This window comes from Acomys russatus, chromosome 19, assembly GCF_903995435.1.
Source record: "Acomys russatus chromosome 19, mAcoRus1.1, whole genome shotgun sequence".
NCBI lineage: Eukaryota > Metazoa > Chordata > Mammalia > Rodentia > Muridae > Acomys > Acomys russatus.
Genome location: NC_067155.1, coordinates 38,377,018 through 38,449,106, shown reverse-complemented (window position 1 = coordinate 38,449,106; position 72,089 = coordinate 38,377,018). Strand labels below are relative to the sequence as shown.

At 42.7% G+C, this 72,089-nt stretch overlaps 2 protein-coding genes, 1 long non-coding RNA gene and 2 pseudogenes across 3 annotated transcripts in view; 4 read left to right on the top strand and 1 right to left on the bottom strand.

Annotated features, from left to right (window-relative positions):
• Positions 1-1,617, top strand: part of Anhx (anomalous homeobox) — a 6,601-nt gene extending 4,984 nt beyond the window's left edge. Inside the window, exons 5-6 of the mRNA XM_051162119.1 lie at positions 1,215-1,405; positions 1,541-1,617. Of these exons, the coding sequence (XP_051018076.1) occupies positions 1,215-1,405; positions 1,541-1,617 (268 nt within the window). The remainder of the gene's footprint in view (positions 1-1,214; positions 1,406-1,540) is intronic.
• Positions 1,618-2,954: 1,337 nt separating this feature from the next.
• Positions 2,955-4,722, top strand: LOC127202555 (uncharacterized). The gene is made up of 3 exons (XR_007832342.1): positions 2,955-3,032; positions 4,322-4,406; positions 4,647-4,722. It is a non-coding gene; the product is annotated as an uncharacterized LOC127202555 (long non-coding RNA).
• Positions 4,723-18,624: 13,902 nt separating this feature from the next.
• Positions 18,625-19,569, bottom strand: LOC127203343 (olfactory receptor 7A17-like; annotated as a pseudogene).
• Positions 19,570-26,490: 6,921 nt separating this feature from the next.
• Positions 26,491-27,022, top strand: LOC127203342 (olfactory receptor 7A17-like; annotated as a pseudogene).
• Positions 27,023-35,209: 8,187 nt separating this feature from the next.
• Positions 35,210-53,283, top strand: LOC127203341 (zinc finger protein 25-like). Its single transcript, XM_051162118.1, has 5 exons — positions 35,210-35,555; positions 37,540-37,725; positions 41,893-42,069; positions 51,065-51,174; positions 51,883-53,283. The coding sequence occupies exons 1-5, from the start codon at positions 35,210-35,212 to the stop codon at positions 53,281-53,283; spliced, it is 2,220 nt and encodes a 739-aa protein (XP_051018075.1).
• The last annotated feature ends 18,806 nt before the right edge of the window (positions 53,284-72,089 follow it).

Genomic DNA, 72,089 nt, shown 5'->3' with positions numbered 1-72,089 from the left:
AGGCTTGACACTGCCAGAAGTGGGGGGTGTGGGGAGGGACAGGGAGTTGATTTGGGAAGTGAGCCATCTCAAGGTTCAGAGCTGTTGGTTTGCACTGAGGTCAGAGCAAGGGACAAGGATCTTTGACACTGATCTAATCTGGAGCTGCTTTCAGCTGGGCAGCAGGCTAGGACCTAATGCCCTCCTCTCTCTCTCTCTCTCTCTCTCTCTCTCTCTCTCTCTCTCTCTCTCTCTCTCTCTCTCTCTCTGCCTGCTGTCAGCTGGCAGTGGGACTCCACAGTGTCCAGAGACCAGCCAAGGATCCCAGGAGCCGCAGTCCCTGGCTGGGAGCTTTTCTGGAGACAGCACAACCTCACTGTCGCTGGCTTTCAGGTAGTGTCATTTCACGTCATGGAACATGTTTCCTCTTTGGTCCCCTCCTTCTTTGAGTGGAGAGCAGAGTGTGATTTCATCTTAACTCTAGCCTTGCCTGTGCTGGGCACTGACATTGTACATTGTTTTTGTTTTCCTTTTTCGTTTCTTTGGTCAAGTGTTTTATTCCATGGATTGAGCTGCAGCTGGTATGTAGCATATTGCCTGAGCCTCTCCATGAACTCTGCTCCCCTGTGGCAAGGCACAGGCTTTCTGTATGCATCCCAGTTTTGGTCAGTGATAGGGGCTAGGCACCACCGAGGTGTGTGACCTCAGGCATGGTTCATGTGACCCCTCTCTTACATAATGAGGGATGTGATAGGGCCTACCGTACAAGCTGCGGCAGAGCCTGAAGGGGGTGTCTTTAAAAAGCTTTGATCATATCTGAGGCACATTAGCCCTGATGTAATCTTCATTAAACTAGTGTCAACTTCTGACTAATGTTCCTTTAATATTCACCACCAGGTAGTCACTTAATAGTAAGGACTTGTGAATCATTTTCTGTTTTCGGTCCTGTGAAGTATACTTTATTAAAGGTCTGTGATGCTGAGCACATCAGAGGCCAGCCCTTGGCAGACTCGAGGAAAGACGGGCAGCTTCATTGGCTTTAGCCCATACTTCCAATATTAGATGGAGTCCCCTCCCAAGCACCACTGCCTGGCCTCTGCCCACCAAGGCGTATTGTTTGCTTCTGTTCCCAGGTCACTACATGGATGGGCTAGATACCAGGAGGGGCTAGGTTACCATCCTGTCAGCCTCACCTCCATATGCCCCACCCCTGGCCTCCACTCTCTGGATGTTAGCAGCAATACGTCTGTTTCTTCTGTGGCTACCCCTGAATCATGGAGGATGCCCCATGCGCTGTCATCCTCCAAGGAAGTTTTCCTCCACACGGGGCAACCAAACCATAGAAACCAGCTGAACTCTGGGATGGATCGTGATGATGCCACCATGCCAGTGGCCATTGCTGCCGTCCGTGATCCCAGCCATGCAGGTGGGTCCCCCCATTGCATACACTGTGATGTTCTTGTCCAGTTCCCATGACCACTCAAGTCCTCAAGTCCTCGGGTCCTGCGTTGGGGTGGAAGTGTGAATGTGGACACCGTCTGCTTGAGCCTGTAATATTCAGTGAAACCCAGAGTGGCTGGAATCCGGATAGACGCCTGCCACAAATTTCCCAGATTATTCCTCACTTATGTCTACTAGAAAAAAAAATGAATGGGAAACAGGGCATTTAGGAAAGAGTTCAAATGAGATTGTCACCAGAAACTCTACTACCTTACATGTGCACTCCTGCCTCTTCTTGTACGCCACTCCAGGGTAGATATGTCACGAGTTTGTTTTCTCCATTTTCTCTGTCGTTCTGGGGACATTTAAATTGCATTTTTGCATGTATAACACAGCAGAGATCTGCAACTTTCCCATTTTTACAAGGCCCTGGTGATTTGCCTGTGTTTCCTAGCATTCTTGGAGCATAATGCCTCTTTTTTTTCCCCCTTGCAGCTTCTAATTGTCTCTTTTGGAAAAAAAAAAAAAAGAAGAAGAAGAAGAAAAAAGAAAGATAAATATATGTTTTTTTTTTAATGCAATTACTCCAGCAAGCCTTTGTCACCTAAAGCTTCCATAGCCCCCTTCCCCACAGAGTGCCCCCAGAGGGTGACTAAGGTTTCAAATACCTGCACTATGGAAGATGTTTCCGACTCAATGAATCACAAGCTCCACATTTTAAACACATCTCTCTCTCTCTCTCTCTCTTTCTCTCTCTCTCTCTGTCTGTCTCTCTCTGTCTCTCTGTCGCCACTGACACTGCACACACCAGGATTGCTAGCCTGTGACCCTTCGGATCTTCTCTTGTCTTTACCTCCCATCTGGTGGTCAGGCAGGAGGCTAGAGCAAGCCTTGCCCCAGGTCCCTGGTTCTGGTCTGAAACCAAGCTCTGTTAGTGCCTGCTGTACTACCTCCTGGACTCAGGGCAGAGTGGAGCCTGTCGCTCTTACCTGTGTGCCCACCCAGAAATGACCAAGGCCACCAGCGTGTCTTAATTTTAAGAGTGAAAGGTATTTTGATAGGTCACTGTCTGGCACAGCTGGAGAGAAAGCCAATGGGCAGGGTGAGGTAGCCACAGCTTCCTCCTTAAGGAATTATCAGTGAAACATAAGAGGTTTAAAAAGGATGGAAACAGTGAGCCAGACATGTGGCAGAATCCTGAAGTGCGGGAACATGTGTGGTGCAGACTGAGACTCTGGCATTGGACTGCGTAAAGCCCCCTAGTGGAGAAGCGCGGTGTAGAGTTAAGAGAAATGGACTTTCACTTTGTCTCTGGAGGTCTGATAAGTCACAGAGGTGGAAGATCTGTCCATCCTTTTCTTGAGCGGGATGGCTGGGATCCTGGGGTGATGGACTGGTTTCTTATGGGCCAGGCTGCCTCCTGGAGACTGTGGCTGTGACACAAGTGTGCTCTGTGCCTTCCTTTCACCTTCAGTTTGTGGAATTTCTTCACCTGCAGGGTTTCCTGACCTATACACTAGCTGTTTCCAGAGATTGTACCCAGAAGAGGGTCCAAGACCAAGTGGTGGGCAGGTAGCTTCCACTGCAGATGTGAAAATCCATCATTCCCACAGGTAAGCCGGAAGAGCACTTGGCTCTCTGTGGGTCACAAGGCAGGATAAGGGCTTAGTTTATAGAATCAGCATCTCAGAGTCTGAAGACCAGGCTCGTTCCTTGGGTGTTTCTGAAAATGTCAGGAGTCCTTCCCTCAACAAAAGGAGAACACCCCAAACATCAGCACACACATAGACATCCTGCACTTTCAATGATGTGCAGGCTTGCCCCTGGCCCGTGATCTTCCTTGGTTTTACTAGCCTCTTCTTCATGTTTGTCCATAGACTAAGGCTGCTGGTTTCTGAGAAGCATCAAGTTTTTACCATTTAATATTCCAAATTATTGTTTTGAGTGGGATCCAAACACCTAAGAGATGCCAAGATATGGACTATTAAGGTAGATGACCAGGATTCTGGGAGGACCATAGAGACATGGGTATATAGGGCAATAGAGGATCGTGTGTTAGAGAGATAATGTCCAAGATCCCAAAGGCCGAAAAAGACAGAGATGGATAGTGTCCAGACAGTTGTGGCATCCTCCCTAGGCATCTCAGCTCTTCAGAGAGAGAGAAAGAGAGAGAGAGAAAGAGTTTCCTTCAAGCAGCTTGGCTGGTCAGAGTCCCTGCCTTCAGCAGTTGCTCAATGCTTCTATTACCCTGCAGAGGGAATCTTTGTAAATCTTAAACATTTCAGCTTTTCCAGACTTGACATTTGTTTAATTCCCAAGTCTCTTACACCTCCCTTCTTCCTCCTGGAGGGAATGTTTCTACTTGGAGGAAATGACTCCATGAAAATTCTATAGAATTCCATGTAAAGAGAATCAGATACTATGTACCATTTTTTGTTTGTTTGTTTTGTGACATACGGTCTTTTTTGTGTAGATTTGTCTATCCTTGCATTTCCAGCTATCCTCCTGCCTTAACCTGTTGGATGCTGTGATTGCAGATGTTGGCTTCCTGTCCAGCCTTTTTGCTTTGTTTTGTTTGGCTTTGCTCTGCTCTGGTGTCTAGTGCTTAGCGTATCCATTGTGAAATTTGTCCTACCAGGGCTCGATGAGCATCATTGATGGCCTCTTCAGTGTTGTTTATGACTTACCAAATGAGGCTGTTCACGTTAGCATGTTTCCCTCCTGGCTAACTCTGCACAGAGTTCCTTGTCTGAACAGTGCCCACAATTCCACCCATCACTTAGAACAGCTTTGATGTATAGATACGGGACTGTGGAGTTTATGTCACCCATTGTCCCCTTGAAACTAAACATGTTCTGACTTGAGAACCAGCAGTGTTTAGGACATGGCTCTTCCCTTTCAGGTCTCTGGAGGTGATGCCTGCCTCATCTGCCATGCCAGCACCTGTGTCCACCATGGAGCTGAGGCAACCCTCACTCTCCAGCCAGGTGAGGTCGTCTGGGGTTTGCCTGTTTTCTTCTTCAAGCTGGTAGTGCTGGGTAAGGAATAAGAAGTGACTTGTGGGTGGATGTTACTAGATTTAGAAGTGGGCTGGGCCATAAGGAGCACAGATCCCTCTCTTAAGTCCAGAATGGGTCTGATGGGACCAGGAGGCACCCAAGTCGGGAGGCAGGTGTCCCAAAGTCTAAGAGCATGCCTCCATGTGTAATGCTGAGCTGCCTTTTCAGGTGCAATGGCCTTATGGCCAAGCCTCCTTCCTGGGATACTTTCTGGAGAGTCACGGTGCTCCTTGAGTTCGCTGAGTGCAGCCTGGGTCAAATTGCCCATGTGAAGATGGGCCAACGCATGGAACGAGCAAGTGTGGATTGTGTGTCTGTTCCACAAAAGTTAAAGAGATTTACCCTCAAATAAAAATCAGGTTCCCAGAGTTCCCCAAGAGCTTGCCGCAGCATACTGCTTGAGTAGTTCGGCTGGTGGTTGTCTGTATTGACAAAGTTTCTGAGAAATGTTTGTGATATTATAAGTCTAAGGTGGGTTTGCTCCATGTAGGCGAGAGAAATGAAGCTGGGTCCCCTGACAAGTGCTGTGCAGGAAGGCTGCCCAGATGAAGGGAGAATGTTCCACTGCTGAACCTCCCGACCCACCTGTACACAGAGCCACTCTCTTCGACTCATTAACTTTGTTAAGTGGATATGGAGAGCGATTTGTCTTTCCGTTGCTCATATGTCTTCCTTCTAGAGTCTGAGCAAACAGAGTTGAGTGGATATGGCCCAGACAGGGTACAGTAGAGTGAATTTCCTTCCCACCTGGCATCCTTTACGTTTCTGAAAGTCATGTTTTTAAACTAAATTAAGGATTTTGTTTCAAACTGCCTGCTTTACACAGTACCCTGACATCTGTTTATATCAAGGAAAAAATATTAACACAAGCTTTTTCCAGGGACCAGTGTTCTTGGTGGGGTATTGTTAATTGCTGCCACCTACCCCCACCAATAGATGTTGACTGTTTCCTAGGCTAGTTCATAAGCACCATTTGGCTGGCATCCCTCTCTCTTTTTTTGTTCCATCCCCCTTTGGTTGTTTATTTCATTGTTATAAATTCCTGGAAGCTGCATCTCTTGGTGATCTGGGGTGGCCATCTGTGTGATTTTCTAAGGAGTCTGGTCATCCCATGGTACTGCGATCACCTGCCCAAGTATCTGCTGCAGAATGGAAACCATGTATGGGGATGGGACAGGCTAAGAACTGGACTGAACTTCTGGTGATAGTCCTGATGTCAGAAGCTTCCAAGTCTGTGGGGACATAGACACATAGGGCCTCCTCCTCAAAGGGTGTGGACACAAGAATAAGGAGCTACTTCCGGGGTCCATGAAGGTTGTGTCCACCAAGCAGGAGAATCTTATCCAAAACTGGAGAATGGGTGAGTCAGGGAAAGGGTTCAATGAGTGGAGCAGGTACTTTGGAATTACAGATTAAGCCTAGTACAATCTTCATCTAAGTATCAGACAGTCCTCAGTCCTGAAAGAGAAGGCAGGCACTAGAACTAATAATGGTCTCTCTGGAGCTAATTCAGAGGATCTGTTGACATCAACAACTTGTCTTCTGACCACAGCCACAGGAGTACTAAGTCTCTAGCCCCATTGACCTAGGCTGACTCCCCTAGATTCGGGAGTGGTGTTGACAGTGATTGCTATGCCTTGGGTTGCTGCAGAGGACCACTGGTCCTCTCAGGAGGCTCACCCTGTCCTCCCTGACCTCTGTTATATGTGTCCACATACGGTCTCCAGTGTCTCAGCTGTCTCTCAGGGCCTTCTCATGGCAACTCCAGCACCATAACAAGTTTCATGACCTCAGCTGTTCTCTGAAACTATGGACCAAGACTTCGTGAACCCCTCAATCCTGTATCTTGTATGCTTTCAAAGCAGCACCACAAGGATGATGCTACCAGCCTCTGCTACCAACTTGAGATAGAGCATGTGTCCCTTAGACCACCCCAGCAACATCAGCTTCCATGTTATGACCCCAGGGAGTCAGTTTCCCAGGCAGTTGACTTAAAAGGGGGAGGGGACCCTTTCAGTTTAGGTTATCTTTCTTCAAATGAATTTGGATCTTCACAGGATAGAGCATCCAGCGGGTTGCCCTTAGCAGCCTTCCCTGTTGTTCCAGAACAGCACAGAAAGTTTCTCTTTAGTGGTCCTGATCTCGCAAATTTATACCTGGTTTTCAGCATCAGCCTGACGCTGGTAGATTTTTTTCTCTACCAAACAAATGATCCTATTTCATGTAAATTCAGAGTCACTCAAGTTCGCAGGGCACAAGCAGAGAGAAGCTAGGTTCTTGCCAAAGTTTTCATGAATTAGGTCTGTCCTAATTGCTGGTAGAATCCTTGTTGCCCTCTGAAACTGAGCAAAGCTAAGGCAGGTAAGCACAGGGAATAGTTTAGTGGCTTGAGACCCCTAGTTTGGGCTACACACACACTCCTTTCGTCATCCTGTACTTGGCAGTCTCACCTGCATATGTTCAGCACACACCCCTAGCAACTTTGCATGAAATGCCCACCTGCATTGAGATACACATGTACCCTTCTGGACAGTGGAATATGCTTCTTAACAACCATCAAACTTAGACAAGTCCCATTCAAACACATCCCAAATTATGTCTACATACAGAACTGGGGAGGGGCCGTCCAACCTGAACTGGTTTGGATTCATGTATGGTAAGATGGACAGTTTCCTTAAGTGAACTTTTAGAACATTCTGTATACCACTCTTCGCTAGGGTTACTGTTGTTGTGATGAAACGCCATGAGCAAAGGAAGTTGGGCATGACGGGGTTTTTGTTTTTGTTGTTTTTTGGCTTACCCTTCAGCAGCCTAGCCAATCACTGAGGAAAGTCTGGACAGGAACTCAAACAGGTCAGGAACCCAGGAGGCAGGAGCTAGTACAGATACCCAGGAGGGGTGCTCCTTATCATTATGGTGGGTAGCATGGTAGTACATAAAGTGCTCCGGCAGTGGCTGAGTGCTACACCCTGTCCTGATGGCAGAGGGGGCGGAAGGGCTGGCCTAGTACAGGCTTTTGAATCCTCACCCCCGCCGCCACCCCCACACACCACACACCCCAGACACACTTCCTCCAACAAAGCCGTACCTGCTGTAACAAGGTCACGCCTCCTAATGTTTCACATCCTCCTTATGATTAAGAAGTCAAATGTGTGTACCTGTGGGGCCATTCTTACTCAGACCACTCCCCTCCTTGCCCCTCCCCCAGCCCTGTAGCCCGTATCATAGTGCCAAGTGCGCTTAGTCTAACGTCCAACAGTCCCCGTAGTCTTTCGCGGTTGCAACACTGTTTCAAACCAGCCAAGGAGAATATAGGCAGTAAACTTCGAACCCCTACCCGGATCTAGCCAACAAACAGGATATTCTCCACCATTGAGTGGAGAGTGAGATCTGACTCTCACACGAACTCTGGTGCCCCCTTTTCTGACCACGTCCCCTGGATGAGGAGGCCTGGCGGCACTCAGAGGAAGGATAGCAAGTTACCAAGAAGAGACTCGATATTCTAAGAGCATATATAGGGGGAGGAGTTCTCCCTCAATCACAGACATAGGGGAGGGGAGAAGGGGGGAAGCGAGAGGGAGGGAGGAATAGGAGGAAACAAGGAAAGGGCTAACAATCGAGATGTAATATGAATAAATTAATAAAAAATTATCTCAAATTACAAAAAAAGCCACAAAGTTCGAAGTCTCTTCTGAATCACTTAACTATACTCACCTGTAAAATCAAAACCAAAAAGCAGGTCGCATTCTTAAAACATACAATGGCACAGAGCATATATTACCATTCCTAAGGGGAGAAAAGAGATCATAGTGAGGAAACACTAGACCAAAGCAAGGCTAAAACACAGCGGGGCGAACTCCAAGTTCTGCATCTCAGTGCCTTATTGGCTTCCTTTAGCTGAGAAGGGAGATTCCTTGGTCCCTTTTTGTATCCTTGCCTCTAAAGCTAGAACCACAAAGCTGAAGTTGCCAAGTTTTGCTGCTCAGTGTACACCAGCTTTCTGCTGTTGATCCCTTTCTTTACTGCTTAAGGTTTTGTTTGTTTGTTTGTTTGTTTTTTTACAAGTTGGAAGCTTAGCCCAGTAGGGTCTTTCCCTGAGGTCATCACAGTGCTTATTCCATTTAGCATCATGCTTTTATGTTGAAATTTTTTTGTCTCCTTGCGCACTGAAATTAGCTTCATTACACTTTTCTCCGTAAGCTGTACATTTTCTTTCTTTCTTTTTTTTTTTTTTAATCCAGCTTGCTCCTTTTACTATAGATCTGCATAAGAGTAATTATTAATTACCACATGGCACAGGCGCTACTAGGGTTTTTTGAAAGTTTCTCTGCCCAGGCCATTAATCCAAAAACTCTTCAATTTAGTCCCTTTAATCACAGGACTCAGAAGACAGAGTTATGCAGATCTCTGAGTTCAAGGCCAGCCTGGTCTACAAAGCAAATTCCAGAATAGCTAAACTTAGGCAGTGAATGGAACCATGAAAACCAGAAAGCTGTGAAGATGTCATTGAACAAGGAGGGGCATGTTCCAGCTCCAGCAAGCAGCAGAACTTGGCAGCTTTGGACATGTGGTTCTAGCTTTAGAATAAAGGATTGTATTCTACAGAATAAAGAATTTCCCTCCGTAACTAAGGAAAACCACTGGGGCTAGGCATGTGGCAGGTGTGTCCCCACATGGAGACTCAGAGAGGCCATTAGGTGAAGCTGTGAAGGTGAAGCCTGGATTGCCTTAGATATCCCAAGATGTTGGAGATGCCAGAGGTGTGGGATACATGTCAAGGGAAGTTTCTAACTGGGAGTGCAACCAGCTTAAGAGAAAGAAGTGTGTTGCGGTCAACAAAGATGAAAGGAGTTGAGTCTCTGAAGAACACTTTGACATCAGTTTGGAGTTGGCCCAACTGGTTTTCGGTCCTCTTTTGGTCCAGTATTCCTCACTGTGCTCCCTTCCTTATGCTTTGGAAAGGTAATGTATGTTCTGCATGTTGGAAGTATGTGATCTGATTATTGATTTTGATTTCATAGGGACTTAGAGTTCAATGATTGTATGAATCTCAGAAGACACTTTCAACTTTGGACTTGTAAACATTGTTGAGACTGTGATAGACTAAGGGGGCTTTTGAAGTTGGATTAAATGCATTTTGCATTATGTGATGGCTGCAAGCCTATGGGGGCCAGGGAGTGGAGTGTGGTGGTTTGATTAAGTTTGCTCCTATATAGATTGATGTGTTTGAATGGCCCTACGAGAAGAACATTATGAAGGGCAGATCTAGGTCTCAAACTACGGCACCAGCCAAAGACAATACAGGCAGTAAACTTCGAACCCCTACCCAGATCTAGCTGATGGATAGGACAATCTCCACCATTGAGTGGAGAGTGGGGACTGACTTTCACATGAACTCTGGTGCCCGTTTTTTGACCGCATCCCCTTGATGGGGAGGCCTGATGGCACTCAGAGGAAGGATAGCAGGCTACCAAGAAGAGACTTGATACCCTGTGAGCATATACAGGGGGAGGAGGTCCCCCTTAGTCACAGACATAGGGGAGGGGAGTAGGGGGAAAGTGGGAGGGAGGGAGGAATGGGAGGATACAAGGGATGGGCTAGCAATTGAGATGTAACATGAATAAATTAATAAAATACTTTTAAGAAACTTTTTAAAAAGTTATAGCCTGCTGAAGTAGGTATAGCCTTGTTGGAGGAAGTGTGTCACTAAAGGGGTGGGCTTTGAGTTTCCCTATGCTCAAGCTACACTCAGTATGGAATTCTAGTCTCCTGGCTGTCTTTGGGTCATGATCTAGAACTCACAGCTCTTTCAGCACCATGTCTGCCTGCATGCTGCCGTGCTCCCTGCCATGATGGTAATGAACTAAACCTCTGAAACTAATCCAGCCCCAATGACGTTTGCCTTTATTAGAGTTGCCTTGGTCATGGTGTCTTCTCACAGCAATGAAACAAAGACAGAAGTATTTTGCCAGTATATTGTATATGGAAATATAATGTTTATCTTCACAGCACTTCATAAGCTATCACAAGATTTCATTAAGGAAACAACATAATGCACTGGATAACCACATACTCCATTGTGCTACCACAGAGCTATACTGTGATAGGAGAATGCTCCATTCTGTCATTACAATCCTGAGTTATGAAAACTAATCTTTCTACTGGGCCCTTATAATGCTGGAATAAGCCATCACAATAGGATAATAAGTCAATACAGTATTCCATTATATTATCATTATGCTGATTTGTGACATCACTCTGAATTTTGTTATTATAATATAGCCTATGATAATCAAGATCCTCTCTGCCATCACAATGTAGGATTATGTCATTATGATGCTGGATTATGACATCACAGTGCTCCCATCTGTGATGACAAAGTGGAAATAGGACATCACACAGCTGCCACAGGTCATCACAATAGGATAGATTACATCACAGTTATCCAGTGTGCCATCACAATGTGAGAATTTTCATCTCCCTATTGGATTACCTTCTCAAAACACAGACTTGTGACATTGTGAAGCTACATTGAGTCATTGCAATGCTCCATTGTGGTTCCAGACTTGTTATGTTACACTGTTTTCACAATGTGAACTATAGTGTTGCAATAATTAGTTTTCATGTTTCAATGTCAATGGTAACACGAAAATTTCTCTATTATGACATCATAATGCCCAATTGAGATATCACAGCACTCCCTTGTGACTTCAGAAGATCAACAGTGACATGTGCCATTACACCATTCCATTATGCCATCACTGTGTCTCATGATCTATCACTGCTCCATTGTGACAACAAAGCACACCATTGTGACCTTACACTATTGCACTGTTACCCATCCCAATGTTGCTTATACCACAGTGCTGAAATTTGAGCATACTTTGCTGCAGTGTACTGTCACAATGTCCTGTCTTACATAACAGTGTTCTTTGTCACTCACAATGCTCACTTGTGCCATAACAGTGCTTAATTGTGACATCACAGTCCTTCATTAGTCCTTCACAAACTTGAATGGTGACATCTCAGGGCTGCATCATATACCACGATGCTCTACTGTGCTAACAATAGACTATGTGTTGTCATGGACTTGCTGCATGTTATAATACATAGGTGAGTGCTAATACCCAGTGTTCTGCCATGCTACCACTGTAACCTGCAGTGCCATCAGAGTGTTGCATTGTGACATCACATTGCTAATCTGAAGCATCAAAATGCTTCATTAAATATTGGATTATGTCATTATACCACTTATGACATAAAAGTATTCCTGTATGACATCACAGTGCTGCCTTATAACATGTTCTGCTGAAATGTCTATTGTGACATCACAGCGTTGAAAATGGACATTTTAATAATCAGCTGGGCTAGCATAAGGCAGTATAGTGATTTTTTGCAGTGCTATATTGTGCCACACAGTCCTCTGTTATGTCACTTCAATGCAAAATTTTTATGATATGGTGGTGAATTGGGACATCATAATGCCGTATTTTATAATAGTGCCCCATTATTCCATGAAAACATCCTTTGGGGTCACATAGCTGCCTTGTGGAAAAACAAGAGCTTGAATTAGAGGCAATCCCACTCCAGCCTGGATAGCTCCCCATCTCCTGTGAACTACATTTTAGCTTGAGGGGCACCTTACTTTATAAATAACAGCTTCAATTTTCCAGTTTCCTGAGGTCAACAGCACTCATACCTAAAGCGTGTCATACTGAAATCATTAACACTGCCTGGCCAAACTGAACTGACTCCCCCTCAATCTTGACAAACCCCATCCTGTTAGATAAGTTTTCTTTCTTCCCTTCTCTTGTGAAAGCCATTCACTGGGTTTAATTCAAAATAAACTTGTCTCTGTTGTCAAGATGTCTCTTGCCTTCCCTTTCTTCTTAGACCTGTGCCATCACAAAGCTGTGTTGTGACATGGCAACATTGTGGCGTATCAGTGCTGCATTATGTCATCATATTGTTCTACCAAACCAGGAAAATGTTAAAAATGTGACAGCATAAGGTTCCATTGTATCATTACTAGAGTTTATGTTGCCTGGTGTCAGCACAATTCTAACTCTAACTTGCAACATCACAATATGGCCTTGTGACAGTAAAATTCATTATGGCGTCACAATACTCCACTGTGTTATCAAAAGGCATCATTGACCTATGGCAGTGTTCCATTGTGCTATCACAATGCTTGCTGAATTTGTAGCTCCACAGTGTTGCATTGTAATATCACAGTGCACCATTTTGGCATCACATCGCTTCAATAAAACACATCTGTGGTGTTACACTGCCCCATTGTGACATCATAATAGCTCATTTTGATATTTCAGTATTTTATTGTGATGACATAATGCTCCATTTTTACATGACAGTGTTCCTTGTGCCATCAAATGCTCCATTGAGATGTCAAATTCATACCTTCTGACATTACAGCGTGCTATTATGGGATCACAAAGCTAAATTGTGACATCACAACATCCCTTGTGATGTTAAATGCTCCAGTGTGACATTTCAGTGCCCCATTGTTACATCACAGTGCACCCTTTACCATCACAATTTAATTGTGGCATTATAATTCTCCACTGTGGTATCACAATATCCCATTATGTCATCACACTGTCTCATTGTGTCACCACAATGTCTCCTTGTGACCTGATCACCCTGTTGAGATATTGCAGCAATCCTTGTAACATCCCAGTGAGCCAATGTGATATGACAGTGATAAACTTTGTCATTACAATAGCCCATTTTTTTCAAGACAATGCAGCATTATTATTTACAATGCACCACTGTACTGTCAGTGCTCCAATGTAGCATTACAACTCTCCAAGATAACACTATAAGTCCAGTGTAGTTTCAAAATGCCCAATACAATCATCACAATACTAAGTTGTAATACAGTAATATTACAAAGGTTAACTTGATAATTCAATGAGCCATTATGCTAACAGAATGCTCCCACAATGACCCATTGTGACATCAGAATAGCACTATCTGTCATCATAACACTCAATTGTGACATCATAACTCTTTCTTTTTTCCTTTTTCTTCTTGAGACAGGGTTTCTCTGGTAGCCTTGGCTGTCCTGGACTCACTTTGTAGACCAGGCTGATCTCGAACTCACAGAGATCTGTCTGCCTCTGCTTGACATCACAACTCTTAACTCTCAATTATGATGATACAGTGCATTGAATAATATCATGAAGTGGAATTGTTTTTATTCAATGAGCCCCTGTGCCATCATTTTGCTTTGACAAAATTTGCCTTACAACATCACAATGCTGCATTATGTAACCACTACATGGTAAATATTGCAGCTGTCCATCACAGTACTCAAATGTGCCTTCACAGTGCTCTCTTCCATGAACACAAGGATCTATTGATCTATCACAATGTTTTAGTCAACCTAACGATGCATGATTGCACAATCACTATATGAATTGTGATATTGCAATGCTCCACTGTGACATTTGAATGAACCACTGAGGCATCATATATTCTATTTTCTCATAACATCTGCAATCAGCCAACACAATTTGCACTTTGACATAATAATACTCCATTGAGAGAACACAGTATTACAATTTGACACCACAAGCCCCATTGCCAAATCACTATTGCTGTTGTGATACCACAGTGCTCTATTTTGATGTTATTACACCCCACTTTGACATCATAATACACCATTGTATCATCACAGGTGTGCAGTGTGACATCAAAATATTCCATTGTCCAGTCACAATATCCCAGTATGATATCCCAGAGATCCATCTTGAAAATAAATATTCACCATTGATTAGAAGAAAGACTTTAGGGAATCAGAGTGAGAGAGGTCAGAGGTTCCTGCCCCCAATGATGTGAGGGAGTTGGAAGATTCAACAGTGAGCTGCAAGCTTGTTGGAGACCTCCAGGTTCAGTCCATGAATGGTACAGATTCTTACCTGATGGATAGATGATCTGCTAGACTCCTGAGAATTACACCAGAGGATTTTCCCCCACGGAATGGAACTGATACTCAGAAGGTTTCACTCTTGTTCTCCTTAATCTCCTTTCCCTCCTATTTAGGGTAGTTGGGTTGTAAGGGAGGTACATGCCTTTAACAAATTCATAATAAAGTAGAATTGTTAAGGAATCAGAGCCAACAAATAAAAAGCTCAGTGATAGGCATCACCAACAGACTGGATCCCATGGAAGACAATGTCAGCTCTTGAAGACAGAGTAGAGGAATTGGATCCCACTTTCAAAGAAAATGAGAAATTTAACACATGAACAGAATGTCCAGTGTCTTTGAGACACCATTACAAGACCAAATCTATAGAAGATGGCCATAGAAAGAAGAATAATTGCAGATCAAAGTCTGGGGAAATACTTTCCATGTTTGGTTTTTACATTTTAATGAAAGTATGTTTACATCACTTTCCTCCATTCATTTCCCCTTTCTAACCCTTCCCATGTCCCTTTTCTCCAACCCCTCCTCTGCTCCCTCTCAAATGGAGAGCCTCTTTTTCTTTTATGAATGTTGTTTCACACACACACACACACACACACACACACACACACACACACACACACTGGTCTTGTAACCCATATCTTCTTGCTTTCGCCTCCAGAACATCAGCGTTACAGTGGTGTGCCACTGTAGCAACTTTTTATTGAGCCCTGACACTGCCAAATCTGTGCTGAACAGGCTCTAAGTTTGAGCCTCACAACTGCCTCATGGAACACGGACTTTACTCACTATTTTCTAGGTGAGGAAATACTATCTCAGAAAGAGAAAGGCACTTGGAAAACATCACACTGCCAGTAAGTAATAAAAATTAAGTTCAGATCCAGACTATTTTAGTTTTGCAACAGGATTTCAGCCTGTAACCCTCCACGGCCTTGGCATCGTGGCTCTCTGCCTCAGCCATTAAATTAAGTGTGGAGATTACAGGTATGCACTGTTATGTTTCATTTAATCTAAATGATTTGCTAATATCTCATTTATAGTTGAATACCCTGATGCTCCATGGTAAATGATTTCTCTGGGTACTATCCTCTACAAAGGACGTCCATGGCATTCAAGGCTTTGTCTAACCTTCTTATATCTCCGTCTACTCCATTATGACAGATGCTCGCCTCCACACAAGCCTGATTTGTCCCTTTGTCTTATCAAGGCAGTAGCAGATGGGGAGTAAGTAGTATCAATGTCACAGGTGGCCAAAGGAAGTCTGATATGACAATGCTCTAACTCAGCTCCTGTGTGCAGACTCACACCCAGGAGAAAAGAGGAAAAGAATTGGCTGAGTCCCAGATGAGCTGACTCTGCTCCATGCCCAGGACGAGGCAGCTGCTAAGATCCCAGGGTAGAGGAACCATAAGTCACAAGAATTACTCCATGAATTTAGCCTGCACTTAACATGAGGGACAGGGAAGCCTCAGGGAATGGAGTAAGCACTGGGCCCAGGATAGTCTTCCAGTCAGGGGCCCAGATGGAAGTCTGCCAGGCCTTAGACAAATTCATCCGGAACTAGACTCTCTATCTCTGTTTTTCTGTCTATAGACTATACCAGCTCTTTCCAGTAGCTCTTGCTTGTTCTGTGAATGACTGGTCTAAAGCCTTCCCTTTCTGCTGCAGTGGTCGACTGTCTCCATGTGTTCACCCATCCTTGTTCTTGGGAATATCAGAGTCAAGATGTATGAGTGTCAACCCCAACAGATCCCTGCAGATGCTAATAAACTCATGGCCGCACTTCCCCTATCCCTCAGTCGCCCCACCCCCACCCCAATTCAATCCATATGTGTCCACAGAGGTGGTATTGAGAATGAGAGCTAACCTGAAGGCTCTGGCTACCTCCCCGTGGTCAGCTGGTTGGAAGCAGAATATTGGAGCTACAAAGACACAGCTTGGAATCTGTCCCCTCCAAATTACAAAATGCCTCATGAGATAAAGATGCCTGCCACCAAGTCTGATGACCTGAGTTTTCTCCCCGTGCCCCAACCACACGGTGGAGGGAAAGAACTGACTTTGCCAAGTTGTTCTCTGACTTCCAACTGAAGACATTGGTCCCTAAACCACTGTTAGGATTTTAAGAGAAAAGTTATGACCTATCAAGAATATGCTGCCTAGTCTAAGGAACACCAGCAAAGGAGACATATGTTTTTCCTGCTCATTGGGGACATTTTTCTTGTTACACCATCTCCCACACACTCCATACCCTGTGGGACATTGTTCTGTGTGCAACAGAAATGTTTCCTGAGGACTCTGTTGCCAGGTGAGCTGGCTAAAAGTCAGGGGATTACTTTTCATTGTTTCTTCTCCACCAACTTTTCTGCTTTCAAGAATTTTCTATTATCTCCTAACAAGACTAGAGCCAATTAAGGTTTTCTCTCATGTCTAGGTCCCTTGAAACTCCAAATGTTGCTTTCTGTCTCTAGAAAATTGCCACTCTGCCATAAACAGTAGAGAGTTGTGGGTTTTTTTTTTTTTTTTTTTTTTTTAATATAAAACCATGGCACTCTCACCTGTGGTCTCATGTGAGTTGTTTTTTATTAATTTATTCTTGTTACATCTCAATGTTTATCCCATCCCTTGTATCCTCCCATTCTTCCCTCCCTCCCATTTTCCCATTATTCCCCTCCCCTATGACTGTTCCTGAGGGGGATTACCTCCCCCTGTATATGCTCATAGGGTATCAAGTCTCTTCTTGGCAACCTGCTGTCCTTCCTCTGAGTGCCACCAGGTCTCCCCCTCCAGGGGACATGGTCAAATGTGAGGCACCAGAGTACGTGAGAAAGTCATACCCCACTCTCCACTCAACTGTGGAGAATGTTCTGACCATTGGCTAGATCTGGGTAGGGGTTTAAAGTTTACCGCCTGTATTGTCCTTGGCTGGTGCCTTAGTTTGAGCGGGACCCCTGGGCCTCATGTGAGTTTTTAATATGTAGCATCACATGATATTTTGTTATTTTGCAAAAATAGCAGCTGAATGTATACGAATCAGAAATGTCAGAAGGAAATCACTTCCTTGACATCCCAATGGTAACATCAAGAAAAATTATGATGCAATGCCATGCCTGTGATGCTAACTGTGGTAGGGAGGAGATGAAATCAGCAAAGGAAAAAGTCAACTGCCCACACGTGATTATTGTAGCAATAATCACAATCACTGAGATAAGGAATTCAGCTGAGTAATTATTTGTTGAGTGAATGGATAAGGACAAAGCAGAATATGATGCTAATCTGTTTTCCATTTACATATAAATATTATTACTTAAATTTCTGTCTGGACACATACACACACACACACACACACACACACACACACACACACACTGCCATATGAAAAGGACACGGATTAGACAACCCTTAAGTCATTTGTCAAACATTATGGTAGGAATTATAGGCATGACTCAAAATAGATACAGGATCCTAGATAATGAATAAAAATGAATTACAAACCACTGCACATGTCATATATCGTTGTTTATGTTATCAGGAGTATTGATGACAGTGAGACACTACAGAATGGTAAAAACAGAACACTGAACTATTCTACTTTGATATCCCTCCACTATAAAGTTACACATAGGATCGCAATTGCAAAAATGCAGCATTTCCTCATAGTGGTAAAATTAATGATGAGTTTTACTTTACCACAACTTAAAATTACTTATTCTGTGCATAGCACAATATCTCAATAGGTAAGGGCAGTTGCTGGGAAATCCTGACGGCTTGAGTTCAATCCTTGGAACATATCTAAAAGTGGGAGATGAGCTGTGACTCCACAAAAAAACGTCCTCCAACCTCCATGCATTTGTCACAACATGTGGTCCAACATGTATGCACCATCCAGCCATACACCCATGAATAATAAATAAAAAGTTAAAAATTCTGAAGCTGACACATCCCTTGCAATGAAATTATATCTGAACATCGTTCTCTGTGATGAGTGGGGAGCAGGGTTCTGAGTATTAGAAAATAATGTTGGGTAAGTTGGAAAGGGCCAAAACTGAGAGGAATGAATGTCACAGTGAGTGCAGCTTCTCTATACGTAAAATGAGAAATTCCAGTGATAAAACAGAGAGAAGCATATTCTACTTTGAGGATTCCATCAGAGAGCTCAGAGCTGCGTGAGCATATGAGCACAGAGTCATATTCAGCACCTCAGAAAAGGACTCCTTTATTCCTCCCATCCCAACATTTTCTCAGAGCCCTCTTTATATCCTTGTTCCTGAGGCTATAGATGAAGGGGTTAAGCATGGGGGTGACCACACTGTACATCACGGAGGCTCTTGCAGTTGACCGTCAGTCTCCCGTCGAAGCAGAACTGAGGTAAACACCCAGGCCTGTGCCATAAAATAGAGAGACAACTGACAGGTGAGATGCACAGGTCGAAAATGCTTTGTACTTCCCGTGCAGTGATGAGATCGCACGAATGGAGGAAACTATCTTGGAGTAAGAGTAGACGATGCCCATCAGGAGACAGCAAGCCCACAGCACAGCTGCAGAATAGATGACCACATCATTGGGAAGGGTGTCGGAGCAAGCATGGTGCACAACTTGGTTAAGTTCACAGAAAAAGTGGGGTATTTCCAAATCTGTGCAGAAGGACAGACGCAGTGTCATCAAGCTTTGTGTTGTGGAGTGGAGGATATTCATGACCCAGGATGCTAGGAGGATGAGGACACAGAGTCGAGGGCTCATGATGACATTATAATGCAGAGGGTGACAGACAGCCACATACCTGTCATAGGCCATCAAAGTCAGCAGAAAAATTTCCAACCCTGAAAAGAGTATGAAGAAATGCATTTGGGCAATGCGGCTCTTATATGAGATGGCATTACTTTTTGTGTGTATGTTTACCAACAGCTTTGGGACAGTCGTAGATGTAAAGCAGAAGTCCACAAAGGATAGGTTGGAGAGGAAGAAGTACATAGGCGTGTGCAGGTGGTGGCCTGATATTGTTGCCAGGATGATGAGCAGGTTTCCAAGCATGGTGACCAAGTACATAACTAGGAACAGCGCAAATAAGAAGGGCTGGAGTCTTGGGTTCTTCGAAATTCCCAGAAGGAGAAAATATGAAATTTGTGAGTTGTTCTCTGGCCCCATTAGTTCATGTGACTAATGAAAAGAGAGAGGGTGTGAACATATGTGACACAATTGCACAACTTTACAGAAACCCTGCCACACATATCCTGTATCCAAGACTTGTACTCCCAGACTTTAAATATGAATGGGATTTGCAATCGCCTATAACCTTTCCATATCTGTTGTTTAAACCTCTTGCCAGACTTAGCCTCTTCCCACAAGGTCATGAATTTTGCATGCCAGCTTTCTTCTACTTTGGGGGAGTGTAAATTAGTTATGATCAAGCAGTAGGCAATGCCCAGGAAAGAAATGATCTGTGCAGAATGCAAGTATTTCTAAAAATCAAATGAGGTTGAAATAACGTAAGAAAATAAAAACAGGTTACTATGAAAGAAAATAAAGCTACATAGAAGACGGTATATAGAGAGTGTTATTTAGTACTGGGCATTTTAGGAAGAAAGGGAGAAACAACACACAATTCAAAAGAGACCTCTAGAAAAATAATAAGGAAGCTGTGGCACCTAAAAGGGTATGTGCTTTGCACAAGGAACAGCCAATGAGGTGCCCCAAGGAGGTGTTTGTGTTAATATGTAAGTCTAACCTGAAGAAGTGTGACTTGAAGAATGGGCAAGAGAGCATATTGCAGGATAGCATGGCTTTATGGATGCTGAAATATCAAGACACCATGATGTTTCTCTGGCCAAACGCTATCACAATTTCATTTTTTAACTTGCTGCAAAGACGCCTTCATATTTGTTATTTTCCCACTGCAGTGACAAAATGCATAATGACGCCAACCTAAGGAAACATTATTTGCCCCTGGTTTTGAGGCACGCCATGGCCTACAGGAAGAAGCATGAGATAGCTTGTCCCATCACATCCACAATCAGGAAACAGATAGGGGAACTCGGCTCACTTTCATCATTTTAATGTAGGCTTCAACAGAGTGGTGCTACCCACATTTAGGGAAATCCTATCCACTTCAATGAACCCAATCTAAAAGTGCCCCCTCTTACACGCCCAGAGATTTATTTTCTGGATTAGTTTATATCCTGTCAAGTTTATAAGCACAATCACCACATTCTTATAAATTGAAATGCAGTTTTTGTTATTGGCATCCATTACTTTAATGGGCTATCACGCTGTGGTCCATGAGGACCACACTAATACTATGCCCTCCTAATCTATGTCACATGACTAGAAAGAAAATACATCAGGCAAGCCACCGCTTTTAAAATGTGTTTCTTGCAAGGAGATGGACGGGCTTGAGCAGTCTAATATTAAGTGAGGTCACTCCCTTTTGTGTGGACGCTGGCCCATAATGAATATGTGAATGTGTGTGAACACATGTAAGCGTGATGTTGGGTGACGCAGGAAGGGAGGCCAAAGGACATGTAAGTCTGCAAGAAAGATAGAAAGCTGACACGTCAAAGAAAAAAGCACACTTGCAGTAAAAAGGCATGGGGGGAGGGAAGGCACAGAGATAAGACAAGCCTTGGTTGGGGTTGGGGTGGGATAGTCCTACAAGGCCATGTGTTTCTGGAGACTTCATAATGAAGAAAAAACAACTCTCTTTCATCAGCACTCCGACTACAACCATATCTTCCAGAAGGTCAGGAAAAAAATGTTGAAATGTCAAAAATAACACTTTTAAAATACAGAATTAAAAAATATCTTTGAGTGATACAACAGGTGGCTGAACTTGCATTCTGGAAAAATACAGAGATAAGAATAGACAAATGATGAAGCAAGACAAATAACTTCTAAACAAAATAAAACTAAACAAGCTCCCCTTTTCCCCTTCCCCCTTCCCCTGCAAAAGAAAAAAAAAAAGTATGGCGTCTGGGGGAAATCTGGGGAAAATAGATGGTATGGAAACAATTTTTAGACAAATAATAATAAAACAAAAATTCGGAAAAGAAATATACAAACAACTATAGAAGTTTCATTAAATATTTTATTAAATATTTGAAGTGCCTTTTCCCCTATACAGTTTCTGTATAAATATGACTGACTGGAATCTGTGCTGCACTTTCGCTGCAGCATAGGGATGGAACGCTCTTATGGACTACGACATGAAGAAGTGGCGCATGCACCTGAGCATCATGAGCACCACAACTAACAATCTACCTCAGCCATTTACTGTTGGCTTAGTCTAAGAATATGCAGAGGCCTTGAGTGTCTTTTGAAATACCCTATACATGATCTTTTGTTGTGAGTGAGAGCTTCATACGTGCAATATGTAATCTGTGTCGATGAACTGCATCCTCGTTCCCTTCCCCCCTGAATCTTTCCATATACCTCCCAACTTACTGTCTCTCTTTTGAATCCCACCAACTGAGCTTAGTGCTGCAAGTATGTGGCTGTGAGGTCATCTACTGCATCGTGGGTAGCTTCTCAGGGGTGAAATCTGAAAGAAAGAAAGAAAAAAAAGACTGATTCTCTTTCCTCTAGCAGCTATCAATCAATTGCCGGTTGCCACTGGCTCCTCGTCTCGGGGTGCTGTTTTGTGTGCTGGGGTTTGTATGACTTGATCTTGTGCAGATCTCTCGTATGCAGTTTATTATTTATTATGTATTTTCCCCCTCCCCATGACCTGATTGATTAAGATTTTCACAGTCTTACCCCCACAGTGCTGTTTTGGTTACATTTATTCTATTCTTTGCTTTTATGATCAACTCTTTAGCGTCCATGGTGAACCCAAGTAACCTTTCACCTTCTATAGGATCAAAAGCAAACAAGCAGGCATAGAACTATAAGTAACAATACTTTTTATGCACAAGATCACACAAGGCAGATCTTTTCTCTCTATTTCTCTCTCTCTCTCTCTCTCTCTCTCTCTCTCTCTCTCTCTCTCTCTCTCTCTCTCTCTCACACACACACACACACACACACACACACACACACACACACACGGTGTTATTGTGTGTTGCAACTGGAATTATTCAGCCAGATCCAAAGGGGCATACTGTGGTCCTGCCTATGGCTCCATAAAACACGCAAAGATGCCTCCAGAACATGGACCATGATTCTCTGCGTTGCTAACACCTAGGGTATCACTTGCACCATCATTTATTCTATTGTGCTGTGATTTAGCCTCCTAAAGGAATATATCCACAAGAGCAGGGGTCCCGTTGTTTTGTTTACTTTTGAAGTTTCAATGTGCTGTGTCAATATGTCTGAATTGTATAGAATAGAAAGAAAAGAATTTGGGGCACAGCAAAAAACAGCACAGGAGAAAACAGACAAAATCCTGTGAGTTAAAAAAAGAAAGGAAGAAAGAAGAAAGAAAAGCAGGATTAACTGAAATTGAATGTTGCGTCAATAACTAGGTTAAAGACCATCATAATGTCAGAAATCAAGTGCTCCTATTACAGATTGCTGATTTACATGGCAATAATCCAAACAGTAAAGAACGTAAGGCACCATGATTCCCCCCACTGTGTGGTCCACAGCAGAAGCTCATTAAAAGATGACCTCAGGATACTCACACGTTTAACGTGACAGTGTTGTACCTTAATGGTGTCAGAAAAGCTTCAATGCTTAGGTTAAAAATAAAATGGCGCCAGTGGCCATCAAATCAAAGGAGAATAACATTGGTCTTCTATTTCCCATATAAAAACTCAGAAAGCAATGGCATCACTATAAAATTAGACAATACATTAAAGGGGAACAGAAGGAGATGGTTCAAGGTAGGTAAATGTCATCTTGACTAAGGTGAGAGGCTCAAAGGTAAGAAAACAGAAATATTTCAGCACTCCAAAGCATATAAACTACACACTGGAGAGTACAGTGCAACTATGGCTACTTGGAAACATCCAATATAATAACAAAGGAACACAAAACCGCTTTCCAACTCAAAATTTAGACATACTTCCACTTTGTTCTCAACTCTTCACAGGGTTTCTCTTTTCCATCTAATTAACCCCAGCGACATTTAACACAGAGCTTACTCGCTTCCACTGCCACCAGTCCATCATCAATGTGGGCCCTGCCCTGATGAGTTCAGTATTCACTTCACCTCCTCCCCTCTATGATGGTGAATATACAAGCAAGTTCCTAGAACAAGCCAGTAAACAGCCACAGCCAGCTTACATCTCCAGAAGGTCTGCATTGGTTCTAAGATGACTGTAGTTAAGTGTTTAGTTTAACCGCAGTTAAAGTAAACTCTTCCCTCTCTCGGGATTTTCCCCGGCCACAGCAGCCATGCTCCCACACTAACCTGGGTGTTTTACAGATGGGAGGTCTCTGTGGCGAATTCTAAGTTTTCTTCCAGGTGGTTGCCAGGGGGGACAAGAGTTATATAATGAGATAAGGTGAGAAGAAGAGATCAAGCTTCATTCCCTGAGTAAATGGTGACACCAAAGGAAGCAGCCATGTCCTGAGCAGGCAGGGTTTGCACACGCCGAGCAAACGTAGAAGGGATATGTTTACATCACTGAGTGTCTGCTCATTAGGCGCATTTCCCACTCATGATTTCACAGCTGAGCACCATCATTCCCTATGGGATGTTTCCATGCACAGAGAAGTTTTTTGGTTTGGTTTGGTTTGGTTTTTGTTGTTGTTGTTTTGTTTTGTTTTTGTTTTGCTTTTTTTGTTGTTTGTTTTTCGAGACAGGGTTTCTCTGTGTATCCTTGGCTGTCCTGGACTCACTTTGTAGACCAGGCTGGCCTCGAACTCACAGAGATCCACCTGCCTCTGCCTCCCAAGTACTGGGATTAAAGGTGTGTGCCACCATGCCCGACTGTGAAATATTTTTCTTGTTGATTGTCTTTTGCCATCTGCCTCCCAGTAATATTATATCTTGACACCCTACCAACACCCTCAGTGAAATTTTGCTCAAACTCTAAGACTAAAGAACATCCAAGGCTGGCTACACAGAGAAACCTTGTCTCAAAACAAAAACAAAAACAAACACCTCTTCTCACTGGATCTCATGACGAGTACATAGCTCCTGAACTTAGCCAGAATTTCAACTACTTACCTCTTTCTTGTCATCCCTTCATACCAAACCATGATGAATAGAATCCTTGGCTTCATGTGCCTTTTTTTTTTAACCAAACACTTAATTTTGGAACTATTTAATGATTAAAGGGATGTCTTCATATTATCCCGAGGGATAAGGACTTTACTTTTGAGGTTCTATAGACTCTGCTCCTTGTGGTCTGTACTGCTATGAGTTTATTGTTGTTGTTGTTTTGTTTTGTTTTGTTTTTTTCTCCTGAATTGGTGTAAAGGGGACTCAAAGTGGCCATGTGACCTGCATTGTTGGGCTAATTCCAATCGTAGTGTTAACTTTCCTCGGGAGGATGTGAGCACATGGCTGCTCACCTCAGGCAGAGCACTGAAAACGAGATATGTTGCTTGAAGTTTTCCTGAGGACACATGAAGTTGATTCCATCCAGACAGAGCCACAAAGAAAGACATAATTATAATATCTCTCATATTCATCTGTCATCTCAAAGTTTTTGCTTATTATCCTTATGAACATTCAAAGTAGTTTTTCTACCTGTTTTGAACTCCGCAGTAAGTTTTACTAATCACCAACATTCTGCTATGCTGACGGTAGCTCTCCCTAACAGTATGGCCAGACAATGACCAGGCCACCCAGAACCTTCCCCACCTCATCTAATTGTATTGCTGAATTGCATCCAAAACCCTGTGTGTAGCCAATTTGTCCCACAGCTCCCAGTCTCTGCTCTTTATTTTACTCTTTTAAAAAAATGATTTATTGTTTATTTATTATGTATACAATGTTCTGCCTGCACATATACCCGCAGGCCAGAAGAGGGCCCCAGATCTCATTATAGATGGTTATGAGCCACCCTGTGGTTGCTGGGAATTGAACTCAAGACCTTTGGAACAGCAATCGGTGCTCTTAACCTCTGAGCCATGTCTCCAGCCCCTTTATTTCACTCTTTATGCATGTGAAATCAATAACGTCTGTTAGCGTCCACATTTGACTAACAGCTTGTAGTTATTTTTCTATGCCTGGTTTCTTTTACTTAATACCATCTACTTTCATCCACCTTCCTGCAGGTGTAGGATTTGTAGCGCCCTTTTTAAACTGTTTTATTTGGAGTTTCTTATACCTCCTACCTCCTTTCCACCAATAGCAGGTAGGAGAGAAAAAGGTTAGTGGAGAGAGGAGGCGGGGTTCTCTTGGGCTACTTCCGGCTGGTTAGGGTCCTTGGGTTCTTTGAGAAAACACCAATCTCGGTCTTCAGGATGTCCAGCAGTCCAGCAAAGCAGCAACAACAAATGGCAAGCACAGCAACAGGATGAACAAGCAGCTTTCTTCCTCCTCTCCTAACCCACCTCCACGTTCTTTGCCTTCTTTCATACCCTTGGTGAAAAGGTTGGTATATTCTGCAGTCTCTTCCTTATTTCCCTAGTGTGTTATTTCTTCAGAGCCATACATGCTGCAGGACATGCAAGATAACAAGAGGCTGACTCTCTAGAGATACTGAAAACGTTTAAGATTCTGTTAGCTCTTTGGGGCCTGAGCTGCTAAGCTTCAGCCTGTTTTCTTATACATACCATGACCACCTGGGCAGACTGGTACCACACACCTGCCATCATGGTGTCGGCGCACCCATGCCAATCACCAATCAAGACAGCGCATGAAAAGCTTGTTCACAGGTTAATCTTATGGATGCATTTTTTTTTTCCTAGTTAAGATTCTCTCTTCCCAGAAATGTCTATGTTGTGTCAAGTTGACAAAACCCATTGAGCACATGGGTCAAATGTTTAGATATTTCAGTATATAATTTACTGAAAACTCTGAGAGCGAGTGGAGATTTCCACAGCAGAGGTGTGTAGGGGAAGTACAGAATTCAGATCTTGACTATAGAACATGGTTGCGATTCTATACAGTTATATAATTACACTGCTACTTTTTCCCCTCTGTTTTGCTTTTAGTTTTTTAGTAACTTAAACCACATGGAGCCAAAAAATGACACACACATTTCACAATTTCTTCTTGGAATTTCAGAGGACCCAAGGTTGCAGCCTGTCCCCTTCGGACTGTTCCTGGCCATGTACCTGGTTACAGTGCTTAGGAACTTGCTCATCAACTTAATCACAATCTCAGACTCTCACCTGCACACGCCCATTCTTCCTCTCCAACTTGTCACTTGTGGACATCTGTTTCACCTCCACCACTGTACCAAGGAAGCCAGTGAACCTCCAATCACAATGTAAGCTCATAACGTATAAAAGCTGCATCACCCAAATGCTTTCCTTCATACTCTTCTCAGGACTGGATGTCTTTCTACTTACCATCATGGCTTATGACCCATACGTTGCCATTTGTAAGCCCTTGCATTACACAGTCACCATGAATCCCAGACTCTGTGTGCTAACGGTTCTGGTATCCTGGACAGTGAACGCCCTGCATGTCTTGTTACAAGGCTTCATGGCTTTACATTTGTTCCCTGAGCCTTGGAAGGGGAAATACAGATGTGCCATTTAGAGCTGAACAATCCAACATGATTTATTCTGAGAACATCAAAAATAAGTTAGTGCATTTATTGATCTATTTGTATAGGAGTGTGATATTGGTTCCAAAGCATGCATGTAGAGATTATATACCCAAAGGAGTCTGCATCCTACTGTAGAGATATTTGCTCATCCATGTCCATTGCTGCTTTATTCATATTATCCAGGACATGAAAAAAAAAAACCTAGATGTCCATCAATAGAGGAAATAAAATATTATTCAGCTGCTAAGAAAAATGAAATTGTGAAAATCAGAGATAAATTGATAAAGCTAGAAATAATCATCCTGAGTGAGGTAACTAAGACCAAGAAAGAGAAATGTATTATGTTTTTTCTAGTTTTATGGTGTTGTCTTTGAATATTTAGATGCTTGTTTTATTGGGAATTCCCAAAGATGTCAGAAAATTAGTTAAGTGGTCATGGTAAGGGAGGATTTTAATGGAGAGGGATTTTCAAGGATGAACAAACAGAATGAAGTTATATAAAGCGGGAAAGAGAAATAATGTGATACGAAGGGTTAAATGGAGTGGGCGTAGGAGGGCAGAGTACAAAAATAAAGCTACAAAAATCAGTAACCTCTATATTCCCATTACACGCATGCTGAGAGAAGGATCATGGAAACATCTTCATTTACATTAGCTTTAAATATATCTAGGAATAAATATAACCAAAGAAATTAAAGATATCCACAAAGAAAACTTTAAAATTTTGAAGAAAGTGTCAAACAGAAAGATCTCACATGCTCATGGATTGGTAGAATTAATATTGTGAAATGATGATAATTCTACTAAAAGCAATTTACAGATTCGATGCAATTCATATGAAAATCCTCATGATGTTTTTCACTAAAACATAACAAAAAATCCTAAAATTTATATGGAAGCACAAAAAAAAAAAAAAAAAAAAAAACCCTAGGGAGACAAAGCAAACCTTACCAAAAGCCATCAGTGCTGGAGGGCTGACCACACCAGATTTCAAGCTGTATTGATTGCATAGCAATGGTAATTTTAAAAAAGCATAATTCTGCCACAAAAAGCAGGGGATTCTAGAAGAGAGTTACAGAGAGAGGGGATTTAGAAATGGGGCGCCGCGATCTGCATGGCTTTGGGATTGACCTGATTCAGACAAGAAAGACGACAGACACACATTTGAAAAAGCTGGCGCTGGGTGGGCTGCGAACTCTGTTGAACGCGAAGCAGCAGCCAGAAGGTTGGAGCAGCGTTATCTTCAGCTGAGCGAGGAGGCAGGTTAGATGTCAGAAAACGGTTCAAGAATCAAGCTTTTTGGGGTTGGGGATTTAGCTCAGTGGTAGACCCTGGGTTCAGTCCTCAGCTCTGGGAAAAAAAGAAAAAGAAAGAATGAAGCTTTTTTAGAAGAATTATGAATGCTTGTGAGAAAATTCCAAGAAAACAAACAAGAGACTTGTGACTTGGCTTCCTTCCAAACATGGGTTTGTTCTTAGAACGTGCTTTTGTGCTCCTCCCACGTGTTTAAAAAAAAAAGAGTGAAGTTTGTTTCAGATTAGTCATTTCGCTTCTTATTGTTATTCAGATAATGGTTCTACACACTTGTCTTTACAGCCTGAATTCATGCAAACTTTGCTCATAAGAGCTTGCATAACCCTCAAAATATAAACTGTCCGATGCTCTAAATGACGTTGGCTATTGCGCAAGACTTTAGCCCACCTCACTTTTAGCCTTCACTCTCCCAGATCCCACCACCTCCAGTTCCGTTGACAGTTGCCAAAACCAGAAGTTGCTTTTGGCTCCCAGTTCCAGAGGGAGAGGCCACAATAATAATTGTGAGCAACTCTAAGTTGCTTTTGGTTGTGGTGTTTTGATAGATCCAACCTAACTCCGTTTTGAAGCAGGGCCAAAAAAGGAGACAGGCCCTGAGGAATTCCATCCCGCAGAACTGACAGTCCTAGCCTGCACAAACAGGAACTTACCCCCACTCGCCCCCACCCGGAGACAGTCAAAACAGCAAGATCCCCTCTGACCCTGAATACCTCCTGGCTGAGGCACAGTTTTAGAACTACCCAATAGAATTAAAGGTCATGTTAAGTAGCCAATAGGATTGTTACAAATCTGACTTTAAGAGAAGTACGAGAACTCAGTGCTCTGGTTACTGGGGGCATGGGGGGGGGGGTCACCTCTCCCTCAGGTGCCAGTGGACCCGGTTGTGTCAGACCAATAAACTTCCTCTTGCATTTGCATTGAACCGGCCTCTGCCTCTCATTCAGCGGCCTCCCAGAATAGACTCTCGGGATCAGAGCCTCACAGTTTTATCATGACAACAAAAAGTAGCTAATACAATTATTAAACACAATGGCCTAGTAGGTGATTTATATATAAATTATGTCAAGAAAATCCATTAATTAAAACTATTTCTCCGTTTTGGTTTGTCATCAAAATGCTCAGGGATTAAATAAAGGCTTAGCCGCGTACAGGAGGGTTTGGTTCAGTCTCCTCTTGTTTACATTTGAATCCCAGTTCTCCCTGTGTAATCCTGGGCAAGCAATTTGCCCTCTGTAAGTGGCACTTCATTTACCTATAAAAAGATTTAAAATGTATGCCTCATAGGATGGCTGTGAGGGTAAAAGGAGTCAGCACTGCCAGCCCGGATCTGAGAGAGTGTACACTCTCAGTTTAAGATCGGCTGTGGTGGCGCACTACTGTAATCCTAGCACTTGGGAGGCAGACACAGGGAGAACAGGAATCCAAGGCTCCCCTGAGCTATGTAGGGAGGCACCGTCTTAAAAGAACACAGGGGAGACTGGACGGAAGCTCAGCCATAAAGCACTCACCTACCATGTGTGCTGAGTACCACCCGAGTACCCCAAAGCCAAAAGGAGAAAGAGAAAAAGAGAAGCAAGCAAACACCCGTTCAAAAGAAAGAGCCCGAACCCCTCCATAAAACAAAACACAAAACAATCTCTCATCATGTGAAAGGCATCACTTTAAAATGACCAGTTATTAATACCAGGCATGGGAGTGGCTGGCACACAGTATGCCGCTCTGATCTTCTAATGAAGAACTTAGGACGCAGCAGCTAAAAGTGCACATTAATGGCATCTCGGTGGCGGCTCCTTTAAAACCAACCACTCCTGCGTGTCAGACAGAGCCAAAGCCTTCAGGTCCTCTGTGGCGGCTGAGCCGGCTGTGGATAGGAAGCTGCTGACGTTTCCGCCCCTGTGGGTCTCCTTTGGAGGATAGAATCTGCTGCAGCCTCATGGCTCCTCCGCCCTTCTTTCTTTTTCTTGGGTGTTGCACCACACCAACCTTTAGTTTTCTTAGTGTCATGTAAATGTCTTATATTTGGGGGAGACAACGTACACTATGGGCTCTGAAGTCTTCTACACTCCTCCCATGAATCTGCTCTTCTCCAGCTTCTCACCTTTGGGTGCTCTAATAATAACATTGAGGACAAACTGTGACAGGTGATACAGTGGCAGAGCAGAGCCTCTGTGCAGCATGGGATGCTCCCGCTTAAAGATGCAGGGGACCGCCATAGAGACGCTGTCCTTCCTCTGTTCTGCTAGGATGTGGCAGTGTCCTGTCCCCCATATCCCCATATTCTCATGGGTACTGAATGGTGGTGTTACCCATGGTCCCTAACGTATGCCCTTACACACACACTGGTTAAATTCATGGAAGGTTGGTAAGATGGCTCATCAAGTAAAACACCTGCTGCCAAACTAGGTGACCTGAATTTGAGTTTTTGGGACTCACAACGTCCCGGGAACTGTCCTGCGACTTTCATACTCCCGCACTTGCAAACAAAGATAAATACATAAAATGAAATTTAAGCTCATTTGGTGCATGTTGTTATTTGAATAAGAATGGCTCCCTTAGGCTCAGGTCATATATTGGAATGGTTAGTCATCAACCGCTGTTGTGACACAACTTGGAAGGATTAGGAGGTGTGGCCTTGTTGGAGGAAGTGGGCCACTGGCAATGGGCTTTGAACTGTCGGAGGCCAGGACAGGCTCAAGGGCTCTCTCTGCTGCCTGCTGATCCATATGCAGAGCTCTCAGCTACTTCTCCAGCACAGGCTGCGTGTGCCCTATGCTCCCCACCTTGACAACCATAGACAAAACCTCCAAACCTGCAAGCAAACCCCAGTTCAATGCTTTCTTTTATAAGAGTTGCCTTAGTCATGGTGCCTCGTCACAGTAATAGAACACTGACTAAGCAAGTGCACCCAAGCTATGCGTGAGTGGAACTCACTCTGTTGCTTTTGTCCAATCTGGGGAGAATAGAAACTTGCTCAGGAAAAATTTATAGAACACTTAAGAAACCACTAGGACGTAATTCAAGGACAATGCTGTTTGGGAGCAGTTGTTTTGGGAATTGGGTTCACACTGAATCACTCTGGGGAGCCTTAAGCATTATTGATGCCTGCCTCCCAGGTTCTGCATTCTGATTTCACTCGTCCTTTATAAATTGGCTCCAGCAGATTTGAAAGGTTCCTCTGGAAATCTTTGTTACAATGTCAGAGGTTCTGTGGTGTGTGACACTTGAGTTGTGAGTGACATCCCTGTGTGCTGTGTGTGACATCCCTGTGTGCTGTGTGTGACATCCCTGTGTGCTGTGTGTGACATCCATGTGTGCTGTGAGGCTTTGCCTGACTCAGCATCTCAGTTCTAGATGGAAGAAAACAGCTTTGCTTAACTAAAACCTAAGAGCAAATTCAAGACATACTCCCTCGCTAGGCTACATTGCTGCAATAGAAAGTGCATTCTTTGCAGGCGCAGCTATATGCATCCCCCTTGCTTTCATGGGATGATGACTTAAGCACAGACATTTGATTATTGTCTGTGCTGGAAAAAAAAAAATATATATATATATAACCTGCAAACCCAAAAGAATGCAAATTATTTTTAGACTCTTTGTTGTGGTTTGGTTTTGAGCCAGGGTTTCTCTGTTTAGCAGCCCTAGCTGTCCTGGAACTTACTTTGTAGACCAGGTTGGCCATGAACTCAGAGATCTGTCTGTCTTTGCCTCCAAAATGTGAGTACTCGGATTAACAGCCTGTGCATGCTCAGCCAAGGAGCGAATGAAAATATTTCTGCATGCATGTGTGATGCATTATGCATGTTTTCAGATTTTTTTCCTAAGGTCATCAACAAAAGCTATGACATTGGTTTCTTAAATAGTAGTTTTTACAATCATTCAAATGCTTATTTTGTTTCTTTTTAAGTGGGTACTTAAACGAAATTAAATTTGCTTTTCTAGTAATGCATAGTACGCGAACAATGTTTATAGATATTTATATTCAATTCATAAGTATCTATTCTTTATTTACAAGGTTAAAAGTAGACAAATAGGAAGGAGGTTCTGTCCTGGAAGCCCTGCCTTAATTTACCTGTGAAAGCAAGGCCTGTCATTCTGGCTTCATCCACCCTTGGGTTGAAGCATGAACTGTCACTCAGGGTGGGACTTGAAACACTACCCAATCAGAGGCACTGGGTTGAAGGCTATCCAATTAGGCACACGGACGCATAGGAGGAGGCGGGCCTTCAGACCCGTGTCCCTTGTTGCTGATCCCGCCATCTTGGCGTCTGTGGCCGTTTTTCTTCTTTCATCTCTGGGTTCTGGATTGCACCCGGTCTCTGTCGCCGTGTGACTCGCTGGTGCCTGGACACCTAGCCCTAGGGGGCCGCTCACCCGGAGTCCCGAAATGGTGCGTGTACCCGCGGCAGCGTCCCCAACCCCGAGCCCCGCGTTGGGGCCGCCTTGCGCCCGGACCCCTTGCACTGTGTCCTGGCCGAGCTTGCTGCTGCAGCCTGGGGATCGTGTCGCCTCCGTGCACGCGGGACCCCTGTAATCCGGGCCGCTGCAGATGCTGCCTAGGTGGGGACACTGGGGCTGCGGGACCTGTGTCTGCGGGAGCGCGGCCCGGAGCGTCCCCTGTCGCCTCCAGATCTGGTAGGACTTCAGTCAGCATGAAGGGATGCTGCCTGCTTGGTCTTAAGGCCACTGACCTCCCCAGCGTTTTCCTGCAGCCTCCCCGCCCCCTCTCTTCATCGTGAACCACCACATTTGTCCCTGGCTGCCCATGTCGCAGTCTTGTGATGTATCTGTGATACCTCTGGCTGTGGGAATCTATCTGCAGGACTCCCCCGCCCCCTACTGTTTATTGGTCCATCATCTTTCCTGGCTCTGGCTGTATGTTTCTAGGGATGGAACCTGAGAATTCATCATGCAAGGTAGTGCTCTGCTGCGAACCATATATTAATGGCACAAGCGTAGTGGCTTTCGTTACATTTTGTAACTATGTGTGATATTATTTTCTTCACCTAACCTCTGTTACCCTCCCGGTCCCTTTCCCACTCCCATGGGATTCTCTTCCTCTTTCCCAGTACGTCCTCTTATCCTGAGCCTCTCCACAGACAACCATAAACTGCCTATATATTCTCAAGTAGAAATGGGATCTTGTAAGCCTCTCCCTGTTTTTTATAATTTTTTAAATTATCAGTATCGTCGTCGTCGTAATCAGCATCATCATCATTATTTTAGACATAGCTTTAACTGCGGCACAAGGTCCTTTGAATTTAACCATCTTTCTTCCTTAGCTGGGAGCACAGCCATTTGTACTATTTGTGGAAGCAAAGGGAAGAAAGACCCCAAGACAGGGACTGATACTTAGCAGGAGCCTGGGTACCAGCAGCCCATCTTCTTTTTAATCCACCTCTATCCCTGACCAGTTTGGGCATGGGGAGAAGCTCAGAATCTTCTCTTCTGGTGGGGTCCTAGCACACAGGCAGAGCTCATGTAGCACGGTATGGTGCTGGGGGGGGATTGAGGTGCAGAGACCAAAAGAGGACTCGGGTCCGAGGAGCAGGTATGAGAGACCTGCAGACAGATTGCAGAGAGGGGAACCAGCCAGGTGCTTGTGGACACGGCTCATGTATACTGGAACAAGAGAGGTAGGGCAGAGAGGCAGGCTTTGAATATTCCTTGATGGAATTTGGCCTTATGTCACTGGGCTTTCCAGATTTTCCTTGGACACTGGTCTGGTTCATGGGAGATGAAGGAGGAGGCTTAGGAGACTCGGGGTACAGAAAATGAGGACTGTACCCTAAACCTGAGCACTGCATATGTAGGTCTCTGGTCTCTATGTGTGTCTCTGTGTGTCTGCAAATCTGTCCCACCATCCTTTGCCTCCTGTTTGTGTGATTGTTTGTTTGTATTTGATCTTTCAGACAGGATCTCTCAGTCTGGCCTCAAGCATATGATCCTTCCTGCTGTAGTTTTCTGATCCTTAGGGATTTTAAAGGCACAAGCCATCATATCCAACTCCCCGTCCCTATTGTCCCCTCATCTCTCTGTCTCTTTGCCTTTGGTGTGTCTCTGGAAGGTAGGTCGGCTGACTTTACCCCACTCAGTTGGATCGTTTAATATGGGATTCTAGGAAGAACCATGTGTGGAGACTTCGTCTATTCCCTTTGCTTCTTTTCCAGATGTTTCCTTTCGTGCTCTGGTAAGGGTGAAATAGGAGAGGGAATCTTAGGTGTAGTTCAAATCCCACCTCTAAGCCAGGAGGCTTGGTGGTGTAGACCAATATATATGTATGTCTGTATATGTGTATATATATATGCTTATATTGTATATATAATTTATATTGTATATATGACATGATATGTAATATAATGTATAATATTACAAGTTTGAAGACTTAAAGTGAGTTCATAGTGGGCTTGGGCAATTTAGAGAAACCATAGCTGAAAGAAAAAGATACGAACCAGTTCAGTGGTTTGTGACATGTGTGGTAAGTTTCACTCCCAATCATCTCCCGGTGGGGCTTCAGAGAAGCCAGTCGCTATCTTTGGATTGTCTTCTATAGAATGATGCCACAGCTTGTCTGTTGTGCAGCCATAGCCAAAGCAACATGGGATTGATATTAAAAGGCTTCAGTGCACAGGAACCTTCCATTCTGGGATCCTGAGACCAGGAGAAGGGTGCTCTGTGAGGCTGTTCCCACTGTAGTGAACGGAAAGCTGAGGCTAGGGATAGAACTTGGGAGTGACTCTCTCACTGTCCAACTTCCTGGGGCAGTGACTTGGCCCTCACAGAACAGGAGAAGGCAGTGTGTGCACCAGGTTCAGTTGGCTTCAAGTGGTGGGAGAGGTGGTCTTGATGTTCTCTGGTCACTGCAGATGGATGACGTGGTTCTGAGAGCAGAGGGGCCTGTAGGAGGAAGATGGGGTCTGAGAGAGGAAGTGAGGGCCGGATGGAGGAGGGGAGACCTTGTGGGAGGAGGCCTCCGAATTCCTCACACTCCAACCGGCAGCAGTGTGGGATTGCTCATGTCCCAAGTGCTGCTGACAGCAACACCTATTGAAAACCTATTTCCAAAGGCTGAGGGCAGTGCCTGGGGACCTAGTGTGACAGAAATGGAAGGAAGAGAAGGGAAGCAAGGGGCCAGCCTGTCCTGCACTTGTCTCTTCCTTAAGTGTTCTGCTGTTTCTGAGAGTCCCAGCTCCCACAACAGCCTCAAGTGCAGTACCAGGAAGGAAGAATGTGGAGTAGGGGTGGCCGACTCTTTTGCCTCACCTCATTCCTATGGGAAAACAATTTTCCCTGAGCCTTTCAGTTGTGTGTGAAGCAAGTTTAAAAAACCAGAACCCCGCTGGGGCGTGGTGGTGCACGCCTTTAATCACAGACAGCACTGGGGAGGCAGAGGCAGGCAGATCTCTTGAGTTTAAGGCCAGCCTGGTCTACAAAGCAGAGTCCAGGACAGCCAGGACTACAAGAGAAACTCTGTCTGGAAAAACAAAAACAACAACAAAATCCAGAATCCTGCCTAGTACCTCCAACACCCTCTATCTCTGGCAAGAAATTCCTAAACTGTCATGTTTCTATAAGTTCACTAAATGTCAACAGCTCTTCTTGCTTGTGTGAATGAGTGTATATGCACCACATGCATGCAGTAGACTGAACAAGCCAGAAGAGGGCATCTGATTCCTTGCACCTAGAGTAGCAGACAGTTCTGAGGTGCTGGCCCCTAAACGTGGGTCCTCTGCAAGAGCAGGAAATGCTCCTTAACTACTAAACCATCTCTCCAGTCCCATCATCTCCTCTACAGTATGATGAGAACTGTTTGTTCCATATAATATGTGACTTACTAAAAACACATATTTTGTCCTTTTTTTTTTTTTTTTCCTCCTTTTCTGAGACCTGGGAGCAGTGGATATTTGAAAAATTTAATTCATTTTCATAACTGTGTCACAAGAGGAAAGCTGAAGAGGTTCACTTGAGCCCATAGAAAGGATCTTGTGTTTCTGTCCTGTGTACCCTACAGATAGAAACCTTAATCTGGTGACGTCGTGCAGAGCTTGGCCCCTAGCAGATTTTGTGGTGTGATGTACTCCTGTCCCAACATCCGTGCTTCCTGCTCTCAAGTGCCCACAGAAACCGTGTCTCTGATCACTTGGAGTGTCTAGTGAATACCAGCCCTTGGGTTCTCTCTTAGCAGACAGTCTCATGTATACTTTGGGTCTTTTGGTAACAAGTGGATGCTTTGTATGTAGAAAGGAATGTCCCTCCGAACCCTCATCTGAGACACACGTAGCTGTTACTTGGTATTGAATGTGGATGTGAAGCCATTTCGTCACATTTAGATTTCTCTTGCATACGTACCAGCCGTGGGGTGATGACTGTTGGATCATAGGAAAACAATCTGTGTTTACATTATTTTTGTTGTTGTTGTTTGTTTCTTTATTTTTCAAGGCAGGGTTTCTCTGTGTAGCCTTGGTTGTCTTGGAAGACAGGGTTTCTCTGTGTAGCCTTGGTTGTCTTGGACTCACTTCGTAGACTCACAGAGATCCACCTACCTCTGCGTGCCAAGTGTTGGGGTTAAAGATGTGCGCCACCACACATTTTTGAAGAGCTTGAGTACTACTTGGTAGCATGACTATCCCAATTTCACACACCAACAGAAGACACCAGCATTGCTTTCTTCCTATGTCCATTGTAATCTGACCCCTGTAACCCCCTGTAACGTGTCATTGCTTTGACTTGATCTTTCTCTCAGCTTTACTGGGGCTGCAGGAAGTTTGTCCTCTGCTGCATCCAACCCCTCAGGCAAATTCTACCATAGGAACATGGGCTTGAGCTGGTGCCTAGGACTTTCTGCACTGCAGAAGACGCTACCCTGCCAACCCAGCACCTGCTTTTTCGTTGTGCTATTCACACCTTACAGGTTTCACCTTGTTTTTACATGGCTGAGTTTGCAGAATTCACTCTTTCTCTTAAAGCAAACCTTACAAACAAAACACATACTCAGCTACAAATTCTGTGTCTATTGTAATTCCTTGGAGAGCTCTTTAATGGTGATTTCTTCCATCACTACATTAATACAGAGGTAAGATACTTGTATTGAGTTTAAACTGTCCCACGGACCAGAATGCAAGTCAAGCCTTAGCTTCTATGCGATACTGGTAAGATACAGACACCTAGGGAAATGCACTCTGTTTCCAGTGCTGAGGCCTTGGGTTGACAAGAAGTGTGTCGTTGCAGGGGTTGGTGTCATTTGAGGATGTAGCTGTGGACTTCACCTGGCAGGAGTGGCAGGAGCTGGATGCTGCTCAGAGGACCCTCTACAGGGACGTGATGCTGGAGAACTACAGCAGCCTGGTGTCCTTGGGTGAGTCTCGTTCCCTGGCAGCTCTCAGCAACTACTGCCCTCTTGATTGAGAAGCCTAGGAATTGTTGCTAACTTTTAATACCAAATTGATAACATATTTTAGCTGGCACATGTTAATGCTCTCTCTCTATATATATATATAAAGAACTGTGTGGCTTTGCAGTACACTTAGGCAATGTGTGATCATCAGATGAAGCCAGTTGGCAAGTCGGCCAGTGTAGAGACAACTCGTTCATAGCAGGTAGGAACATTTGAATTCTCCTGATAGCTATTTTGAAGGATTTAAGTAATTGTTGTCAAGTACATCACCACACTGTAGAACGTAAGTTCTGTGTCCTTTGCCTGTGGTCCAAGAGCAGATACTAACCATCCCCTGTCTTCCCCCTAGTCCTCTCCATCTGTGCTCTGCTCTGGTAACTGCCATTTTCTTTGAGCTGGCAAGTATCATGAGGACTTGTGGGATTTTGCTTTTTTTGTGACAGACGTGCCTCCTTTATCTTGTGTCTTTCCTGTATGGACACGAATCATCTGTTTACTCTAATTATGGAGGAAGTCTATAGCCCAAGAAAATATCCATCTCTTCCAGTCTGGTGAATTGGAAAGTGTAGTTGTTGTAGTCAGGGAGCCAAAGTGACTGTCGGGTAGTGGTGACCCTGCAAACTCTATGGCACATGCGCCTGGCCAGAAGGGGTCGCTAAAGAGCCTCTCTTGATGGGCTGATGATGTCTGCTGAGGGGTTGTTAGTGGCTTCCTTACCAGGGTCAGAGACCTAGATAGTTGCTGTATCTCTTTATTTCACTGCTGTATTTGTGTACCAAGCTCTCCTGTGGGTCACCAGCTATTCAGCTTTAAGATAGTGTGGTCATTGCTGGCTTGCAAACAGTGAGGTAAAACCTGACAGTCTTGACAGTGTGCTCTCCAGTTCTTTTCCTGGGCAGATGTTCCTGTTGGTGAGGCGATGCCTAAGAAAGCATGTTAGGATGTCAGTACTTCCTTCTGGTGCTTTCTGGGGGCAGCGAGGTAAGAAGAGGCCACTGTGGCCTTTTCTTTGCAGATGCTTTTGAGTTTGGTGTGATTCCCCTTTGCTGATTTTGCTTTGATGGCTGTGCATCTGGCAGACATCAGAATACTCTTCGTCTGCCTCCCTGTGCCGGTGTGTGTGGTGCAGTGGTTCTCAATCTTTCTAATGCTTTGACCGTTTAAGACAGTTTCTCATGCTGTGCTGATCCATAACCAAACATTAGTTTGGTTGCTACTTAATATCCGTGATTGTGCTACTGTTATGAATTGTAACATAAATATCTGACATGCAGGAAGGATATCTGATATGCAGCCCCTGTGGCAGGGTTAGACTTACCCCTTAAGGGATCGAGACCCACAGGGTGAGAGGCAATGATCTCTTCCAGGGACATCAGCATGTCAAGCTTCACATTTAAGCCTTTGGTCTACTTACGGTTTTCCTTTTTTCTTGTTACACATTTGGAATGCAGTTTCTCAGGCTGGCTTTGAACTCCATCTGTAGCCGACAGTGACCTTGACCTTCTGACTCTCCTGCGTGCGGGAACGTTCAGGCTTGTGCTAGCACGCTCAGAGCTTGATCTGTTTAGTTTATTTCTGTGTAAAGTAGAGAGAGATGCGCTCATTAGCCTGAGTAGTCCATGTTTCTCTGCAAGGCTTACAGGTGAGAACTGCCCTCCTGGTTATAAAGTCTTGAAACGTTGGTGAAAATCAGCTGTATTAGTTAGCTTTCCATCTCTCTGACAGAACACCTGAGGAAAATCTTAAAAGGAAGATTGATTCTTTTTTAAATTAATCAGTTTATTTATTCACTTTACATCCTGGTTGTAGCTCCATCCCTCCTCACCTCTCAGTCCCCCTTCCCCCACCGCACAACCCCCCCCCCTGCCCCTGATTCCTCAGAAAAAGGGAGCCCCACTTCCAATCCACCCCAGCTCATCACGTCGCTTCAGGACTGTCAGGACTGAGCGTGTCCTCTTCCTCTGTGGTCTGGCAAGGCAGTCCCGCCATGGGGAAGTGATCAAAAAGCAGGCAGCAGAGTCCATGTCAGAGGCAGCCCGTGCTCCCCTTACTAGAGGACCCACATGAAGCCTGAGCTGCCCTCGGCTACATCTGTGTAGGGGGCCTAGGTCCATCCATGCCTGATGCTTGGATGGTGCTTCAGTCTCAGCAAGCCCCTCTGGGGCCGGTTAGTCGGCTCCGTTGTCTTGGGGAAGCTTCTGTCTCCTCCCTTTTTTCAAGACTCCCTCTGCATTGCCTAGCGTTTGTCTGTGAGTCTCAGCATCTGTTTCAGAGCGCTGCTATGTGAAGCCCCTCCGAGGACAACGATGTTAGGCTTCTGTCTGCCAGAATAGCAGCGTATCATTAATAGTGTCAGGGTCTGGCTCTCTTCCATGGGGTAGGTCTTGGATTGGGCGAGACATTGGTTGGACCTTCCTTCACTCTCTGTCTCTGTTTTAATTCTGGCTGTAGTTTCCTAAGGTTTCCATGGTTTCTCTGGGCCACGTCACTTTGTCCTGTAGTGAGGAAGAGCATATGGCAGGGAACACATAAACTAAGATATGCTGCTTGCCTCACTGCTGTCAGAAATCAAAGAAAGGAGGTTCTGACATGCCAGCATCCCTTTTTTTGCCATTGCCTGGAGGCCTCATTTCTTTCTGCTAGACTGTACCTGCCAGTGTTGTCAAAGACTGGAACCAGGCCTTCAGCATCCAGTCTTTCGAGTGCATTTCCAATCCCCAGTACAACCCCGCATTGCTGGGGTTTTGGGTGGGGCTGTCCCTTCTCCTTTTGTGCCAGTCCCCTGCTGTCTCTGTGCGGTGGATTTGGAAGGTAGATATAAAAAGCTACATGTTTCTGCTTTTTGATCAAGGTGCTTTGCTAATTTCAGGTCTCTGGTGCTTTCACGGGATGTTTAAGACATTGTTCAGGGCAGTGTTTTTCTGTTTCTGTGGAGAAGTACATTGATCTTGCCATGAGCCGATTGTAAACCACTTTACAGTGTGTGGGTCTTGCTTCTCTCACTATTGCTTCCAGTTTGTTACAACGTAATGTGATGGTCTGTATTTTGTGTCTTTGTTTTTTACAATATTTAGTTTATTTTTACTCTTATAATTCCATACTTGCATGCAATGCATTTTTAGTTTTACAATCTGTTATCTTATGGCCTCTTATTCCCACTGTGCATACTCTGTTCTTTACAGTCCCTGCCTGCCTTCTCACCTTCTGTGTTGTGGGCTTTCCTTCCTTCCTTCCCTCCTTCCTTCCTTTTCTTCTTTCCTTCCTTCCCTCCTTCCTTCCTTTTCTTCTTTCCTTCCTTCCCTTCCTTCCTTCCTTCCTTCCTTCCTTCCTTCCTTTTTTTTTTTTTTTCTGACTACTGAGTTTGATTGTTTGCATGAACATATAGTGTGGTGGATTGATTCCTGGGACATGGGCAGTTTGTTTCTTGGTTTTCTGAGCTGTAGTTTTGCTGTGTATCCCAGATTGCCTTTAACTTGCTTCAAGTTTAAGTAGTTCAAAGTATTTTCAAACTTATACCTCCTGTCTCAGCATATTACATTGAAGGATCTTTTCTTCTCATGAGGGGAAGGGTGTGACCTCTTTTAATTTCTCAGTGTTTGGGAATTTTCAGACTGGTAATAGACTTGTTGGTTAATAAGTTATACAATAGAGCTGGGCACATAGTTCAATGATAATTGGCCTGCTTAGCATACGCAAGTCTGTAAAATCAACCCCTAGCATCATAAAATTGAATTTAATTAAATTAAATAAACAATAAGTAAATAATACTATTATTGAACCTTTTAAAAGTTCTTTAACTTTTTTTCGGTTTTTAATTTTTTTATTGAAAGTAGTTTTTTTCATATATTATATTCTGATTATGCTTCATCCTCTCCTCCTTCCAGATCCTGCCTGCCTCACCACCCACCCAAACCCACGCCCTTTCTTGTCCCCTCTCATTAAAAAACAAACAGGCATCTAAAAAAATCAAAACAGAAAAAATAGAAAGTAGCTATTTTGAATCGGAATATAAAATCAAAACTTCAGCAGTTTTTTTATTGTATGCATGGCATTTTAATTTTTTGACTTTGTATTCTATAAGTTTTTCATTTAGTTTCTCCCTCCCCCCCTCTTTTTCCCCAGTCCTTTAACTTTTTGCTATGTGGCTCTTCATAGCACAGCTCAAATGGAGCAGCCATGTTGCATCAGTGAAACGGACATCCGACTTGGGAAATATTTACGTGTCATTTTCCATTACAGGGCACTGCGTGGCTAAACCTGAGCTGATCTTCAGGTTGGAGCATGGATTTGGGCCGTGGAATATGGGGGAGACGCCACTCTGGAGTATCCCAGGTTAGTGACTGTGAGCTGAGGAAGGGGCATGTGCACGGTCCTGGGCATGCGGGACGGTCTGCGCCAACATCCAGTACCAGTCCGAGCAGCAGCTGCTGTGTGTCAGGCACTCACCTTATACAGTTTCCAAATGGGGGTCTCTGTGTTAGTCCGTCTCTGTTTTTGTTGTTCTTGAAGTCTATTTTACTAAACTTGTTAAAACAACAACAATAACCCCCCCCCAAAAGAAAACCAAAAAATTGATCTTTGTATAGGTTTTCTCAGACATTTTATTGTTGTTGTTTTATATGGGGTCTAATATGGCCCAGACTTGCCTCAAACTTGCTGTGTAGCAAGACTGGGCTCAAACTCTTCATCCTTCCTCTCCACCTCCCACTGCCACCGTGGACCACCCCACCCCACCCACTATGTAGCTTTGTCAGTTAGACACTTTGCCTAGATCTTTCATTTGAATTATTAATTGTTATTTCTACCTTGTTTTATATTGAAGATTTCTTTATTTCAATGCGTGGTCTTGAGTTGAGAGGTTGATAGCAGTAATCTGCATTCAGATGCATCTCTCCTTGAAGGACTTACACTCAGTGAGTCTGTGCTGATGGAAATAATATACTGGAGACAAGAGACACCAGGAAGATTTACCTTGAGGAGGGGGGAAAAACCAGGTGGAGTTTTATTTTAGGAAAGGCACTAAAGTAAAGGCATCTGTTGAAGAGTTATTCGTTTATTTTAGTTTATTTTAGTTTAGTGTTGTGATTACTCTTTTTAAAAATTTTGAACTAACCGGGTAGTGGTGGCACATGCCTTTGATCCCAGCACTCAGCAGGCAGAGGCAGGTAGATTTCTGTGTTCGAGGCCAGCCTGGTCTATAGAGGGAGATCCAGGACAGCCAGGGCTACACAGGAAAACCTTGTCTCAAAAAAACCAAACAAACCAAAAAAACAAAACCAACAAACAAAACAACAACAAAAACAAGAAAAAAAAAGCTGATGCGGGTGTAAAGACTTGATAGTGATTAGAATGTAGAAAGCAATTTAGGAATTGGAGGCCTAAAAAAAAAAAAAATCAACTGCAAAACATTTGTTTGTTTTTTAATTTAGGAAAGCATTGGAAGTTTAAGGCTGGGATGGCCTATAGGAAGTTTTTTCCATGCTAATCCCTGAATGCCTCGTGTCAGAATCCCAAAAGAGAGACTGTTTTCCAAGGAGAACAAGAGATAAAAGCACTTGGGATCAGGAAAGAGGTGACAGGACAGTATGCACTAGAACAGAAAAGCTATTGAGGACAGTGCTGCACAGGCCAGAACTTCCGGTCTCAAATCTCAAGTGGTAACGAGCTGAATGCCACAACTAGGTACTGACCGTAACGTGCAAATGCCCTGCTACTGGCAGAGTGGCACCTTTGTCATGGGAGAAGCCTGTGGTTCCGGCAAGTGCTAATACAGAGAAGTGACTTTTGTTTTCCTGACAGTGTCTTGGCATAATCAATTGGAAAACAAATCAATTGCAGTTATCCATGTGTAGAGTGATATACCAAGGGTTGTCCACTTTTGGGACATGATAACCAAGAGGCTAGGGACATGCTGACATTTTCTGTGTAGTAGGTGGGCACAACAGGAGTCCGTGGGTACTCACATGGTGAGATGCGGGTTCCTCAAGAAACGAACATGGAATGTTAGGAAGGGAGTCTCTCTATTCTAGTGAGGGGTATGGTATGCCCAGTCCTCACAGACATTGTCAGAGAAGAATAGTAGTAGCCCAGGGTCAGCCAGTTTCTTGGCCTCTAGACCATTTTTCTATCTCCATCTGTTTACTGTACCTTAGAGCTAAAGGCTTTGAGTCTAGGGACAACAGTTCACTAGACTGTCACAGCTCTCTTCCCACCAGAATGTGTTCCACAGGCCCTGAGCATCCCAGATCTTCCTACCCTCTTCTCTGCAGAGCCTCCAGGGGCAGCCCTGCTTTCCGTCAGTGGGGACAGAAAGGCCGACATCTCTGAAGAAGCAGTATGGTATCCGGCTGACACTCTGAAAAGCCTGAGCATAGTGGTGGCTAGTGGCTACTTTATGCAAATGCCTAGTTTTCTGTATTGAATTCAGGCCTGTCACCAACAACATAACCTTTATGGATCCCATCTATAATATAGTGCTAACAGATAAGGTGAGAAGACAGACATTAATGTTATCCTAAAGCTGCTACCTAGCAACCCAACAACCCACTGATGGAGTCCAGCAATAGTGTACGTGGATGGATTTTTTCCTCCTTTTTTTTTTTTCTTTTTCTTTTTTCCTATTTTTTCAGACATTTTTAGTATTGCTTTGTGTCCTTGTTAGGGTTACTACTGATATGATGAAATGCCACGACCAAAAGCAAGTAGGGAGGAAAGGGTTTATTTGGCTTCTCCTTCCACATCGTAGGCCATCACTGAAGGAAGTCAGGACAGGACTGAAGCAGGGCAGGAACCTGGAGGCAGGAGCTGATGCAGAGGGCGCTGCTTACTGATGTACTCAACACAGCTTGCTCAGCTGGTTTGTTACAGCACCGCCCACAGTGGGCTGGGCCCTCCCCATCAATCACCAATTAAGGCCGGGCGTGGTGGCGCACACCTTTAATACCAGCACTCGGGAGGCAGAGGCAGGCGATCGCTGTGAGTTCGAGGCCAGTCTGGTCTACAAAGTGAGTCCAGGACAGTCAAGGCTACACAGAGAAACCCTGTCTCGAAAAACAAAAAAACAAACAAACAATCACCACTTAAGAAAATTCTCTACAGCTAGACCCTGCAGAGTCCTTTTCTAAATTGGGATTTCTCTCCTTTCAGATGATTCAGGTTGACATAAAACTAGCCCACACATTGTGAGTTTATTTCTCCTTTTGAAGTCTTGATGGTTGGATTTTTATTTCTCCTTGTACCTTTTAATAGTTTTATTTACCCTTTTTCTATATTTGACTATCAGATTCTGTTTTCCAGCCTTTTAGCCTTTTCTACAATTTTTTCTTCCTCCTTACTGTTTTTAGCTTCTTCATTTATTATGCCCACATTTGTTTTACTCTTTGATTTTTTTACAAATTGTTTTGCATGCTTAAGGTTTCCCTGTCGTTACTGGTAGTGTTGTGTCTGTTTAAAAACTTTAATTATGATTTCTATGCTTGATTTGTTCTTGTGTTGCTTTTTTAGCATATTGATTTCTCTCTGGGTGGTGTTGGGGGTTGAAGCCATAAGGGAAGGCTGCTAAGAAGATCCTTTTTGTAAGTTGAGGGGTACTTTCCACCCCCTTTCTTCCAAAGTGGCAATTAATGGCACAAATGGCAGCAGCCAGGCAAACAGTGACACTTACTGGAAAAACTAGGACATCTCCTAGTGGAGTGTTAGGCATAACATGCAAAAGTGTGGGTTTAGTAATGATCTATGCACTGGAATGGCATTTAAACAAGTAGGTTCAGCAAAGAGAAACCATAACAGAAAATACAAACTTAAATAATTGAAGAAGCTTAGTGAGTTAAGTACTCATTGGAAAGCAGCGTTCACTGGAGTGACTGTGGAGGAGGAGGAAGGTCAGGAGTGAAGATGAAGTGGGAGAACCCTGTAGGACACAGAAGACCAGTCGTGACTGTCAAGCCTCCTTGACTATGATGAAGAGATGCAATCCATGACTCTGGTATAGAACAGAGAAATGAGAAGTAGACTAAAGACACAGAAAATATATTCCATAAATTGTAGTTGAAATTGCACAAATATATGAACAGAACAGAAAAGCGAAACAAGAAAACACACATCCAGGGACAGAGCCATTCAGAACACCACCCACAGCTGAGGTTAAAATGCAGAGCACAGAAGAGGAGAAGATAACTTACAGCCTAAGAGGCCAGGGCTTTGTTACTAGGATGGTAAGCCCATTTAGCCTTCTGGATCTTTTAACCGAAACTCTGATACCAGAAAGCACGGGCTTGCCTGTTTTCAAGCTCTGAAACAAATAATTGCCAACTAAGTTTTTACCTCCGTCTAGCATTGTTACCCTGTGAGTTGTAGAATACTTAAAAAGATCTTTTTGATGAGTATAAAACATGTCACACTTTGGATATTAAGGAATACCATGTATACTTCAAGGAATATTGCACAAGACCAAAAAAGGTGAATGTGTTCAGGGTCTGAGCAAGGTTTAATGCACTGGCTGCTTTTTTCAGAGGCTCCCAGTTCAATTTCCAGCCCCTAAATGGTGGCCATTAACTATTTATCCATAACTCTAGGTCCAGGGTCTCTGATGCTCTTTTCTAGCCTCTGCAGATGATACGCATATATGGTGCACAGACAAAACATGTATACACATGAAATAAAAATAAATAGAATCTCAGAAAGAAAATAAAAACCATGGATGTAATCGAAAGCATTGGAAAGAATTATGCTCACTACTAAAAACATCATAATGGAGACAGTGTCAGACACTGCTAACTCAGTACAGCAGCAGACGTGTAAGACAAGGAAGGAACATGGAGCAATTATTCTTTAACAAGACGAATTGTAACTGACTTTTTTCAGCTAATAACTGAACACTGACAGCTGAATTGAAAGAAAAACACTCCCAGCTACTGCTTAACTGTGAGCTTACAATACTGATAAAGGCACACTGAGAGGAAGAAAAATATTTTGGAGCAAACAATATATGAAAGAATTCAGAAGTAGGCATACTTACATTAGTTTAACCACGTTAGTCAAAGTAAATCAGAAGTTCATTGCACATGAAATATTCGACTAGTGCATTAACATGATCACAAATAAAAGAGAGTATATCCAAATTAATGAAAATTGATGAAATGGAATATCTCAGCAGACATCACTAAAATAGAAGAGATTTGGGGATTACTTTTAAATTATATATTTTGGTAATTGCAAATGGAATAGAAATAGAAAGTGAAATAAGCATTTAAACGCGAATATGACCTACTGAAAATCTGCAAAGACTACACTACACTAATCACTAAGAAGCACTGACAGATGAGTAAGTGTTGGTGCCTCTCAGAGTGTTTCACAAAACGGATAAGGAGTATGGAGTTCTCCCAAACTAGTTATATAAACAGTATTGGACAGAGAACAGGACTAGGTAGAAATATGAGAAGGAAATATACATATAAAAATTTCAATAAACTATAAATAAATTGAATTATTTAAAACATTAAAATACGCACTGTCATATGATAAAGGTCATTTTATTCCGGTGGTGTCAGGTAGTTTAATTTATGCAAAACATTATATGTGTGTGCATGTAAATAAATTTGGACCACACTCACATGCTTATCTTAGTTGATAGAGTATCTGATAAAATTTGGCATCTCTTCAAAGTAAAAAAAAAAAAAAAAAGAAGATAACATTTTCTAGTGGCCAACAAAAGGAAAAGGAACACGTCAACAGTAAATATTGCAGTCCTGTGGATACTGTATGCTGAAAGGAGGAAGCATTTCCTCTAAAGTGATGATAATAGAAATTCTGTTCTCCCATCTTGCTTACTTTGTGGCTTGAGAATTTTGTGTTTGCGCCAGTAATACGCCCATTGCCTCCTTTCATCTCCCTTGCATCCGACTGATTTCATATCCCACCATCACTTTTCCTTCCCACATTCCTAGACTCTACTTTCTAAACCCGCTGTACCCACTTTGTGCTACCAGTATGTGTGTAGGTATAGGGCCATTAACTGGGGCGTGTGTAGCCTGTTGGGGCCACATCCTTGAGGAAAACTGACCCTTTGGAGGAAGGAAGGTGCATGACACAGGCATCTCATGTAGGATTAGGTACTCTGGCAAACGAGAGGTGAAAACTGCACTAATCTATGCGTATAGACATTAGTATAGGGGGCTGTTTAATGCTGTAATTATGTAGTGAAACAAGTAGAAGTAGGTTGTGCCTGATAGCCTGTCTTCTACCCAACCATATGTTGTTCTTGACCTAGTTACCAGTACCAGGCATGGGTTCTATCTTGTGGAATGGGCCTTAACTCCAATTAGAGTGGTTGGCTACTCCCATAAGTATCACACTGCTACTGCACTGCTAGGCATATCGTGCTAGGCCAGTTACTGTAGCTCTCAGGGTTTACAGCTGCCTGAGACTGTTGCTTACCTTTTCTTCCAGCACTGTGATAGCGCTTCCCAGCACCACGAAAGTTAGCCAGTAAGGATGAAGCTTCCAGATGCGCATCAGCTAGATTTTCCATGTCCTATATAACTGAAGTTTGAAGTGCCTTAGAAATGAACTCTGGTCCCCACACGTGGATCGCTTACCCCTGGCCGGGCAGCCCTGCCAGGTCACAGAGGAAGAGGATACAGGCAGTCCACATGAGACCTGATAGGCTGAGGTCAGATGTTAGGGGAGGAGGGCTCCCCCTTTCTGAGGACTAGGGGAGGGGGAGGGAGGGAAGGGGCTACAAGAACAAGTTAAAAATAAAATAAAATAAAATGGAGGGGGGAAGAAATGGAGCCTTACCATCAAGTTCTGGAGCGTAACTAGGAGCAATAGCAGTGTGTTGTAATGTTGCAGCAGGGCTGGCCTGTGGGACCACACTGCCAACACCTTGGAAATGGACAATCCCAACGTTCTGGGCCTTTTGTTCAATAGCCTATGGCATCTGAAACACTATATTTTCCCCATGTGAGCTGTCTCCTTCCTTCCTCCCTGCTTCCCTTCCCTTCTTTCTTAAGCTTCTAAAGTAGGTCTTCATGAGGCTTTCCAAAGGTCCTCAGTGTTAGCTGTCCCTCCCTGTGTGCCTCTTCCTCTCGCCCCACCTCACTGAGCGCTACCTGCACCATTATTCCACTCTACTCCTTTATAACACTTGAGCTATGCCCTTCCTCATCTCCCCCCATGGCCTAGTTTAGTTTTCCTGACTTCTACAGGCCCTCCAATTTAAGCACACACGCCTACAGATTCAAATCTAGGATCTCCATATGAGAGAGAACATGAGCTGTCTTTCTGGATCTGGGTTATCTTCCTCAGAATAATTTATTTTCCATTCCATTTATTTACCTACAAAGCTCATAGTTTAATGTTTATTTATAATTGGATAAAAATTTTTATTGTGTATATATATTATAAATATACATTATGTTTATAAATATATATATACACACACACACATACATACATCATATTTTCATTACCCATTCTTCAGATAGTGGGCATCTAGACTGTTATTTCAACTTCTTAGCTTTGACCAGTAGTATATATGTGTGTTAACCATTACCCACTGCAATAAGAAGCTTTTCTGATAAGTTTGAGAGCAATGTAATTCTGTAGATAAAAACACAAATGGAATGCTCAACCTCCTTAGTCATCAGGGAAATGCAAATCAAAACAACTCTGAGATTCCATCTTACACCCATCAGAGTGGCTAAGATCAAAAACTCAAGCGACACCACATGCTGGCGAGGATGTGGGGAGAGAGGAACACTCCTTCATTGCTGATGGGAATGCAAACTAGTACAGCCACTTTGGAAATCTCTCTGGTGCTATCTCAGAAAAATGGGAATAGGGCTTCCTCAAGACCCAGCTATTCCACTCCTTGGAATATACCCAGAAGATGCTCCAGCACACAACAAGAAACTTTGCTCAACCATGTTCATAGCAGCCTTATTCATAATAGCCAGAACATGGAAACAGCCTAAGTGTCCCTCAGTAGAAGAGTGGATAAAGAAACTGTGGTACATATACACTATGGAATACTACTCAGCTATTAAAAACAAGGAATTCCCGAAATTTGTGGATAAATGGATTGAGCTAGAAATGATCATAATGAGTGAGTTAACCCAGAAGCAGAAAGAATCAAATGGTATATACTCACTTATATCTGCATACTAGCCCAAGGGGCATGTCCCACAAAAGCCTTCACTTACCAGGAAACTGGGACAGAGGGGAGGGCATCCTATTGGGACTCTAAATGAGAGACGCATGGGAGAAATGCAAAATAAAAGGATACAGAGGGTCCTAGAAATCTACAAGTAGAACAATATGATAGGCAGATTTGGGCCCAGGGGTCCCACTCAAACTAAGGCACCAGCCAAGGACAATACAGGAGGTAAACTTTAAACCCCTTCCCAGATCTAGCCAATGGTCAGAATATTCTCCACAGTTGAGTGGAGAGTGTGATATGATTTTCTCACGTACTCTGGTGCCTCACATTTGACCATGTCCCCTGGAGGGGGAGACCTGGTGGCACTCAGAGGAAGGACAGCAAGTAGCCAAGAAGAGACTTGATACCCTATGAGAATATATAGGGGGAGGTAATCCCCCTCAGGAACAGTCATAGGGGAGGGGAATAATGGGAAAATGGGGCGGCGGGAGGAATGGGAGGATACAAGGGATGGGATAAACATTGAGATGTAACAAGAATAAATTAATAAAAAAAAAAAAAAACACACACACAAATGGTTAGAGTGTATCTATGTCCAAGAGACAAATTTGTAGAACAGAAGATGGATTAGAGGGAGCTTTTGAAGAAGCTGTCCCCTAGTGCAAGAGAAAGGTGACTGCATACAGTGATCAGTGAGAGGTCCTGCTGTGGCTTCTCAGGGCAAGTAAGCAAATCTATAATACATGTGTATAATAGGTATATAATAGGTTTCTTTTATGAACCTACATTCTTGCTCAAAGCACAGAATATAAAACTTGTGTCATGTGGGTAGCTAGTGAAACAGAATCTTCCCACCTCACATAATGAGAGAGATGTGGTGTCAGAAGGTGAGTACACAACTAAGGTAATAGAGGGCTTGAGCTCGGGCTAACAACAGCAGCTAAAATTTAGTGTGCTAAATACAGTATCCAAGAAGTAGATGACCAGCCTTTTCCATGTATTTCACAAGAGTGAAAACAGCGAGGGAACATGACTTAGCCCTGACTTACCTGCCCCTGAAACACTTCCCTTAGGCTGAAGAATTGTGAAGAAACTTCATGATTATATTTGAACTGAATAAACAGTATATTAGATTTGTGGGTAGTGATGTATTTAATACTGTTTCAGGTGTTCTTGAAGTGTATGCTCCAGATAAGAATTACCTGGAAAATCCGGAGAGTCACGGGTGGCCGGTGGGAAGCATCGGCAGGAATCTGTCCAACAAAGAGATGATCGAAGTAGGTGAAAGATGAACATGAATACAGCCTTTCCAGTTGGAGCCTAGACGGAAAGAGTCCGGTGCTCACGGGTTTTCTTAGGAGCCTGTAGAGGGTGTGTCCGTAGTGAGCTGCGTGGGTTCTGACTAGTGAAGACCCTGATAATATACCTCATACACCCCTCTGGCACCCTGAGCACCTCAGTCTCCCTAACAAGTTTGAAAGTTCACATTATGGTGTTTAGTATATCTGACCAGGCATATATGTCTATACAAAGACAGTGTTATGATACGTAAACATATTTATGTTTAAGAAACCTCTAGTCCTGTGCATTGGAAATCTTTTATTTGCATAACACTAATTGCAAAATGGATCTCATGCAAGTGTTGCATGTAACAGGACTCAGAAGGACATGACAAAGTATGGAGCTGAGAGTTAAGCCCGTAAGAACAAGAGCTGCCCTCACACGACAGGAGTTAGGTTCCCAGCACACACGCGGTTCTTAGCGAGGGGACTATGACACCTCTGGCCTCTGGGTACCAGCCTGAATGTGCATACCCTACACATGCACATAATTAGAAACAGAAAAACTAAATCTTTTTTTTTTTTTTTAAGTGACAAAGTACACACGGGGGAAATGCACTTTTCTGTACAACTTTTAAGAAGTTATTGTCCTCACAGACCATTAGTAACTACATGCTAGAAAAAAAAAAAAAACCCTGTTGATATAAAACCTTGACATTCTTTTGTTTCAAGGCAGAAATGAAGGTTCAGCTGGAACTCCATCGAGGCACAAAACCCCATGAATGTAAACCGTGTATGAAAATGGCCACCCTGCCAGCACAGCAGCACAGCAAGCAGCGTGCATGTTATTCAAGTGTGGAAGCCTACGGATGGAAAGCATGTGAGAAAGCTTTCTGTTTCAAGTCAGCGCTCCCTGCACATCAGAGAACTCGTACCAGATTGAAAATCTATCAGTGTACAGAATGCAGGAAAGCTTTCCCCTCCAAGTCAGAACTCGCTGTACATCATAGAATTCACACCGGTGAGAAGCCCCACGAGTGTGAAGAGTGCGGTAAAGCTTTCTATCGCAAGTCAACCCTGACAGTACATCAGAAAACTCACAGAGGTGAGAAACCTTACGAGTGTAAAGAGTGTTGGAAAGCTTTCTATTATAAGTCCACCCTCACTGAGCATCAGCGGATTCATACAGGCGAGAAGCCGTATGTCTGTCAAGAGTGTGGCAAAGCCTTCTTCTACAAGTCAAACTTAACTCGCCATCATAGAACTCATACAGGTGAGAAGCCTTATGAGTGTGAAGAGTGCAGGAAAGGTTTTTCCTCCAAGTCAGAGCTCACGTCCCATCATCGAACTCACACCGGTGAGAAGCCCTATCAGTGTGAAGAATGTGGTAAAGCTTTTTACTGCAAGTCAACCCTCCGTGTACATCAAAAAATACACACAGGGGAAAAGCCTTATGAGTGCAAGGAATGTCAGAAATCTTTCTATTATAAGTCCACCCTGACTGAACATCAGAGAACTCATACAGGGGAGAAGCCCTACGAATGTAAAGAGTGTGGCAAAGCCTTTTTCTACAAGTCACAGTTAACTCGCCATCATAGAATCCATACAGGCGAGAAGCCTTATGAGTGTGAGGAATGCAGGAAAGCTTTCTCCTCCAAGTCGGAGCTCACTGCTCATCATAGAACTCACACTGGTGAGAAGCCCTATGAGTGTAAAGAGTGCGGCAAATGTTTCTGTCGCAAGTCACACTTAACTCTGCATTATAGAATCCATACAGGAGAGAAGCCCTATGAATGTAAAGATTGCAAAAAAGCTTTTTTCTGCAAGTCAGGACTTGCCCGACATCTGGGAACTCACACACATGATACTAATACAAAGAAAAGAGCAAAACATTTTCCTGTAACTCACAGCTCAACCAACCTCAGAAATGTCATACAAGTGAGAGACCCTGTGGCTATGAAGAATGAAGGAAAACTCCCTGCTTTAAGTCAGTCCACACTCCATAGCATGGACTTGTTAGAGTTGAGAAGTCCTGTAGATGTACATAATGCAGGAAAACTTAACCTCATAACTCATACCTCATTCAATATGACTGAACACAGATGAGACACTAATAATGTGGAAAAGGAAAGAAAGCTTGCAGTCAGCCGGGATCACTTGACATCAAGGAGTACCTGTAAGTTGATGACAGCCAAGAACACGTTAAAACTGCCGTAAGGGAGCCCTTTCTCAGCATCAGAAAACCCGCGCTGGTGTGAGACATTTGAGTCTGGAAAGAAGACAGGAAAGCTCTACCATAGTTGTCTCAAAGAAAGCAACTCATGCATCTCACAAAGCTTATGAACTTAAAAGCCAAAAGTTTTGAATGATAAGTCTCAGTTGACGTGAGTGTACATGCAGTGAGGAACCCTGAGAACGTTTAAAATCAAAACCGTTTCCTAGTATAGAATACTGTACCTGTACTAACCTCGGGAAACAAACCTTTAAGGGACCCTACTAATGGCCGTAGGGAACCTTTGATAAATCAGATCACATTCCGCATCAAAAAAGTCATAAAGGTGAGAGACTATGTACAAATCACACATTTGTCGTGTATAATGGTACTTGCTTATATCCCATGTTTATTGAGACATAGATATCCAGGACTAGAGACGTTGTACCCTCTCCTACTCTGGGTGAGCCCAGAGTATTAGAATGGCTTGTGTAGAAATGTCATGTGGTTCAGCTTGGGGTGTTTTGCCTGACACTGTGTACCTGGTAGGGAAGCACTTGCATCTTTTGTAGGCCTGCTAAAGTCACCAATAATCAGCTTTCTCTGATTCTTATCTGGCAAGAAAAAAAAATGATGAATCTTCTGATAAAATCATTTTACTCTGACCGTCACTGACATAGGAGTCAAGAAACTAACAGTGCTTATTTCCTGCTCCTCAGAAAAGTGATGGTTAAGAGTAGTGTCAGTTATATTAAATTAGAAGCTCAGGAGAGACTGAGGCACATGGGGTTTGCACCACACTTTGCAGACACAGAAGGGAATGTAGACCCATGCCTGAGATAACAAAGCAAGTGAGTGTTCAAGCCAGGTCAGATATCCTCCCTCAGCTCAGTGATGGGTGCACTAGCCCTGCACATTTTACTTGGTGAGACATATACAGTCTGCTGTTAGTGGCTGAAGGGACAACAGACTTCACTACCATTTTCCAACTCTGGCAGAAGAGAATGTAAATCATATTATGAGTGACAGTCCTCTGAGCCAAGCAACTGCCATCTTGGGGGATTCGCTTGTGTCCCCTTGGAAAAGCTCATCCCAGCTGAGCTTGTTGATTTATACCCTCTTTTCCTCTCCCCAGTATCCAACTGCTCCCTACCAACTGGCAGCTCTGCAGCCTGCCTGGGGAAGAGTGAGTAAGTGTGTGTGTGTGTGTGTGTGTGTGTGTGTGTGTGTGTGTGTGTGTGTGTTCATACATACGTATATCTGTATGTGTGGTGTATGCATGTGTGTATGCATGGCAGGGAAGACTAGGGAAGAGGCCACAGCCTCCATCTACGCTGTTTTGGAACCGCCCCATTCCTGCTGGATAATGCCTTTTAGATGCGACCCACTGGCAGTGGAGTGCCCACACCCTTTAAAGTAACGCTCACCCACACTCTCTGTGGAAGCCAAATAAACTCATCAGTTTACTTGTGAACTTTGATGGAATCATTCCTCTGTTTGTCATTAGGACCTTAGGAGAAGAGATAGACACTGCTTACGTCACCTCCTGGGAAGGAATTTATAGCAACATAGGGCCGCTAGCAGATGAGCCCTCAAGTCAAGATGAGGCAGGGGCAGCGCAAGGTGAGTGTTACTGTGGTGGGCTGCAGCTCCAGGAAGTTGGGGTGATCCTCTTTACCTGTCACATCCTCTAAAGCCAGCCTTTCTCAACTTTTCTCATGTTCTTAGAGAAGACAGCACAAGAAACTTTTATGCTCAGAAAATTCTGTGCTCGGGTTGAATTGGGATAAGAGACATTGATTGGAAAAGAATCTTAGGAATTAGCCTGACTCAGTGGAGTGAGAAAATAAGAGAGAGGCAGCTAAGGGTTCTAGTAACTCTTAAGTGGGACGTCTAAGATTATTCCGGAAGCCAGTTCAGCAGCTTCCTAGGCTGTGAGTGGGTACCCAAACATGTGCATTGATTGTTACTACTGTGGTGATGCAGTGTCATCCTTTATTGCCACCTTTCTCACTGGTCTGGTGGTTCTGGGTCTTGATGAGTAATGTGGATGGGTGTGATTCTGGAGTCAGATCTTCGGGACAAGGAGTCTGGCTGAGACTTGAGAAGAAGTCTCAAAATCTCAGTACTTAGAAAAAGTCCTTTAAGAAGAGTCTCAAATATGAGATTATGCTGGGTGCATATTTTCTGCTTTATTGGAGTGACATAATCTTGACAAGGTAACACCCAGCTGTTAAGGTGCTGCACAGAAGTATGAGGTCTTCACTGGCTTGGAGTTAGTCTCTAGTAGATGAACGGTAGTAAGTGTTCATCCTAATCCGGGAAAAACTAACGGCTAGTCCTCACTTTCTGTGTGAGTTCCCATGTCTTCAGCCTGTGTTCAGAGGTTTGGATTTATGACCAGTTCCCATGGTTTTCTTGAGGCAGAGCCTAGTCTGTAACCACACTGTTTCCACACACATCTGACTACACAAGATCCTAGAAATAGTGCAGTTGCCAGAGGGTGTGGTAGCAGTGACATGAGGGGGATTTTGGTAGACTTCTGTAGCTCAGAGTAAGAGTGGAGGTGTAGTACTCAGTCCCCAGGGGCAAAACCTTCATTATGCTGCAGCTTGCACTGTTGACTTATTAGTAGGTTCAAAGACATTGACATTATATGTTGGGGTTAACAGAAGGATTTTAGGTGGGTCTAGAGGCATGGACAACTAATGTGTGTGTGTGTGTGTGTGTGTGTGTGTGTGTGTACGTGTGTGTGTACACACGCGCGCACATCCTTTGTAAACTCCAAACTAAACATGGATTACATCATTGCTTGTACGAGAGAAAGAAGCAGGCACTATTTAACAAGAAGTCTGCGAGGACATCACCATCTGCCTTCCATTACACACTTGTGTGTACTCTCATGGGACATGGACATACATAACATAGTCTCATGGAGAGTAAATAAACATGGAACCTGGGAAGAGACATTTCAAGCTATAGTTCAAGAAAGAGAACAACCCTTTCACAGGGGGCACCTAAGACCATTGGAAAATACAGATATTTATCTTCCAAATCATATAGCAAAATACAGACATGCAGCAGCAAAGAGAATAATCTTATGGTTAATTAGAGCTAGGTAGTCTCTGGATCCCATGGGATTAGTAAGACGCAAGGACATAGTAGTTAATATGCAAAATGTTTAGAAGGTCTTTTGAAGTTAAGCATTCACTTAGTATCTTACCCAGAGAACCAAAACCTTGATAGTTTCTGAAGTAACTAAAGACTGAATTTTTAAACAAGTGTCCACTTAGCTATGTGTGCTGGATATTACCGTATTCCAAAATTTAAATATGGACCAGTCTATTGGAAGAACCACAGTGGATAGACGATAATAAATGACTGTGTGTGTAATGAATCAACATGAGAGACTCGTTGAAGAAGTGATGGAAGGTGCTGAGTCAAGTAATCTAAGCAGGGGTTTGAGTATATTTTCCAAATATCAGACTGTACAAATTATTCCAGTTGCCAAGGACTTTAGTTGCAAGGATGTGAGTTTGCAGTTGTTGAGGAACTCTTGGGGAAAAAACACATTGTAGATAAGTGGTACTGATTCCTAAAATCTAGTTGAAAAATTGTAAATAAAATGAAATGCTCCAGTAAACATGGTGCCAGTCTATAATTGAGATCATCAGTATGACTTTATAGTAATTCCACACTTTAATCCCTTTGTGACGGTTTTTCCCTGCATTCCTTGGGTTTTAACTCTCGAAGCAACATTGCTGTGTTCTCTTGTCTTATAATCCTTCACATGGACAGCCACTGCCTTGTGTCATTGGTAGGGGAATACCAAGTCTATTCATCAGCTAATTTTACTAAGTGGATAATAATTAATATTCATTTTTTTTTCATGGGGATCCACTTATTCTAACTCTTCACATGTAAGGTGTTCAAATAATTTTTCAAGTTAAAATATTACATTATTTTCTCTCAACCCTTCCCACGGTACCCCCTTGCTCTCTCAGATTCATGGCATCTTTTTCTTTAACTTTGCTACAGATATGTGGACATATTCCTAAATGTATAAACACAACCTGTTTAGTCTGCGCAATGTTACTTGTGTGTGTGTGGTTTCGGGGTATTGGGTAACCCTGTCTTCACCATTCCTTAGTTCTCTATCGTCCCTGTGAGATCTCCGTGCCACCCCCACTCTCACGTTAGTGTGTCTGCTGGTGCTATCTCTTTTTTAGTTTTTTGAGACAGCCTTGTTGTTTGGCTGTCCTGGACTTATTTTGTAGACCAGGCTAGCCTTGAACTCGCAGACATCCGCCTGCCTCTGCCTTCCTGAGTGCCGGGATTATGGGTGTACACCACTTCACCAGGTTGATACTATCCTCTGCGAAGAGATTTAAAATATGTATGAATATTTTCCTTGTACTTACGTACATACACCACATACATACATGCTTGATACCTGTAGGTACCAGACTGTGTTGGGATCCCGTGCAGCTGGAGTTACAAATGGTTGTAAGTAACGTGGATTCTGAGAACTGAGCCTAGGTCCTGTGCAGTTGCAATGAGTACTCTGACTGAGCTATTTCTCCAGCCCATGCCACTAGTTAATTTGTACATCTGCATTGTTTTTGTTTTGTTTCTCTAATTTATAAACGTGTTGAGGATAATTTATAATATTGAACACTTGTGTATGTTCTACACATGTGGCCATTCAAATCTCTTACCTATTTTTGTTGTTGTTCTGGACTGTCTAGTTTTCATTTTCAAAGTAGTTGAAAAGGGCATGTTGGCCCATGTTTTAATCTCAGCATTTGAGAGGCAGAGGCAGGCCGATTTCTGTAAGTTCAAGTCCAACCTAGTACATAGTGACTTCCAGAACAGCCAGGCCTATGTACAAAACAAAACAAAGTAGTTGATCTGAGTGGTTTCTCCTGATGTGTTATTTCTCTTTTACCCATGAATTATATAATCTGATGAATAGTCTTAATGATATTAGGCACATTTGGAAGGAAATCTTCTTCCACATAAGAATTGTTTCATAGTTTTCTTCTATCTTCACATACATTTTATGAAAGTAAAGAAAGGTCACAACACTTTTGACACAAGTATCCTCCATTGTCCCAGCCAGCGGTTTTCATTTTGAAAGGGAATAAACTGTCCTGCATTCCACCCTCCACATCAACCCCCTCTTCCTTCATGTGTGTGAAAGGTAAGGATATATATATCCATTCAAATCTTTAATAAGTTCGTGCAGGTTGTTAAAGCATCATCAGACAGCCATGGCACCATTGGACTCCATATGTGGTGGTAATTTTAACTCACAGCATAGAGGTCCAGTGCACTGTATTCTGTATGCTTCTCTCCTGTTAATGTGTCTTCACACTCAGGTTAGAATGCTCCTTTCATAAGGTGTTTTAGTAAATATTAAAAAAAAGCTAATATTTATAATTAAGTCCTATAACTATTATGCCAGTATTATTTAACCTATCATAATTAGTAAAAGACATAGACACCTGCTGTATTTTAGAATAAGCCTTATTTTTACCTGTGGCTGGGCAGATAGTAACTCCTGCTCTAGTTCCCATTATTGCTTTAATCATTTCTATCGGGGCTACTCCCATGCATAATCCCCCAATCCTGTTTATGCTGTTCATCTGGGCCACTGCTCTCCATGTGAAACTTCAGAGTTCCTCCTCCTGGCCCACGCAGTTCCTTCCCATCCCGTGGCGATTCTGTCGTGTGTCTCCTCCAATCCCGCTGTCCCCCCCACCCCCCCCCCCATACTTCTTTCCTCCTTCCCAAGATCCTTCAATCCCCAAGGCCCGGGAACCTTAGCTCTGCCCTTCACCTCTGGCCTGCCTAGATGCAGGCCTTTTTCTTAGCCAATCAGAATAATTTCTTATGCAAGATTACAGACATAACTTTTGGGGGGCTGTAGAAGACAGCAAGCAGATCTCAGGGAGCAAAATAATACCAGAGTACATAGCACCAGACCAGCCCCCAACCATAGGGTATTCATGTCAAAAAACATGAGTATTTATTACATGTATGTGTTCCAATTATTATCTTATAAGATTTTTAAACATTTTTCTTTACCAGAGCCCTTTCTGCTTCATTATTTGCTGAAGCAACTTTGATATTGCTCATTATTTGTGTAATATGCTCATTTTCAATATCACTAAGTTTTGCTGTTTAAATTGAATTATATTTATTCCATTTTTATAAGAAATTTTTGCCTAAATTATTAAGACTAATGATTAGCTAATAATTTTTTTATTTCACCTACTGAAGACTGATATGTTTGCTGCCATTTTAGATGCATTCAGCTTTTAAAAATGTATTGATGTATACATAACAATATTCTGTGTATAATATCTATATGTTCTATCGTTTGATATGTGTCATGAGTGCCAGTCCAGAGAAATAACATATTATCACACTAAACTTTTTCCTAGTAGCTTTTTAGAATCCTTCATGCACTTCCCTACTAGTTCACTGTCTGTAAGCCAAAAAGTAAGTTTGGCAAGTGATACAATTATATGGATCAATGAAACATCACAAAGGAACACATGATACATTAACCGCTTATTTCAAGTTGAAAGTTCACTGTAATTCAGAGAGCACTTTACTATCTTTCCAACATCAATATCATGTCTGTATTCTTCTCCATAATGGTAACTACTATTTTATTTTCTAGGTTATAATCTTCAGACATTCCGATACTATCTTTTGGAGGGATTTCTATTTACCTATAAAAAGTAATGGCTCATTGATTATGCCTGACTAGGTCTAATTAAACTGTTTTCCACAGCGCCTTTGCCAGTTGACTCAGTCCTCAGGCATTTGATGGTTCAGCAACTTACTGTCATTATTGTACTGAGTTTCAGATACCTGATGAGAAATGAAAAATATTTCAGTTTCATAGATGAGTTGATGGCGTATATGAGCCCACTTATCTATATATACTGGAGTCTTGTTCCAGTATCTCTAAGACAAATACACAAAAAGGAGAGTTTGAAAACTATCATGTTTATTCTGCCACAACACTGGGACATAGAATTTCAACCTCAAGCATCCTCTGGACCCATTTAAACTCTGAAAGACCGAGGTGAGATGTCTTCCCTGAGAGCCAAGCGATGATGTCTCAGCAGTCATTGAATTGGAGCAGCAGCACTGGCTTCTTCGTCGGGGCCATACCATAGGAGGTTCTTTGTGCTATAGGTTTCTAATCGTGTCTTGTCCAAATGCAATGACCTTATTGTTGGGGGTTGGTCTGGTGCCATGTATTCTAATGCTAATTACTGTCCCCCAAGATCTGGTTGCCCAGATGAGCTCAGTCTCACACACTCCTGTCCTTGTTCTATAAGCCTTACTCTACCTAATTTAAAGTTGGTTGGTTAATAAAAAAATGCCGAAGCTTGGGATTTGGATGAAGAGAGGGAGGCAGTGTTTTAGGTTCCCATGCCTGGGGTCAGGGAAAGTCAAGGCAGGGAGAGAGAGCAGGAAGAACAGAATATATTTGAAGCTATAACTAAAGTGTTAAACATTATGTTCCTGTGAAATTCTTCAAACTATAATTTACTCTCCTGAACTTTTTATGTTCTGATTACCCTTATTTCATATAATCAAAACTAACCTGACATTAGTAGAAACTTGTTAGATTGTATTATTATTTGAAATAAAGATGTATTTTGTGGCCATATCAGAATTACAGAAAATATATTGCGGAGGCTGGAGAGATGGTTCAGTGGTTAAGAACACTGCTGTTCTTCCAAAGGTCCTGAATTCAATTCCCAGCAACCACACAGTGGCTCACAACCATCTATAATGAGATCTGGTGCCTTGTTCTCGCATGCAGGTGTTCATGCAGATAGAGCACTCATATACATATAAATAAATATCTTTTAAAAAAATATTGCCAGGTACCCTATACCCATATCACCATCCAGTTCTTTCTTATAGAGAGACATTGTATTATTGGATATTTTTTACCAATTATTGGACCAATATCAATGCATCATTATCAGGTAAAGGGCATTGTTTACATAATAACACACTTTGTCAAATGGTTCATTGTGAGTAAATTTATCCTAATATGTGTCCATGCATACAGTATGACATATGCTATTTTCAGTCTCCAGGTCCCTCATACTTTAGGAAATAGAACCCTTCTCAGGCTTGATTTGTTCGATGGTTTGAATTATAGAATATGTAGATTCTTTTCAGCTATTATGCTTTATTGATAAAACGCAATATACTCCTCACAATAGCTCACACTCCAATAAAAGGGTAAAGAGTGGGTGAAGCCGGAACTCTGGCTGTGCAGGAATTAGGACTATATCATGAACGGATGATTTATTATGTCCAAAAGTAGACACAGCTGTACAGAATATCAGAATACAGAATGTTAAATTGACATGCTAGATCTTAGGTTTATAGAGAAAGATGTCCCATGAGTTTGACTGGGCCATGCCTGGCTTTGGGCTTTTCCGTCCATTTACCATTCACCTAGCACAAATTCCTCTGATGTAACACATTTGCATCATCCTAAGTGGCTGTCACATGGAAGTGTCTTGGTAAAACATTCTGGTAAAGAAGATTTAACTCTGGGATCTCACTGTTCTTAGTCCTAAATGAAATCGTGTGGCCCATGGCTAAAGGAGGTACCCCAACATATTTTGAAGCTTGCCTTTATCTTGAACACATGGGGCCTCTAATGGGAAGTCTGTGGGACAAAAGTCTTCAAGAATTCTCCATGGAGTAGAGGAAGCTTGTTAAAAAAAAATATTTTAAAAAGAAAAAGAAAACCCTGTTATTAGAGTGATGATCCCGCTCACCAACAACATTGCAAACATACGAGTTATGCATACAGCTGCTGGACACTGGGATCCACGTCCCCCATGCTTACATCTGGGCAGACATTTCTATTTTATGATGTTCTCTCAGGTCTATCTCCCAGCTACTGCAGACTCCTGTTCCTATGAACTCCTTTGCTGCCTCAGTGGCAATTGAAAGAAGGCATCCATCTGCACAATAATGGAAATGTGTTGACCCCTGCATTTGTTCCTCTTCAATATAAAAAAGACTGATTTTAGTGTCAAATGAGACTAATTGAGTTAATTCTTTTTTAAATTATTTTCAGAATTCAGTATTCATGTACATTGGGGAAGTTATCTGTATCAGTATTTTATTTCCTATTTTGACATGCTTTCTTGTGCGTTCACAGAACTCTTCTTCAGGTGTGTCTTTCTGTGCACCCCTTTTCTTCTTTCAAAGCAGAGAACGGGATTTTGTTTTTATTCTTTTTTTGCAAATGATACTCTATACCACCATGCTGTGGTGTCTTGCCTTTAGTTGCTCAGGGGTGCAATATTTTCAATGTTAGCTCTGCAGAAGGAGTATTTAATGAAGGGCTGATAAATTGTTTTGAAAATTTGAAATTTTGTTGGGATTCTGTGAAAGAAATGATGCCAATTACTGTCCAGACCCGCCGGACAATCAGCTGGGACCCTCGGACCCCTAGGGAGAGAATGGGGGACAAGAGACGCTAAGAATGAACAGCAAGTCAAGGAGTCTGATCAAGCTGACCAAATTTTATTTTTTCACAGGCAATTATATACCATTGAAGCAGGAGGCTGAGTGGGGTGATCTGGGTGGGCGGTTTAAGCAAGATATCAGGAAGTCAGGAAGTTTGGCAGGGCGAGGGCCCCTGTGGTTCTGGGGCTGGGTGGAATTGTTAGGCATCTGGAATCACATGGTGTTATCTATAGACTGTGTTTCCCTCGTCCTCTGAAGGTCTCTGTAATTCCAGGAATACTGAGAACAGCTGGAGAGTACCTTGAGGGAGGGGAAGAGGTTGCAAGGCAGCCTTCTGGAATGTACCCTGAGGCAAGAAGGGAAAGAGGTCACAAGGCAGCCTGCCCCAGGTCCACTCGATGTATTATGCCAAGGTCCGAGATGCTTGCTGGCTATGGTCTTGGCTCCCCACAAATTACTACAGTAATTAGAGTCCCTTATGTGCTGCTTGGGTGACAGGCATGGCCTGAGCTAACTACTGCTGATTTGGGAGTAGGAATGAGAGAACTTTTAGCTGGTAGTTTTCTTTAAAAAACACCTCTAGCATGTATAACGATTTTTATTTAAAATCTTGATTACCAATCTCTTACATTGTGCCATATTTGCCCTGTTCGCCCCATAGGATTTCTAATTTTTCCCATGAATGTTCTCACTGTTGTGGGGGTTCAGGCAACGCCCTAATGGCGATGTTGGCCAGTGAGGGTTGTTTCTTAGCTAGTGTTAAATTTGTACGATTAGAAGGCAATGCTAGAAAAGTTGGTTCAATTGCTTCGATTCAACTAAAGAGAAATGAATACGTAGGATTCTTTGTTTAGAACTCAAAATTCCTGTCATCCCATGCAGGCATTCCTGTAGCTATAGGAGCCATTTATTAATCTGAAAACTGGAAACAGATGACTTGCACACATTTTTTTGAACACAACACTGAAAATGGAAATGCAGGAGCAACGTCCACATTGGGAGTTGCCGGGTGAAAGGTCCTTTTGATGTGGTTATGCTTTTGTTGAAATGTGGGGGAGAGCAAACCAGGAAAAGTAATCAGATAGAAAAACTTGCTAGATACTAAGTATGTCTTGGCATATTAGGCCGAAATGGCTACAACCAAAGAGGGCAAATCAATACAAATATTGACGTCTAAATGAAATAGTTCTTGGCATTAACTATTTGCCTCAGAAATCACTTAGAAGCTTTCTTGGTGTGTGTGTGTGTGTGTGGTGTGTGTGTGTGTGTGTGTGTGTGTCTGTGTGTGTGTGTGTGTGTGTGTGTGTGTGTGTGTGTGTGTATTTGTGTGTGCTTGTTGCCAGGTTGCAAGTATGGGCTTCAGGGGGGAACTAGCAAGTGTTTTTATACCCGATAGGCCCCTGTGATCCAAGTTAGGTCATCAGACTAGTTGGCAGAAGACTATACGTGATGAATTCATTTGGTCGTGAATCATTTTTGTTTTTAAATAAGATCAGAAAGTTCGCTGAAATGCTCTGGCTGATTTGAGGATACTCTAAACTGTATGAACTGTATTATACTTCATAACACATGACAGGACCTGTCACTCCTATTGTCATCTCTCGTCCCAGCAGGTCTGGCACCAGAGTATATCTTCAGCAATGCAGAGCTTCACTGTGCCTCCACAGTGTTGACGTACTGCTATTGTACACGGTATAAAGTTTGCTCTTCTATTATTCAAATGCTGATTTCTCTATTCCACTACTTGGTCTCAATCTGGACATGGCATTGTAACGCTTATTCTGAGAATCTCCTGTATCACGTTGTGTAAACATTGCTCACCAATTATTCTTTGTCCTGTCAATAAAAAGCTGGATAGCCAATAGCTGGGTGATAGAAAGAATAGGATAAGACTTCTGATTCCAGTGAGAGGATGAGACAAACAGGAGAAAGGGATTCGAACATGAGGAGGAGAGAGAAAGGGACGTGAAGAGAGGGCAGCTGGAGCATAGAAGGCCATAGATGCAAATATCATGGGGGTTTTGGCTGGAAGGTAGCTAGATTAGCTTGCAGGATTACAACAGCACAATAATGCCCAGTTACTGTGCGATTAAGCTAATTGAACAGATCATAGTCTCTCACTGTCAATTATTTCAGAACTATCTGGGTTAAAGAAGAAATTGTTTCTTCATTAATTTCATGTTACAGAGAAGTACGTTCTTGAATTGGCTGCAGCGTTAGTAGCTCCCTGTCTACTATGTATGAGAGGGCATTGTTCAGAAAAAAAAATGTTTAAGATCTTAGGAAGTAAAAAATAAAAGCAAACTCAATTAATGAGGCAGCAGCATTCATTTTGACCTTAAGAAGGCACTGCACCATTGTTACATATACTTCAAGTTTTATAACATTCTGGCATATTCCTTATGAAATTTCTAACATGGGTACATATATGTATTAATATATTTAGGCAGATGTGCCATTTTACTTTTTTCTGTTCAGGAGACTTCCCTCATATTTTAAAACATTTTATTAATTCATTCATATTACATCTCAATTGTTAGACCATCCCACGTATCCTCCCCATTCCTCCATCCCTCCCACTTCCCCCCTACTCCCCTCCCCTGTGTCTGTGACTGAGGGGGACCTCCTCCCCCTGTACATGTTCATAGAGTATCAAGTCTCTTCTTGGTAACCTGCTATGCTTCTTCTGAGGGCCACCAGGCCTCCCCATCAAGGGGACGTGGTCAAAAATGGGGCACCAGAGTTCGCATGAAAATCAGACCCCATTCTCTGCTCAATGGTGGAGAATATTCTGTCCATCGGTTAGATCTGGGTAGGGGTTCAAAGTTTACTGCCTATATTTTCCTTGGCTGGTGCCATAGTTTGAGCAAGACCCCTGGACCCAGATCCGTGTGTCATAATGTTATTCTTGGGGGTTTCTAGGACCCTCTGGATCCTTCTATTTCCTCATTCTCCCATGCTTCTCTCACCTAAAGTCCCAATAGGATTCCTCCCCTGTGACCCACTTTCCTGGTAAGTGAAGACTTACATGAGACATGCCCCTTGGCCTAGTGTCTCAATATAAGTGAGTATATACCATTTGACTCTTTTTGCTTCTGGGTGAACTCGCTCATTATGATAATTTCTAGTTCAATCCATTTGTCCACAAATTTTGGGAATTCCTTGTTTTTAATAGCTGGGTAGTATTCCATAGTGTAAATGTACCACAGCTTCTTTATCCATTTGTCTTTAATCCACTTGTCTTGAGTTTTGTGCATGGTGACAAATAAGGGTCTAATTGCATTTTTCTACATGTAGACATCCAGTTAGACCAGTACCATTTGTTGAAGATGCTATTGTTTTTCCATTGAATAGATTTGGCTTCTTTGTCAAAAATCAAGTGATCAAATGTGTGTGGTTTCATCTCTGGGTCTTCAGTTTGATTCCATTGATCCACCAGCCTATTGCTATGCCAGTACCATGCTGTTTTAATTACTGTTGCTCTGTAGTACAGCTTGAGATCAGGTATGGAGATTCCTCTGGAGGATTTTATATTATATAGGATTGTTTTTGCTATTATGGGCTTTTTATTTCTCCATATGAAGTTGAGAATTGATCTTTCAATGTCTTCAAAATATTTTGTAGGTATTTTGATAGGGATTGCGTTGAATCTGTAAATTGCTTTTGGTAAGATGGCCATTTTTACTATGTTGATTCTCCTGATCCACGAACAAGGTAGATCCCTCCATCTTCTTATGTCATCTTCAATCTCTTTCTTCAGAGATTTAAAGTTTTTTTCAAATAAGTCTTTCACTTACTTGGTTAGAGTTACTGCTAGATATTTTATATTGCTTGTGGCTATCATGAATGGTGTAGTTTTCCTTATTTCTTCCTCTGCATGTTTGTCATTTGTGTATAGGAAAGCCACTGACTTTTTTGTGTTAATTTTGTATCCAGCCAATTTGACAAAGGTGTTTATCAGCTGTAGGAGTTCTCTGGTGGAATTTTGAGGATCACTTACGTACACTGTCATATCATCTGCAAATAGGGAAAATTTGACTTCCTCCATTCCCATTTGGATCCCCTTGATCTCCTTTTAATGTCTTATTGCTCTGGCTAGAACTTCCAGAACTATATTGAAGAGATATGGAGAAAGTGGGCAGCCTTGTCTGGTCCCCGATTTTAGAAGGATTTCCTTGAGTATCTCTCCATTTAATTTTATGTTGGGTATTGGCTTGCCGTATATAGTCTTTAGTATGTTTAGGTATGTGCCTCGTATTCCCAATCTCTCCAGAACTTTAAATGTTAATGAGTGTTGGATTTTGTCAAATTCCCCTCACATGTTGATTGAATGCATATATGTATGTTCATTCTGATAGCCACAACAGAATAATAACATCATGAAACTTGGGGCTTAAAGTATTTAACATATCAGAATATTATGTAGCTTTGTTCTCTAGATTTTACTTGTATGTGATTATAATTAAAAGATGGTAAGTGAACACTTAGAATATAAGGAAAACATATTTCCTTCAGAATAATGCACATTTATATATAGGAGCAAGGTGGCTAGTTTCTTGGGCATGTACCTGTTAATGTCACTGAGTGTGGCCAACAATAATCCCTCCAAAAATACTAACAGTCTCTTTACTCCTCAGTTATGGGAGCATAAATATTTCACATTTACTTAAACAAATAGTTAACTTGCCATATTAAAGTGGCATTTCAACAATTCTAAGTACATTTGTTTCCAAGCACACACTTTAAAAAATGTTCATGTGGCATCATGAAAGCCTTTAAACCCATTGCAGCAAGGCTCATAGAGAGGAGGAGACCCTGGGCTTCTTGTCTGCCAGCTTCAGTGATAGCCATGGTCTCCAGGGAATAACGAAGAGAGCATTTGGGCAGGGAAGATGTCTTCTGGTTTCTTCATGTGGGTGAACTGGAGGACACACCAGCACACACACACACACACACACACACACACACACACACACACACACACACGTAGATACATTGGAAATGCATTCATGATACATATACAGATACTATGACATACATAGGTTTGCAGCATGAATGCCTAGTCATGAGCTGGACAAGGATGACACCAATAGAAAAGTAGACAGGGGAATGCCCATGAGGACTGGACTGTAGACAACCACAAGCAGCCAAGGAATGCTGAAAACACGAGAAACAATCTTCCCCAGGGATGAGCACACCAATTGCTTATTTGGTACCAAAGGGCCAGATCTGAAAACATACATTCGAATAACATCGAACAGAGTGAGCATGGTATATTTAGGAATATGTCTGTATGTGCATGTAATAACAATTAGAAAAAGAGGAGGCCATGAATTTGAAAGGCAGAAAGGGGACTTTATGGGATTGTTGGAAAGGAGGGGAAGGCAGGGAGAAATGTTGTAAGTATATTTTCATCATCTCAAAAACTAAATCTAAATATGGAAAAGACGTGAAAATTTAAAAATACATGGACACTCAATTCAACCTAGTCCAAAAATGTTATAAAAAATAATCAGATGGTAGTGTGTACTAGTCAGATGCCATTATGGTATGGGTGTCTTTTCTTCCTGCCACTTAGCTCCTGAAACAACAACAGCTGAGACTCATTAAATACCTAGAACATATAGCGAGGATCTTCTCTGACTAGCTCATAACTTAAATTAACACGTACTAGTTGGCATTTTGCCACGTGGCTCATTACCTGATAGTAGGCACCAGGCATCCATTTTCTTCACATCTTGCCCACTGAATCTCCCTCACCTGTTTCTCTTCTAGAATCCCTTCTGCCTGTCAGAAGTCCCACCTATTTCCTGCCTCAGCCATAATTGACAGGTGTTGCCTCCATACAATACATAAGCAGTTTCCTCTACAGTGATGAGTACATGAGAAGAGGAAACGTGTATGTACCATGGCTGGGACCCATCATAATGGACAGCATTGTGGAGACATCAAGACTAAAAACTAAACCAACTCATGACCCTTCTTTAATCCTCATGGTCGTGTAGCAAAAAGAAGTCTGTCTCCTCCTATAAGGATTCTTTCACAGAGATCATGGTGGTTCACTTCACAACATCAAGGAAATGTCTGTTCTCAAAATAAAGGGAGAATGATAATACAATTCTTCTAGGCATTTGAATTTTACTTGGTTGTCAAGGAAAACGAAATCATAATATGTGAGGGGAAATTGATGGACTGGAAATTATTCTATTAACTGAGGCAGGCCAGACACAACCACCACAATGTTCTGTCTTACATGCACGCCCATGCTTCTCATAATTAAATATGTATGTTTACATGTGTGGATGTAGATGACAAAAAAAGTATCTTTGAATAGAACAGAGGAACTTTAAAAGGAGAAAGTTAAAAGGACACGTAAGATATGAGAGCCGAAGGAAGAATGCCAGGTCAGGAGGGTACCACAAGGATCTATGGAGGGGCAGGACATGGGTGGAAATTTCATCACATTCAAGCATATAGGACAATTTGCTGGGTAAATGTATTGCTTTACAAGCTCATTTGAAAATCTTGTTAAGGCGAAGACTGGCTAAATCAAGGCCTTTGTTCTATGTCCCACTTTCTCAGGTTTCTCTCATCTCAGTTATGGAGCTACACTCCCAAAGTCTTGCAAGACCACCCCATAACACCTTCTCGGTTCTACTCTTCCATATTAGAACTGATACGAAGTAACCAGTTTCAGATAAAAAAAAAAATAAGAAATTATCTCTGTCTAATATAGAGAAGGTATTCTATAATTCCTTATGAATTTCACAGGGTGAGGCATGCGATGTTTTTCCGTTGTTTCAGGAGCTACTTTCTTTTACTAACATTTCAACAATGCCCACAAAAAAAAATTTTTTTTTAAATGAGTGCTGAAAAGTTTATTCTGTCACAAGCATGGGACACAGAAATTCAGATGCAAGGTTTCTCTGTAACCATTGCTATTCTGGTCCTCTGAATCATTTGCCTTATCATCTTGAAGAGGCAAGCTTCTTCAGTCTTTACACTGGAAAAAACTCTGCAACTGGGCCATGACTTGGGAGGTCCGTTGTGTTGCAGAATTCCAGCCACATCAGTTACAGCTGTAATGTCATTATGTGCACAGATCGCATCTGCAAATAACCCATTTCCAAGCAGGGGTTACAAGATATTAGGGTTTAGAGCCTTGATAGAACCTTTGCTAAGATACCAGCAGGCAAAGGTATTTAAAGTTTTTTTATCCTACATGCTCTCTTTCTCTACTAAAGGCAAAACTGGGCCAACTCTGGTTTAAACAGTATTCACAATAGGAATCATTGCAGGTCTAAAGTCTCACTTTTGCATTTTACAAATGCTACCTTACTCATATACTCAATGATGGATGTTTTTCATTAACTGGTGGCTCTGTATTCTGGAACTTTGCCCCTGATAAATGTTGTCCTGCTAGACAGTCTGTTTTCTTCTTCTTTTTTTAAAAAAAAGATTTATTTATTATGTACATAGTATTGTGTCCACATGTACAACTACACACCAGAAGAGGGCACCAGATCTCATTATAGATGGTTGTGAGCCACCATGTGGTTGCTGGGAATTGAACTCAAGGACTTTTGGAAGAGCAGCCAGTGCTCTTAACCTCTGAGCCATCTCTCCAGCCTCCAACAGACTGTCTTCTAAATCACTCCCAAAGCTATCCTTTCAACATCACCCCCTTTTTTTTAAGCAAAGTGCTACATAAACCCCTAAAAGCAGTTCAGGTAACCTCTGAAACTGGGATTAATAGGGCACCTTACTCATCATTATCCTTGCTCCATGGTGAGACCAATGGAGCCAACAAATCTGGGCAGAGGAGCAGGGTAGAGCAGGGGTTTATGCACCAACCAAGGACCATGCATGGTGATGACCTAGTCCATCTGCACAGAGGTAGTAGTAGGCAGCACAGTCTCCTCGTGTGTCCCATAATATAGGGAGTAGGAACTACTTCTGACATGGACTCTGGCCCCTACACTTTGATCTCTTCCCCCTGGAGGGGCAGCCTTGCCAGGCCACAGAGTAAAAGGACACAGGCAGTCCAGAAGAAGCTTAATAGGCTGAGATGAAACATTAGTGGAGGAGACTCCCCTTTCTGAGGAGAGGGAAGGAGGGAGAGGGTATGAGAGAGGGAAGGTGAGCCAGGAGGTGGTGGGAGAGGGGCCTACAATCAGGATGTCAAGTGAAAAAATTAAAAAAAAGAAAGTCCCAAGTTGTCCAGTTAATTAACGTTAGTAAATGAAAGGAAAAATTAGATTTTTCCAATGGAGGCTTACAAGGTATATGAATCTCAGTTAAGTGTAAACTACATGCCCAACAGGAGATGTCCATCACAAAATAAAATCAATGGGAATATTTCTTTTTTCTTTTTCTTTTTTTTTGTTCTTTTCTTTGTTTGTTTGTTGTCCTCTTCTGGATCAATCTATCATCTATTTATCTCTCTGTTTGTCTGTGTGTCTGTCTATCACCTATCTATTTATTTATTTTATATGTCTGGGTGTTTTGTGATAATAGAGAGAAAGGTTATGTTTTTAGGTTGGTGGGAGGTAGGAAAGATTTGGGAGGAGTTTTGGGAGGAAAAACTATGATAAAATATATAGTATTTTAAAAGTCTGATTTCAAGTAAAAAGAAAAAGGGAAAGATATGACATTTTGAAGTTTTTTTTCTCATAATTCTATTTTTGTATTGTTTATTTTACTGGTTTCTAATATGTGTTTTTATTATTTTTAAAAAATCTTTTTTCCTTTTATTGAAATAACTTTTTTCTCATATTATATATCCTGATTGTGGTCTATAGTGAGAATTTTGGTTTCTTTAAAAGCCCAGTTATGTTATGGGGATATGTTTTTGTTTTAATACCAGGTTTGAGGGCAAGAGGATGTTTCACAGCAGGTAAGTTCGATTTTCCTCACACACTCTAGCTGCAGATGGTTGCTGCAAGTGTATAGCGTTTGGAATTCTGGGAACTTTTTGAGATTATATAAATGCTAGGGCCTGAGAGGTGGGGTCGTTGCTGTTACTGCTGTTGGCTGGTTGCAATTTGTTGCAGTTTGTCAAGTAGTCATATGCAAACAGATGAGAAGAAATTGAATATCATGTCAGTGAAAGTCAAACTTGCTTCAGAGAAGTCAATACAATTGATCAGCAGGAAGTAGTCTAATGATA

What these genes read in the sequence shown, in the direction of transcription:
- LOC127203341 (XM_051162118.1), top strand. Translation starts at nt 35,210, where the DNA reads ATGGATGACGTGGTTCTGAGAGCAGAGGGGCCTGTAGGAGGAAGATGG. An exon ending in GCCACTCTGGAGTATCCCAG is followed by an intron (nt 42,070 to 51,064) that starts GTTAGTGACTGT and finishes ATACTGTTTCAG; the next exon opens with GTGTTCTTGAAGTGTATGCT. An exon ending in CCAACAAAGAGATGATCGAA is followed by an intron (nt 51,175 to 51,882) that starts GTAGGTGAAAGA and finishes CCCTGTTGATAT; the next exon opens with AAAACCTTGACATTCTTTTG.